The sequence below is a fragment of the Eumetopias jubatus genome, unplaced genomic scaffold (assembly GCF_037043125.1).
Source record: "Eumetopias jubatus isolate StellerSeaLion01/CBP00866 unplaced genomic scaffold, mEumJub1_p1.0 scaffold_13, whole genome shotgun sequence".
Lineage (NCBI taxonomy): Eukaryota > Metazoa > Chordata > Mammalia > Carnivora > Otariidae > Eumetopias > Eumetopias jubatus.
The window spans coordinates 100,484,912-100,554,946 of NW_028274819.1; the positions used below are offsets into that span (position 1 = coordinate 100,484,912).

Here is a 70,035-nt window from a genome sequence, read left to right on the forward strand (position 1 = left end):
CGCTCTGTGCCATTAAACATAATGTATCTCTTTTTCCTGCCTTCCCAGCCCCTGGTAACCTCTAATCTACTTTCTGCCTTTGCCTTTGACTATTTTAAGTACTTCATTTAAGTGGACTCATGCAAGATTTGTTCTTTTGTTCTGGCTTATTTCACCTAGCATAATGGCATCAAGATCCATCCATGTTATAATGTGTGTCAGAATTTCCTTCCCTTTTAAGGCTAAATAATATTCCATGTGTACATATCCCACATTTTGCTTATCCACTCATCTGCCGATGGGCACTTGGGGCCCTTTCCCCCTTTTGACTATTGTGAATAGTGCTGCTGGGAACAGGGAAGTACAGATATCTGTTCCAATTCCTGCTTTCAACTCCTTTGGTTATCTACCCAAAAGTGGAATCGCTGGATCGTATGGCAATTCTAACTAATCCTAACTAATTCAAACCAAGTCTGAAAAAAAAAAAAAAATAATATAAGTTCCCCAAGGGATAGGCTATTTCGGGCTGAGGGAGCAGCACGTAGGGAGGCTCAGGATCCTGAAAGAGATGGCGTGCTCAGGGAATGCCAAGGGTGTTGTGTGGGGGGAGACGAGACCGGAGTGGGCTGGGACGAGCCACGGCAGAGGCACGGCAGAGAACGCACGGAGTAGGCCGGACTTTGGCAGAGACACCTGTCTGAGGCTATGCACGTGATCAAGGTGGGAGGCAAACTCGGCTGTGATGTGACTGGTAGCGGAAATGCAAGACAGGGGATCGATTCAGGGTACATTCAGGAGTAAAAATCAGGAGTTCCCGAATGTATGTTTAAGTACATGGAGTGGGCGTGTCATCAAGGGTCTGGGCTCTTGGGCTTCCCCTCCTCACAGGCCCTGGGGGTGCAGTTCAGCCTTTCCCGTGGGAAGAATCCTCCTCTTACTCCAATTCTTTAGGCCCAGAGTCCCTGGCCCAGATGCCTCTCACGGCCTTCACCCTGTCACATCTGACTTCCCTGAGTTTCTGGATTATTTCATAAAGATGGGAGCACCCTTAACCCCATAAGTGCTGGCTCTTCCCAGGCTGCCTGAGGGGCCTGTAGTGAAGCTGTCAAGAGCCGCTCAGGTTCAGGCTGGCCCCTGGACCCTGTCCCTGTCTGTCTAGGGCACGGTGCCTCTGGGCAGTTGAGTAAGAGCAGGGCCCTCAGCTGATAGGCTTTCCTCTGTTGGGGGCCAGCCAGCTGCTCAGTGGGAAGGGTGAAGGTCATGGGGCTTGGGGGGAACTGGGTGAGGAGTTCAGCCTTATTCCTTGATAATCTTTCCAGGCAGGACCTTTCTGCTGAAGCAGCCCCCTGATACCAGGGCACTCATTAACCCTCTGGGTGCCAGGGAAGGGCAGGAGGTAAGCCTTGGGGAGACAGCTGAGGTCAGCCTTCTTTGAACCTCCACGTGGTATTTACTCAGGGCAATTGTTGCCAGAGGCCCAGGCCCCTGGAGTATAAAGCCGAATGTCTGCTCTCTGTGCCCAGAACTGAGCAGGTGAGCGGGTGCTGGGTGGAGGGGTGCAGGTCAGATTCCTCAGGGAGGGAATTGCAGGGGTCTCAGCAGAGAGCTCTTGGGCTTCTTGGGGTGGGAACTAAGAACTAAGGACATCCTTTTGGAGCACTTTGGCAGAGTAGCTTCTTCTCCCTTGGGATCCCTCAGCTTTCCCAGTTGCAGAGTGGGAGGCAGGAAGAGAGGTAAGCAGGGGAGTGACAGCAGAAGTGGCCGAAGGAGCTGCTTGTGGGGTCTCGGGAGGGTGGTGGGGGAAACTCTACAAAGCAGTTTGAGCTCCACACTCCATATGTGTGATCCAGGTGAAAAAAAAAAGCCCTCCTCTCCCCAAAACACCCTTTCCCTCCCAGCCATGCTCACCTAGATCAGTCCTCATCAGCCCCGGCAGCCCTGTGCTCCCCATATCTCAGGGAAAGGTTAACAGGTTTTGGGCAGGTTGGCCCTGGAACAGGGCCCCCTGGGACAAAACTGGGAGATGTCCTTCCTTTGCTTCTTCACCTTAACCACCTTAACCGGGCCTCGGTTCACCTTCTTCCTGAGTAGACAACAGCAAGCATGTTTGCAGTTCTGACCTGGGCTCTGGCTCTGCTCTCAGGTGGGTCTCCAACCCTGATTTCAATGCGGAGGCGTGGGTGGAGGCTGGACTGAAGCAGGGGGAAACCTAGCCTCTAACCACCCCATCCCTCTCCACAGCATTTGCAACTGTCCAGACACAGAAAGGCTTCTGGGACTACTTCAGCCAGAGCAGCGGGGACAAAGGCAAGGTGGCGCGGGTCCAGCAGCAGAAGCTGACATGGGAACCCACGTGAGTGGCTAGGACAAGGGGTGTGGGTGCAGGGAGGAGACAGCAGAGCAGAACAGTGGGATGGTGTGTGGTCTCTGATTCCTCAACCTCCTTAGTCCTCACTGGGACAGAGGAACAGAGCTGTGCTAGTTTTGCCTCATGCCTGGCCTTCCTGGGCTGTGCAGCCCCCTCTGCCCACAGCAGCACCCCCACCTCCGCCCTGATCTGCTGGCCCCTGCGCACTGAGGTGTGGGACCTGGGAGCCAGTGGAGGGGACCCCCACCACGCCCCCAGAATGAAAGGACTGTGTGAGAGTCCAGATGCATCTGTGTTTCCTTGGGCAGTTTTGGTCTGGATTTGCACATGCCATGTGTTTGTACTTCTGTGTGAGGACTTGTGTGGTTGGCCCACAGCTAGGACTAGAGCCCTGGACTAGAGCCACCGCCCTGCATCCTTGGTTTCCCCCAGATCAGTGAGTGATGTCTCTGGGGCAAAGGCAATGGTGGGGCCAGCAGTACGATGGTTTGGATGTCTGTCCCCTTTCCCAGGAGACTGAAAGACAGCCTTGAGCAAGACCTCAGCAATATGGACAAGTTCCTGGAAAAGCTGGGCTCTCTCAGTGGGCAGGGGAGGGAGCCTCCCGGGCTCCCACACGACCCCGAGGGCATGCGGCAGCAGCTGCAGGAGGAACTGGCGGAGGTGAGGGCGCGCCTGGAGCCCTACATGGCCAAGGCGCACCAGCAAGTGGGCTGGAATCTGGAGGGCCTGCGGCGGCAGCTGAAGCCCTACACCGTGGAGCTGATGGAGCAGGTGGCGCAGCGCGTTCAGGAGCTGCAGGAGCAGTTGCGCGTGGTCGGAGAGGGCACCAAGGCCCAGCTGTTGGGCGGCGTGGACGAGGCGCGGGGCCTGCTGCACGAGCTGCAGACCCGCGTGGTGCAGCACACCGGCCGCGTCAGGGAGCTCTTCCACTCCTACGCCCAGCGCCTGGTGACCGGCATCGGGCGCCACGTGCAGGAGCTGCACCACACCGTGGCCCCGCACGCCGCCGCTAGCCCCGCGCGCCTCAGCCGCTACGTGCAGACGCTCTCGCGCAAGCTCACGCTCAAGGCCGAGGCTTTGCACGCGCGCATCCAGCAGAACCTGGACCAGCTGCGGGAAGAGCTCAGCGCTTTTGCCAGCGCCGGCGCTGGCAGCGCGGAGGAGGGGGCCAACCCAGACCCCCAGATGCTGTCCCAGGAGGTGCGCCAGCGACTCCAGGCTTTCCGCCACGACACCTTCCTGCAGATCGCCGACTTCACCCGTGCCATTGACCAGGAGACCGAGGAGGTCCAGCTGCAGCTGGCGCCGCCCCCGCCAGGTCACAGTGCCTTCGCCCCAGAGTTTCTCCAAGCTGACAGCAGCGAGGCCCGCAGCAAGCTGCAGGCCCGTCTGGAAGACCTGTGGGAAGACATCAATGACAGCCTCCATGACCGTGGTCTCAGCCATGTAGAAGAGCCCTGAGGGTCTACTGATCCGGGCTCACTTCCCGGCTCCTTGTCTGAGCCCAGGATATGAGCCCCTGGCGTGGCTCAGTCCTTGACAGTGGCCTATTGGGCAGAGGGTGGAGGGCCCTGCACAGGATAGGCGAGGCCACCAAAGGGACTCTTGTCCCTGGCATATCCAGCCTCCTGCGATTCCCCCATCCGGATGCATTACACTCACCAGGCTTTGCAAACCCAGCTTCCCGTGTTCATTTGGGAATCCTCATGAGTTGCTCCATTCTGCGATGGTGGGAGTGGGGAGGGAGAGAGGCACTTTATGTGCAGGTAGTCATGTGCAGTGCAAGCCTGTTGCCATGGTGCTGGAAGCCTGTGCCTCTTTTTCCCAGGGCTTGACTCTGATCACTTCTGGCCGCCTGGTGGCCACTGCTACAGCTGGTCTACCGGAGAGGAGCTCTTTTCTCCCCAGGGCTGCCCTGACAGCTTCTGTTGGGGGAAGAGAAGGGAGAAGGGAGGAAAATATAAGAGCATGTGAAGGTGTGTGCATATATCTCTGCTGGCTCTGATGCTGGTGGGTACAAATGGTGGGGGTTGGGATGGGAAGGAGCGGAGCCTGCATTTCCTTACATTGCTCTACATCTAAACAGCTGACCAAGCCCTCCAAACTGTGGGGGCTTCTTAAAGCCTCGGGGGAAGCATACTGTGTGTCCTCTCCATCTGGGACCCCTCACTTCTGACTCCTGGGCTGAAGCCTAGACTTATGACTCATAAAATAGAGGCATATGGTGGAAGATTATTTGCCTGGTGTGACTCTTATTTGAGCCATGTCTGAAAGCAGTGGCCTTACCACTATCCCCAAAGCACACCCATCACTCATTCCAATCTCTCAACACTCTGTCTCAGGGACCCTCTCCCAATCCAGGTCTGCCAGAGGGTCCTGGCTCTGGCTAGACTCTGCCTTACATGACAGCTGTCTGTCATGCCTGGGTGTAGGCCTGGCTTAGAGACCCTTTCTCTGCACCTGCATTGCTCATCAACCTTATCACAGGGCAGTGTGCATAAAGTGCAGGCTCCTGAGGTGGCCTGTCTCCTTTGTTCCTGCGGTTCCAGATTTTGAATGACCTCCTTATGACTGACCCTTTTTTTTTTTTTTGAGAACTCCAAATCTTAAACTCCCCAATTCCGCATATACAGACTCACTTGGGGGCGACAGAGGTCCTCATAGATCCCCCTGGGAACTGTGAAATTGGGGATGGGTGAAGTGGGGGGGAGGGAGAGGAAAGGGTAAATACATCCTGTCCAGCATCTTTGGAAGGTCCTGTCCAGCACCCTTTCCTCGGCTCGCAGCGTGCCCCACACAGGGTTCTCAGCACCCCATATGAATCTGGCCTAATCATGCCTGCAGGCTGGACCTCTTCCCTGACACCCTAGATTTAGCAACTGAACTGGGTGAGAGGTGCCCAGGGAGAGGAGATACTGGAAAGGACAGTTTACCACAAAAAGAGGTGTTTTTGTTATTGTTAGGAAACTGTGAGGGGTGAGTCAGCTGGAGTTTGATGTGCTGGGGATGTGGGGGTGGGAGTAAAAATGAGGGCTGAGTATTTGAGGCTGGAATTTGGGCACTTGTTTATGAGGGCAGACATAAGGAGTGAGAACAGAAAGGGAGAGGATCCTTGAGGGACTGAGGGAGGGGGGATCAAGAGCCGAAGCAATGTCTGGCCCAACAGTGGATGGGAGCCTGAGCCGGGGTCGGAGCGCACCTCCTCAGGGGTAAGAGGGACAAGCCAAGCCCCTTGCCATCAAGTGTCTGGTAGTCAGATTTCTGCACCAATGGTTAGAACCCTGTAGAATGGAGCTATTGTGAAGAAGCGAAACAGTGCCCTGGGTCTGAGATGACGTTCTGGGGGAAGTAACGCCTGAATTGAGGTGTAGACAAAGCTTGAATCAGGCTGGCTTTCGAAGTCTGGACCATAGAATCCCAGCAACGCGGAAACCTTGTCAGACAACAGTTCCCGAGGGCCCAGAGTCTGCGGCCTCTTTAAGAAAAGGCGGGGCGGCAGCTGGTGGAAGTGCCGGAGGAAGGGGTGGGGCCGCGAGAGGAGCGGAAGCCGGAAGTGGAGGCCTGCTCTGCGCGTGTTGAGCATGGCGGTCAGCGGCCCTGTGGAGCCGGGGCCCCCGGCGGCTGCTGCCGCTCCCTCCCCCGCCCCGGCTCGGGCTCCAGCCCCCGAGGACTTGTTCCGGCCTATCAGCGCCGAGGACGAGGAGCAGCAGCCCACCGAGATCGAGTCGCTGTGTATGAACTGTTACCGCAATGTAAGGCGGGGGCCCGGCCCGGGGCAGCGGGAGGTTGGGCCGAAGTGGAGTGGGAGACCCGGCCAGGTGGGCCCAGTTGGGGACCCGGAGGCGAGACACGCCCCGGGGTCAGTAGACGGGGAACAGGGGCTTCCTAGCTGCTTTCTGCTTCCACAGGGCACGACGCGCCTCCTGCTCACCAAGATCCCTTTCTTCAGAGAAATAATCGTGAGCTCCTTTTCCTGTGAGCATTGTGGCTGGAACGACACGGAGATCCAGTCGGCCGGCAGGATCCAGGATCAGGGAGTGCGCTACATTTTGACCGTCAGGGCCCAGGAGGTGAGAGGACCCCATAGCAGTCTAGTGTCCTCTAGAAGTCTTGGGGACCGGAGTCAGAGCTCTCGTGCGACCTCGAATAAATACTCCTATGTGCCCAAGCCTAAGTTTCCTCCTTCCTAAAGTGGGGTTGGTGCTGTCAGATGCTCAGGTGAGATAAGGCTTGTGAAAGTGCTTTGTAATTACATTCTGTCAGAGGGAATCAGATGAGCAGTACTTGTTTTTAGTAGTCCTCTCACTATTTGGGCAGCTGGCTTCACAGGTGTTCTGTTCGGCAGGAGTAGTCTGTACCCCCTGGAATGGAGAGAGGAAGAAACTGCTAGGCTGGGGTCTGGTATTTCCTGAGAAGCTGTACTGCTGACCTCTCTGGAATGAAAGTTTTTCTTTCTGCCCAGGACATGAACAGAGAAGTGGTGAAAACGGACTCTGCCACCACAAGGATCCCGGAGTTGGATTTTGAAATTCCTGCCTTCAGTCAGAAGGGAGGTAGGTATAAGGTCAGGGTATTTGGGCTGTTCATGCCTGGCTGCAATCTTACTTTCTTGCAAAAACCTGGGTGCCAGGTCTGGTGGCTAGTGCATGGGTTTGGCCATGTTATCACTGTGACCTTCCTTGGTTCAACATAAACAGAAAGCTTGGATTAAACAGCTTGAGACAGTAGGTTGTGTTAGTAAGGCTGTAATGTGTTTATTAGAGAGTCTTAGCATCACTGTTATTAGAGATGAATGGAGCTTTGTTCTAGGCCTCCTCATTTTATAGTTGAAATCAAAGCCCAGGGAGCTCCAAGTGAATTGCTCAGAGTCATACAGGCACTCGATGACTGTATGTCAAGACTCACGTGTCTTTTGTTCTTACTCACTAGTTCTGACCACTGTTGAAGGACTGATCAGCCGTGCTGTCTCTGGCCTGGAGCAGGATCAGCCCGCACGAAGGGTGAGTTGGGATTTTCTGATTGCAGCAGCTCAAGGCATAACGACCAATCTATGTCTGAAGAGAGGGTTCAGCCTCTTGTGTAGCTGAACTGTCTCTGAATGTTGGAGAACTTTTGAGGGACACATGGTGATGCTGTTGCTGCCAGGATGTTGCCCATGTTCTGTCTCCCATCCTTTCCACTTCCCTTTCCCTAGTGTATGTTCACACCTTCTCTCAGACAGGCAGTATAACATTACCTCTGAAGAGCCTTTCCTAATCCCCTTGGATTTATCTATACTTCCTGAGTGTTCCATTGTACCATATATTTATTATGGGGGAAGAAATATAATTACATATTTAGTCATTTGTCTTCCTAAATGTCTGGGGAGCCCCATGAGAGGACTCTGGTTTATTTACTGTTGTGTCTCTAACCTGGCATGAGAGCCTGGCTGAAATGGTTGAATGGTGAGAAAATGAAGCTCATTTGGCACAACCCATAAACTTCAAACTTATTTACTATATCTTATTGTGAAGTCTGGGTCTCTCTGTTCCTACTTAGACTGAGACAGGTGGTGACTTCCTGATGGAAGTGACGTGGACATGACAGGGAGTAGGGGCATAAAGTCTATCACCAGGGCTGGGGAGCCCCATGACTATCTGTTTACTATCTTTTCCTGTCAGGCAAATGAAAAAGCCGTAGCTGAAAGAATTGATGAGTTTATTGTCAAACTGAAAGAGCTAAAGCAAGTGGCCTCTCCTTTCACTCTGGTGAGTATTGAGGAACTCTAGGTGCTAGATTTAGGGGAGGAGAGACCCTTAAGACTGTCTGGGATTTTTCCACTGTGGTGCCTAAGAGGTCTGATGAGAGGTGGAGGATTATTTGTGATTTCTTGTTGTAATTACTCCCTCTTTGCCCATCTGTCAGATCATTGATGATCCCTCAGGGAACAGCTTTGTGGAAAACCCCCATGCTCCCCAGAAAGATCATGCCCTCATGATCACACACTATAATCGGACTCTACAGCAGGAAGAGATGCTGGGGCTCCAGGTAAGTAGACTGAAGAAGCCAGAAGACTGCTCTGGCATTATCTTGCTTTCTGGATTGCTTGGAATTAGTGGAATCTTATTTTGTCATTGCTACCCTGTGTACCCTATCTCTGCATATTTGTGCATCTCATCTAGTTCGTATCAAGACTTAGGATAAACTTTTTTTTTTTAAGATTTTATTTATTTATTGTACAGAGAGAGACAGAGAGAGACACAGCGAGAGAGGGAACACAAGCAGGGGGAGTGGGAGAGGGAGAAGCAGGCTTTCCGCTGAGCAGGGAGCCCGATGCGGAGCTTGATCCCAGGACCCTGGGATCATGACCTGAGCCAAAGGCAGACGCTTAATGACTGAGCCACCCAGGTGCCCCAAGACTTAGGATAAACTTTACAATAAAAGTTGGCAGTGGCTGTGATCCTGTCTTAAGTTCTGTTTTTCCTTGGATTGGGGCTTTGCTTCCTACTTTCTCTGTTAAACACATGAGGTGGCACCTGATATAAGCAAACAGTCTTCTCTCTCACTCCAAGGCAGGCTGTTGGGGAGGCTGAGGTATATGTGCCAACGTGTGATTTGTATTTCTGCTATGGTAGGCTGAGGCACCACCAGAAGAGAAGCCAGAAGAGGAGGATCTCAGAAACGAAGTGAGTCTACTGGCTGCTGTGGAGGAAGGAACAGAGCTGTGGGCAGAGACTGACGCTGCTCAGTCTCTCTTCCTCACCATCAACACTGGCAACTACCAGCGTACCAACTGAATGTCTGGAGCCTGAGCAGGGCTCACCCTTCGTCCCTATGTTGTGTTCCAGGTGCTGCAGTTCAACACAAACTGTCCAGAATGCAATGCTCCGGCTCAGACCAACATGAAGCTAGTTCGTATCTTTTGTCAGGCAGTTGGGTTGCTCTTCATCTGACTCGGGCATGAAGATTATATGCAGGCTGCGGAGTATTCCCTTCAAGGAAAGTGCAGTGATGAGGAAGGTGTTGCCTTTGATGAGACTGCGTACATTCGCTTTTGGGTTCAAAGAGAGAGTTAGGCTGTGGTTTCTAGGGTCCTGTGTTTGGCTTGAGTCATGTCTTCCAATATTTGTGAACAAGGATTGCCATGGGTTGCCACCTTGCCCTCTTCTGGAGGACTATCTGAGTTAGGCTCCTTCTTGTGATTTCTTTCATATAGTCCTAGGACTAGCAACTGTGCTTTTAGGGTTTGGGTTTGTTCTTCCTCAGAAGGTGGTCTTGCTCTCCTGGAAGCAAATTTCCTTACCTCCATCTTCCAGAAATCCCTCACTTTAAGGAGGTTATCATCATGGCTACCAACTGTGAGAACTGCGGCCATCGGACCAATGAGGTGGGTGGGCTCCATTGTTAGGGAAGATGACTAAGGTGAGGGTAACCCCTGTTTAACTTTGATCCTTCCTAAATATGCTTTGGGATGAGGTGGGAGGAAGCTGGGTCTTTCTCTTGGATGTAGTGCAGGGTGAGGAGCCCTTGAAGGAACTGGGAATTAGTGAAGTAAAATTAGAGATACCATTACTCATTCAAGACATTGAAGATTGGTTATATGGAAGAGGGAGGTGCCCCCCTTTTTGTTTATTTTTAAAAATTTTTTATTGTTATGTTAATCACCATACATGACATCATTAGTTTTTTGATGTAGTGTTCCATGATTCATTGTTTGTGCATAACACCCAGTGCTCCACGCAGAATGTGCCCTCTTTAATACCCATCACCAGGCTAACCCATCCCCCCACCCCCCTCCCCTCTAGAACCCTCAGTTTGTTTTTCAGAGTCCATCATCTCTCATGGTTCGTCTCCCGCTCCGACTTATTCCCCTTCATTCTTCCCCTCCTGCTATCTTCCCTTCTTTTTTTTTCTTAACATATATTGCATTATTTGTTTCAGAGGTACAGATCTGTGATTCAACAGTCTTGCACAATTCACAGCACTCACCATAGCACATACCCTCCCCAATGTCTATCACCCAGCCACCCCATCCCTCCCACCCCACCCCCACTCCAGCAACCCTCAGTTTGTTTCCTGAGATTAAGAATTCCTCATATCAGTGAGGTCATATGATACATGTTTTTCTCTGATTGACTTATTTCACTCAGCATAACACTCTCCAGTTCCATCCACGTCGTTGCAAATGGCAAGATCTCATTCCTTTTGATGGCTGCATTATATTCCATTGTGTATATATACCACATCTTCTTTATCCATTCATCTGTCGATGGACATCTTGGCTCTTTCCACAGTTTGGCTATTGTGGACATTGCTGCTATAAACATTGGGGTGCACGTACCCCTTCGGATCCCTACATTTCTATCTTTGTGGTAAATACCCAGTAGTGCAATTGCTGGATCGTATGGTAGCTCTATTTTCAGCTGTTTGAGGAACCTTCATACTGTTTTCCAGAGTGGTTGCACCAGCTTGCATTCCCACCAACAGTGTAGGAGGGTTCCCCTTTCTCCACATCCCCACCAACATCTGTCGTTTCCTGACTTGCTAATTTTAGCCATTCTGACTGGTGTGAGGTGGTATCTCATTGAGGTTTTGATTTGGATTTCCCTGATGCCGAGCGATGTTGAGCACTTTTTCATGGGTCTGTTGGCCATTTGGGTGTCTTCTTTGGAAAAATGTCTGTTCATGCCTTCTGCTCATTTCTTGATTGGATTATTTGTTCTTTGGGTGTTGAGTTTGATGAGTTCTTTATAGATTTTGGATACTAGCCCTTTATCTGATATGTCATTTGCAAATATTTTCTCCCATTCTGTCGGTTGTCTTTTGGTTTTGTGGACTGTTTCTTTTGCTGTGCAAAAGATTTTTATCTTGATGAAATCCCAATAGTTCATTTTTGCCCTGGCTTCCCTTGCCTTTGGCGATGTTTCTAGGAAGAAGTTGCTGTGGCTGAGGTCGAAGAGGTTGCTACCTGTGTTCTTCTTTAGGATTTTGATGGACTCCTGTCTCACATTTAGGTCTTTTAACCATTTGGAGTCTATTTTTGTGTGTGGTGTAAGGAAATGGTCCAGTTTCATTCTTCTACATGTGCCTGTCCAATTTTCCCAACACCATTTGTTGAAGAGACTGTCTTTTTTCCATTGGACATTCTTTCCTGCTTTGTCAAAGATGAGTTGACCATAGAGTTGAGGGTCCATTTCTGGGCTCTCTATTCTGTTCCATTGATCTATGTGTCTGTTTTTGTGCCAGTACCATACTGTCTTGATGATGACAGCTTTGTAATAGAACTGGAAGTCCGGAATTGTGATACCGCCAGCTTTGCTTTTCTTTTTCAATATTCCTCTGGCTGTTCAGGGTCTCTTCTGGTTCCATACAAATTTAGGATTATTTGTTCCCTTTCTTTGAAAAAAGTGGATGGTATTTTGATGGGGATTGCATTGAATGTGTAGATTGCTCTAGGTAGCATTGACATCTTCACAATGTTTGTTCTTCCAATCCATGAGCATGGAACATTTTTCCATTTCTTTGTGTCTTCCTCAGTTTCTTTCATGAGTATTTTATAGTTTTCTAAGTACAGATCCTTTGCCTCTTTGGTTAAATTTATTCGTAGGTATCTTATGGTTTTGGGTGCAATTGTAAATGGGATCGACTCCTTGATTTGTCTCTCTTCTGTCTTGTTGTTGGTGTATAGGAATGCCACTGATTTCTGTGCATTGATTTTATACCCTGCCACTTTACTGAATTCCTGTATGAGTTCTAGCAGTTTTGGGGTGGAGACTTTTGGGTTTTCCACATACAGTATCATATCATCTGCAAAGAGTGAGAGTTTGACTTCCTCTTTGCTGATTTGGATGCCTTTGATTTCTTTTTGTTGTCTGATTGCTGTGGCTAGGACTTCTAATACTATGTTGAATAGCAGTGGTGAAAGTGGACATCCCTGCCGCGTTCCTGACCTTAGGGGAAAAGCTCTCAGCTTTTCCCCATTGAGAATGATATTCGCTGTAGGTTTGTCATAGATGGCTTTTATGATATTGAGGTATGTACCCTCTATCCCTATACTCTGAAGAGTTTTGATCAAGAAAGGATGCTGTACTTTGTCAAATGCTTTTTCTGCATCTATTGAGAGGATCATATGATTCTTGTTCTTTCTTTTGTTAATGTATTGTATCACGCTGATTGATTTGCGGATGTTGAACCAAACTTGCAGCCCAGGGATAAATCCCACTTGGTCATGGTGAATAATCCTTTTAATGTACTGTTGGATCCTATTGGCTAGTATTTTGGTGAGAATTTTTGCATCCATGTTCATCAAGGATATTGGTCTGTAATTCTCCTTTTTGATGGGGTCTTTGTCTGGTTTTGGGATCAAGGTAATGCTGGCCTCATAAAATGAGTTTGGAAGTTTTCCTTCCATTTCTATTTTTTGGAACGTTCGTTTCAGGAGAATAGGTATTAATTCTTCTTTAAATGTTTGATAGAATTCCCCTGGGAAGCCATCTGGCCCTGGGCTTTTGTTTGTTGGGAGATTTTTGATGACTGCTTCAATTTCCTTAGTGGTTATAGGTCTGTTCAGGTTTTCTATTTCTTCCTGGTTCAATTTTGGTAGTTGATACATCTCTAGGAATGCACCCATTTCTTCCAGGTTATCTAATTTGCTGGCATAGAGTTGCTCATAATATGTTCTTATAATTGTTTGTATTTCTTTGGTGTTGGTTGTGATCTCTCCTCTTTCATTCATGATTTTGTTGATTTGGGTCATTTCTCTTTTCTTTTTGATCAGTCTGGCCAGGGGTTTATCAATCTTGTTAATTCTTTCAAAGAACCAGCTCCTAGTTTCGTTGATCTGTTCTACTGTTCTTTTGGTTTCTAGTTCATTGATTTCTGCTCTGATCTTTATGACTTCTCTTCTCCTGCTGGGTTTAGGCTTTATTTGCTGTTTTTTTCTCTAGCTCCTTTAGGTGTAGGGTTAGGTTGTGTATTTGAGACCTTTCTTGTTTCTTGAGAAAGGCTTGTATTGCTATATACTTTCCTCTCAGGACTGCCTTTGCTGTATCCCAAAGATTTTGAACAGTTGTGTTCTCATTTTCATTGGTTTCCATGAATTTTTTTAATTCTTCTTTAATTTCCTGGTTGACCCATTCATTCTTTAGTAGGATGCTCTTTAGCCTCCATGTATTTGAGTTCTTTCTCCCCCCACCCCTTTTTTGAGACTGTTTGATTCACCTGTCAGAGGATTGGAAGTGTGGGGATGCAGATTTTGACTCTAATAAAAAACTTTCTAGATCTCTCTGTAAATAGAACGTGTTGCCTTGGAGGGTTGTAAATTACCTTTCCCCGAGTGTATTCAAGCACAAACTGTTTAAATTCTGAACCCAGAATATTATAAGGTGCATCTACATGTTGGATGCAGTTGGAAGTCCCTTTGAACCACAAGAGTTAGTTTTTTAAAAAAGGTAAATTCAGAGTTTGTTGGCAATTTGGGAAAAGTTTTGGCAGGCTCTTGGCCAGCTCTTGGTGTTTCTGGTTTGGATGACCTGCTGCCACTGTTGGTTTAGAAGGCTCTGTCCTTGGTAGCTGTAAGGGGGCCTGATTGGAGGTGTAAACCCATCCTCTGAGGTCTCCCTGACACCAGGTGAGGATCAGAATCTTCTCTGCTGCTGTTCCTGACTACTGTTGTCTGTATAGGTGAAATCTGGAGGAGCAGTAGAGCCCTTGGGTACCAAGATCACCTTCCATATCACAGATCTCTTAGATCTGACCAGAGATGTGCTCAAGGTAACACCATGCTTGTTAAAGTGTCTGTCTTCTTCACATGGGCTGTTTCTATCTAGGAGAAATTGTCTTTTTTAAATTATATCCTGGGGTTGTGGAGTACCTCCTTACTTCCCTGGGTTTAAGGATAGCAGAGTTAATCCATGGTAGGAAGTATGGTGACCCATAAATTCTCCGATGACTTGGCAGCTTTTTGCCTCCAGTGTCTATAAGGGCCCTTGTCTCTGGCCTCTAATGACAGCATACCTGGCAGCTTGGAGCCATGACTCAGGATGTCCCTTTATTAGGTTGGTTCCATTTCTGTGGTTCACATGATAGGAATGAGCCTAGCTTTAGCTGGAGAGTCCGAGAAGACTGGGGCAGCTGACTTTTTCCCCACACTGTCAGCAGTGGTATTAATTTGGCATGAGAATTTGGGTTAGCTTTCTCGAAGAGAATCCTGATCTAAAGCTTAATTTGATCTCTCATCTCCTAGTCTGAGACGTGTAGTGTGGAAATCCCAGAGCTGGAATTTGAACTGGGAATGGCCATCCTCGGGGGCAAGTTCACCACACTGGAGGGGCTACTGAAAGACATCCAGGAACTGGTGAGTGGCCCGGGTATAGTGCACGGCTGCTTTAGCAATGTGGCTGTGGGGAAGGGGCTAGAAGGCCTCACATGTCCTAGTTTTTGGAGCTGTTAACTGGGGGTTTCTTTGCCTTAAAAGCTGATTTGAAAGACTTAAATAGTATTTTGGATTGTGAAGATAAGTTTATGGGAAATTCTGAATGGAAACTCCCAGTCCTGCCTCTGGGACAATGTAGATACTTTGTGGTTTTTGGGTAAGCCACTTACTTCACCGTAAAATGAGGGGAGGAGGGTCCTTCCAGCCCCTCAAACTCCCCAGCATATATATTTGTGTGTTGACTTAGCCCATATATTTATTTTCTTGAATAATTTCACTTAATTGATTCCCAGTTGTCAGGCATTTTGTCTTTGTAAATTATTCTTTGCATTTCTTCAAATGAGAACTAGAGTTCCCCCTGGAAGGACATTTTTATGGTTTTTGTTTTATATTGCCAGTTGTCATCTTGGCAGATTAATCTCTGTGCTCTTAGCAGTGGCTACCTAGGTCAGAAAGGTGGTGTGGAGACTGAGCTTCCCTGGCTGGGCACCCTCCTGCCATTTCCCACCAGCTTTATGGTCAAACCTAAGAAACAGCCAGTATTTTAGCACTTTGGATGCCGTTTATTGCAGGTGACCAAGAACCCTTTCACACTGGGTGACAGTTCCAATCCTGGCCAGGTGGAGAAACTGCAGGAGTTTAGCTGGAAGTTAGACCAGGTGAGATGATTCTGGCCCTTCAGTACTTGTGGTCCTGGGGTGCCAGTGGGCGAGAGGCCACCTGCCCTGTCCTGCCGCCTTCTGAACATCTAACCAACATTGGGGATTCCCCTGGTTTCCGATATCCCATGTACTCTTTCTTGGTTTTCTCCCTTATGTTGTGGGAGTCTCTTCTCTAGTAGCTTCAGTTGGGTTTTTCATTTCCACTGACTTCTTTTCCAAGAGCTTTTTTTTTTGGTCTTTGAGTACTCTCCCTCCTTCCTTTGCTAAATAGCATCCTGTTGTTTTAAGGATGTGGTATTTTTTTTTCTCTTGAGAATGTTAATGTTGGTTTTTCTTTTTTTTGATGTTTTATTTTCCTTGCATAGTTTCCATTTCCTTTTAAGTTGTTTTTTTGTTTGCTTGGGTGTTTTTTTTTTTTTTTTTGCTTGTTTTTGTTTTTCCATTTAACTTTCTGTCTTTCAGGGTTGGGGCTTTGCTCACATGTCTGATAGTCGTGGAGTTGAATCTTATTCACGTCGGGCTCATTGTAGGGGGATTTAGCTTAGCCATTTTGTGGAGGTAACCCCAGTGCCAGAGTCCTTAGGTTTTTCCTCTTGGGCTGCTCAGATTCCCATCAGCGGGTGTTCTGTTTCCTGGCCTGAGGAGGAGGACTTGGCTGCTGGTGTTCTGAGAGCTGTGTGTGGGAAGAGAGCTGAGTGTGTATGTCTGTTTACAATAACAACACATTCACTTAACCTTCTGTCCTTGCTGCCTTTTCCTCCATCCTCAACTGGGCGGGCGCCACCTAGGCCTTAGCCTGCAGTGGTGGTGGCTTCTCCACGGATTCCTGCAGTTTTCTGCTGGGGTGGGGGAAGGGCATTTGTTCGCCTGTGTGCAAGGGAGAGGGGGTGGGGATGTCAGGTTGCTTCTTAAGTAGGTTTCATACAGTCCTTATTTTAAGTCTTCTCCACTCCACTTTGAGAGGTACCTCATTTCAACAGTTTCTGAAACTTTTGGGGTTTCTGCCATGTAAATTGGGTTCGTCCTTGTCTGGCAGACACAGCCCCTTCCTACCCATGAGCTATGTAAAATTTATGTGCTGTGTTCTCCCTCCTTTAGATCCTTCAGGGTAACATGAAGGCCCACTTTATTATGAATGATCCAGCAGGAAACAGCTACTTTCAGGTACAGAAGACCTTTCCTGATAGTGCACGGAGATGTATTTTCTGACCTTCTTTGAATATGTGTCATTTCTCCAGAAACTGGAGACTTGATTCTGAATGAACCGCTCTTTATCAAGAAACCTTAGAATTTGAAACATAAGGAAGTATAGGGGGAGGTGGGAGGGATTATAAGTGTGTGTTGAGAAAGGAAAAAAGATACTCCTAGACTCTTCCTCTCTCTAGTCCAGCTCTTGTCCCCAGCAGTGGAATTGTCATTTTGAAAATCTAATTGTGGAGTGAGGAGAAATGGTGCCTTGTCCAGAGGCTGAAATAGGAAACTGGAGAGGCTTTCAGCTGACTGGGGAGATATTCTGGGGATTTATAATAACTTTAACATTTATTGGGCAGTTATTATTGGTCAGGCAAAACTGTTTAAGGTCTCTCTACAATTAAGACTATCATAGGAAGGTGCAGTTAGGAAGTTTTTTAGGCAGACTGTTTCCTAATTCTGCCTAGGGCTGGACAGTCCCATTCCTGGGACTCTTGGGCTCTGTTGCTGCTTGCCAGTTGAGCCTAGCTATGGGGAATTGGGAGGCCTTTAGAATAAAAAACGTTAAGTTTTTGGGAAAGTGGGAGTAGGAAGCCACCTGCTGGTGGTGGGGGGGGACAGGTAGCTGGGTGGCACAGGCACTGATTGTCTGTTCTTGGCCTTACAGAATGTGTATGCACCTGAAGATGATCCTCAGATGAAGGTGGAGCATTATAAGCGCACATTTGACCAAAACGAGGAGCTAGGGCTCAATGACATGAAGACAGAGGGCTATGAGACAGGCCTGGCCCCACAGCGGTAGCGACGGGTAGTTCCCGAGCCAGCCTCCAGTGCTGCTTAGACTGAAGGGTTATTTATTACTGTTGGGAAAGGCTGGGGGTATCCTCAGCCCCCATGTGGTCTGAGAGATGTGGGCAGTGTTGTGAACAGTTTGTGATGGAAGTGCAAGCCTGTTTACTTGACTGTATTTTGGAGGTTTTGAATTGGCCTGGGAAGAAACCCAGAAATGAACCATGGTGCATGTCATTATTCCTTTTTTTCCTGTCACCTCTACTCTCCCTTCACATAATGCTCTCTCTAGGGTTGGAACTCTGAAGATGGAAGACAGCTACATCTGGAGTTTGGGAGTTGGCTGGGGAATATAAAATACTGGCTTTCAACAGGAAAAGAGTCTTCTGAGGAGAGGGAGTCCAGCATAGGAGAAGCAGCTCTCATTAAAGTGATGGCTTTCCGTTAGGACTGGCCTCTGAATTTACTCTGTCCTTATTTGATACTATGCTAATAGAATTCAGCCTCCTGAATAAATTTTCCCCAGTGTAGTCAATTTGGGGATTGGAGCTGGCATTCATTCATTCCTTCAGTAGATATGTGCCAGGTACACCACAGAACTGAACAAAATAAAACCCTTGTTCATGGAATTTAAAGTGAACTTTTGAGATCAAACCCATAGTTCTTGCATTTGCTTTATTCGATGCAGCTAACAAATAGAGGGCAAAGCTCAGTGCCACCCTATGAGGTACACAGGGTTGGGATCTGAGCGTGGGTCTTTTTTTTTTTTAAGATTTTATTTATTTATTTGACAGAGAGAGCACAAGTAGGCAGAGTGGCAGGCAGAAGGAGAGGGAGAAGCAGGCTCTCCGCTGAGCAGGGAGCGGGACAAGGGGCTTGATCCCAGCACCCCGGGACCATGACCTGAGTCAAAGGCAGCTGCTTAACCGACTGAGCCACCCAGGCGCCCCCTGAGCATGGGTTTTGTCAGGCCAAGGTTGGGTGTTGATTTGAAAGGGGAGTGGTGGAACTCAAGACAAATAGGAGATGGGTTGATAGGGCTGAGTGGGTACTGGAGCAGAAAGATGAGGTTTTCAAATGCCTGCTGACAGAAGGGTAGTAGAGGCAGGGCTTTGGAGTTCCAAAGTTAGAGAGGTTAGGAGTTAGAGATCCACCAAAGTGGACTAGAAGCCGGCACAGGGTTGTGTTGGGGGGACCTCTGGGGCCCTCCAGCTAGTGAAGCCCTGTATCAGTTCAGTGTCCCCACAAGCCCTCAGAGACCCAACCCAGTCTGCTTTCCTTCCTGGGCCTGAGCTCGACCAGTCAGGATAACCCAGAGGTTGGAAGTTCATGGGTCAGGGCTGTAACATCCTCACCTGTTTTAATATATGTAAATATTTTTTGAGCACGTATTAAATTCTGAGCATTTATAAAGTATAACAAGCCTTCTTGACTAATATGCTTTCAAACAGTGACAAAAATTTAACATGTTGAGATAAGGGACATATTCGATCTAATATTTTATTTCACAAACTTCGTTTTTACCTCTTGAACTTCACTTTGCTACCTTCTGCTTCCAAGGGTCCCGTTTTGGCTGTGTGAAGTTGGGCAACTTCCTTAACCTCTCCAAGCTTCGGTTTCCTCATCTGTAAAACATGATAATAAAACCACTTGAGAATTTTAATAGTTACATGAGGTAATTCACGTAAAACTCTTCATGTTCACAAGAAAAGTAGTGTCTCTGCCCTCCGCCTCCCCCCCATCCAAAACTTGAGAATTAGAATTCAACCTCTCTAGCTTCCCTGGGTTTTTTTTGAAAATAGAGACAGGTCCTTTTCATTGGAAATATCCTAGGCAAAAGGTAGCTAGTTTGGAATTCCTGATTTCCCCTCTTGAATGGTACTTAGCCGATTGGAGCAGTTTCTACCCCGCAACCTAAACACATACGAATACAAATAGCTGGTATATACTGTGCGCCAGACGCTGTTCTAAGCACTTCACGCAGTAAAAGTATCGTTCCTCGCAAGCATTGAGTTAGGTACCATTATACTCCCCAGTTTGTTAAATAACTTGCCCAGGGTCCTACAGGTAGGAACTTTCGAGCCTGGACTCAAGCGTAGATACACTGTCACTCCAGAACCCACGTTCTTGGCGACATTGGTGCTTCTGGAGCTGCATCATAAGTTGGAGGGGTAGACAGAGGGACAAACAGAAAACGTGCTTGGGCCAGCAGAGGGACGCGGAGTGGGCACAGGACGTACGGCACTCCTCGTGAGCCTGCAAAAGCGCGCTCCTGTCAGCCCGGGGCAGTTCCACCACTCTTCGCCACTTCCGGTCCCGGCCCCGCCCCTCCGGGTCCCCGCCGTGCGTTTCGCGTTCAAGAATTTTGTCCCCAGCGCCGAACCGTCTCCCCGCCCTCACCGCTGCCATGGCGGCAGCTCCGCCGCTCTCCAAGGCCGAGTATCTGAAGCGTTACTTGTCTGGGGCAGGTGCCGGCGTCGACGGGGGCTCTGACTCCAGTCGCAAGCGTCGCAGAAAGCGGCCGAAGCCCGGCGGGGTCGGCGGGAAGGGGTGAGTTGGTTCTGGCGGGGCGGGGCCTGCGGCGGCTCACCGCCCCTCTCCTCCCCAGCTCCGCCCTCGGCCGGCGCTTCTCCTCTCCGCGCCGCCTGCCCGGCTCCTCACCGGGCTCGTCTGGAGCCCAGCTCAGGCGCCCCGCACCCCTGGGCGGTATCTTCGCCTTCTCGAGCCGGCTCTAACTTTCATCACTCTTTTCCCGCCTTTATAGCGTTCCGTCCTCTCCCGTAGAGAATGAATGTAGTGTCCTGAGAATAATGGTGGAGCTCACCCAAAGCCTCCGTGTTTGGATATTTAGGGCCCAGAACCTGTTTGTGGGGTTCAGCAATCCTAGGGACTCTGGTCCTGAGTCAGAGACCTATGCTTACTTCCTGTTACTCTTAACAGTGATGCTGTTAACAGTAATAACCAACATTTGTAGTTCTTGTCATGTATCAGAGGCCGTTTTAAGTACTTCAGACGTATATGATTTTAAGCTTCATAATACTACCACGAAGTTGGTGGTGTTATTATCCCCGTTTTTCACGTGAGAAAACTGTGTAGCCCAGTGTACTGGGTTGAATAGTGCCCCTCTCACCATTCATGTCCACCCAGAACCTCAGAATGTGACTTTCTTTGGAAATAGTGCCTTTGCAGATATAATGAGTTAAGATGCGGTCGCAGTGGATTAGGATGGGCGCTAAATCCAATATGACCGGTGTCCTTTTAAGAGGAGGGAAATTTGGACACAAACAGACGTTAGGGAAGAATCACCACGTGAAGATGGAGGCTGAGACTGGACTGGATTTCCGCTGCCACTAGCCAGAGTATGCCTGGGGCTACCAGAAATTGGAGGAGTCAAGGAAATACCCTCTCCTAGAGCCTTCCCAGCGGGCATTGCCTTGCAGACACCTTGATTTCAGACTTGAAGCCTCTAGAACTGTGAGAGAATATATTTCTGTTGTTGTAAGCCCCGCAGTTTGTGGTACTTTGTTAGGCAGCCCTAGGGAACTATACCCCCAGTTTCAGAGAACAAAGCCATTTCCTTTCCTGGTTTGGTTCTTGCCTATTCTTGCTTTCTGTCTTCCTGCCCTTCAACTTGTGTAGATTCTTTGGAGACAGTGCCATGTAGTGAAAATAGCTTGAGCTTTGGAGTAACGCTGGTCAGAGTTTGAGTCTTAGCTGTGCCACTTTGTGGGCTGTGTGGCCTTGGGCAAGATATTTCATCTAAGACTGTTTCCACATCTTTAAAATGAGAGTAATAATGACATCACTTTATGGTTATGATTAGAGATGTATTTAGTGATCATGGTTTTTCACATAGAACTGTTCACATCAGGGCAGTCGTTGTTAATTGTTTGGACTCACCCATAGTTTATCTGTGTAACAAACATTTATTGAATACGTACTTCTTATGCCAGTTACTTCAGGGTGTTGAGGATATCACTGTGAATGAGAAGGCATAGTCCCTATTCTGGTGGACCTTGTAGTTAAATGGGCATACGGGCTTTACACATCTAATTACATAACTGATTTATTTTCTTTGTGAATAATACAATGAAAGTATTCCATGCATGCATAACAGGGGTTGAGGGAGGTAAGGGGAGAAGCTCAAGGAAGTTAAATATAAGCTAGGACTCTTAAGAATCTTAAGAGTTTCCCATTAAAGAACGAAGACTAGGTCAGGCAGAGGGAAGGAACTGATTATGTGAAAACTGATGTGCTAAGGAATGTGCTCATTCCAGGCACCAAAAGATGGCCAGCAAGGTAGTGAAATGTGGAGGCAGTGGTACAAGGTGAAGTTCGCCCTATAGGCAAAGACTGGACCTTGTAGAATCTTGTAGGATTTTGAGCTTTATCCTAAAATCCATAGATAAGTGTTTATAGTCTGTTACCCAGGAATGGTTCTTCCTTTTTGGTCTTTTTATTTTTCACATTTAGAATGCGGATTGTGGATGATGATGTGAGCTGGACATCTATTTCCACCACTAAACCGGAAAAGGAGGAAGAAGATGATGATGGAGATTTGCCTGTGGTATGTATCTTTTGAGGCTGTGAGGACTTCTCAATCTTGCTTCCCAGTACAGGGTAGATTTATACATATATGTTGAGGGCAGTGACACTTTTCAAAGAGCTGTTTTAAAGTAGTCTTCTTTGATGATGCCTATAGACTGTTTTCTTTATTTATGGAGGGCCTCATTAGCCTAGAAATGGGAACTAATCCCAGAGAGACAGGACTTCTAATTGTAATGTTTACAATTAGCCATGGTTCAGTTTATTGATATGTACCTTAAAAACAATTTCAGCTTTAATTAAAGGAAACTTTATTTGTTCCTTTTATTCATTGATTCAACCGGTTTAAAATTGTATATTTTTGTTTAAGTACTGTAGATATGTAGGTTAATAAACCTACAAACCTACCTAGTGTCTGTACTTTAGAGACCATACCCTAAATGGGAGACTGAATTTCAAATTTCAACAATGTGATAAATGGCGGAGAGACATTTCATATATGTACCAAGTGCTATTAGAGCACTGGGGAAGTAGCACATTTTTTTATTCCACTGGGAAATTTTTTTTTTAAGATTTTATTTATTTATTTGAGAGAGAGAGAACACACATAAGTCAGGGCAGGGGTGAGGGCAGAGGGAGAGGGAGAACAGACTCCCAGCTGAGCAGGGAGCCCTACGACATGGGGCTCTATCCCAGGACCATGGCATCATGACCTGAGCCCACTGAGCCACCCAGGCGCCCCCCCCCCCCCACTGGGAAATTCTATTAAGGATGTAAATACCCGAACTGAGTTTTGAAGGACCAGTAAGAACCAAGTGGGCAAAAGTGTAGGCAAATAATCTTGCGTTGGTTCTGTCATGGAAACCTTACTGAGAAACATGGTGAGAAGGAGAGCTGTTGATAGGCTGTATTGCACTAAAAGGTTGTAAAAATGAATTCCAGATGAGTATATTCAATGTTAGTCCCCAGCATATTCTGTAGTACATCTTTTTTTTTTTAAAGATTTTATTTATTTATTTGACACAGAGAGAGCACAAGTAGGCAGAGCAGCAGGCAGAGGGAGAGGGAGAAGCAGACTTCCCACCGTGCAGGGACCAGGACGTGGAGCTCGATTCCAGGACCTTGGGATCATGACTTGAGCCGAAGGCAGCTGCTTAACCGACTACTGAGCCACTCAGGCGCCCCTATGGTACATCTTTTAAGAGAAAGTTTATCAGTAATTAGAAGGGAAATAGTGGGTCACCTGGCTGGCTAAGTCGGTGGAGCGTGAGGCTCTTTTTTTTTTTTTTTTTTAAGATTTTATTTATTTATTTGAGAGAGAGAGAATGAGAGATAGAGAGCGTGAGAGGGAAGAGGGTCAGAGGGAGAAGCAGACTCCCTGCTGAGCAGGGAGCCCGATGTGGGACTCGATCCCGGGACTCCAGGATCATGACCTGAGCCGAAGGCAGTCGCTCAACCAACTGAGCCACCCAGGCGCCCGAGCGTGAGGCTCTTGATCTTGGGGTTGAGTTTGAGCCCCACACTGGGTTTAGAGATTACTTTAAAAAAAGGGCCGGGGGGCACCTGGGTGGCTCAGTCAGTTAAGCGTCTGCTTTTAGCTCAGGTCATGACCCCAGGGTCCTGGGTTCTAGCCCCGCATCGGGCTCCCTGCTCAGCAGGGAGTCTGCTTCTCTCTCTTCCTCTCGCTCTGCCCCTGCTCGTGTGCTTTCTCTCTTGCTCTCTCTCAAATAAATAAAATCTTTAAAAAAAAAAAAAAGGAAGGGAAATAGTGATCCTAGGGGCCAATTAATTTGAGTCAGATCCAGTCACTTAACCTAATTAATGTTTACAACATTTGTTTTTTTATGTTATAAAAGCAATACATATTTATTGCAGAATATTTGGGAATTACAAGAAGGTTTAAAATTTTGAAAAAAATATAATAATCACTTAACGCTGTGACTGTCCAGAGGTAATAACTGCTAACATTTGGAGGCATATGTCTTTAATTCATAGATTATACATACTTGTATTTTATTTATTTTTTAAATATAATCGGGATCATACTGAACATATGGTTCTGGAACCTGCTCTTTCATATAATAATATGTTGTGACTACTTTAGTAAGATTTTAAAATACTCTTTGAGGACATGACTTTTAGTGGTTGCAACGGTAATTCATTATATATATTAATTTAACCTGTCCTTTTACTGTATGCATGGGTGGTTTTCTGTTTTAAAATATAATGCTTTGAAAAACGTAGAGAAGTCATTGTGGAAATCTGTTTATTTCTTTATTCCTATCAAATGAAATTAATAGGTTAGAAAGTATGGTCCTTTTGAGCTGTATTCCCATATTGCTTTCCAAAAGGTGGTACCAATTTATACTCTCCCTAGAGTTGTTTGAGAATGCCATTTTCCCCATTTCTTCATCAATACTAGAGAATTATTTATAACAACAAAAGCAATAGGTTCAAACCTGTGTCTGTTTGGCAGGTGAACAGTGGTATCCAGTTTCTTTGAAAAATAGTGAATAGTTTTTTTTCATATGTTTATTGGGCATTTGTATTTTATGACTTTTTTGGCATTTTTCCATTGTTTAGAAAATTGGACTTTTAAATTTTTTCATTGATTTATTTGATATTTATGTAAATAAGAATATATTACTTGTTTTACTGTCATAAGTATTTTTTTATTTGCCTTTTCATTTTTAAGTTTTTGACATTTAAAAATTTTAATTTTTATATAATCAAGTCTATTAATTTTCCTTTATAATACTGTCTTTTGCTCTTACGATTGCCTCAAAACCCGAACAAGGGAGGTGTTAGCCCCACTGCTCTCCACACTGGTTAAAGCAGATCTTGATTATTGAATTCATTTTTGTCGCTGCAAGACCACCACCACCACCAGTAATAATGGCAAAATAATTAGAACAAGCACAATACCAGTGGCAGCACGGAATAATGGGTATAATTTATTGAGCATTTACCACGTACCAAGCTGCTTAGCTTACATGAATTATCTCATTGAATCCTCATAGAACCTTGAGTCCTCCTTCCACAAATGAGGAAATTGAGGTTTAGAGAAAATAATTTGCCAAAGGCTACAGAAATATTAAGTGGCAGAGCTGGTGATTTAGATCTTAGTTTATCTTGCTTGAATTCAAGCCTGTGCTTTCCTATCTCAAAACTAGGTTACTTGAGGAATGATGGTAGGCTCTTGGGAACAGAAAAATAGAAGTGAATTATGACCTGGGTTTGGATTTCGGTTCTGCCACTTGCTAGCTTGTGACATTGAGAAATCTATTTAACTTCTCTGAGTCATAGTTTGTTCTTTATTAGTGTTGAACCTTTCTTTGGAGGGCTGTTTTGAGGATTGAGTGAGATAATGTAAATAAAGCCCAAACACAGTGCCTGGCATGTGGTTGCTACTCTGTAACTAGAATTTATTATACCAGTTGTCTTTGAAAGTCTGTTATGTGGAAAGAGGATCAATTGCATTGAGTCAGAACTAGAGTTAATGGAAAGAAGCTATAGGAAGGTAGGTACAGGTCCAATAAAACTAAAGACTTTCTAGCACTGCCCCCAAATACAATGGACTGTCTTGTAACATAATGAGTTCACTGCCAGTAAATTGGTTCCCTGTCAGGGAGGGACTGGGTGAGTGATAATTTATCAAGGATACGAGAAGATTCCAGATTTGTTCGGGAATTTGGATGATATGAAATGTGTTTTTATCCCTTAAAGATGCTGTGATTCTATGTACTTCTTAATGACTTCTTTTGGTTGGATTTAAGAAAACCTGTCATTGTGATTACCTATAACAACAGAAGTTTCATAATGAGCCCGAAGCCCTTGAGGAGTGATAGGCATGACAGGGAGCCTGCCTGTATCTTCACTCTGAATGTAAAAGTAAAAAGGTAAAAGGAATTTAGCTTTTAGCTTATCCGTGGTGGTTGCGTACCTGGCAGGTTGATAAAGAAGGTTTGTAATGAAGAAATTCACCTTTGGAGGAAAATTGATTAGTCAAACAAAGATCTATAATTAAACTATCCAGGGACAGTCAGATAAACATCTCGTGGGGCAGACAGAACTGAGGACCACTACATGTTTCTGCATGTTTCTGCATGGCTATTTTGGACTGGCGTGTGCCATGTACATTAGGAATGGGAATGGTCATAGCTTCAGGTTCTTGAAAAAACAGTGCTCCTTGCCTGGGTCCTGTGGATTTTCTCAACACAAGTGTCCTAACTCTGACAGGTGGCTGAGTTTGTGGATGAGCGGCCGGAAGAGGTAAAGCAGATGGAAGCCTTTCGTTCCAGTGCCAAATGGAAGCTTCTGGGAGGTTAGTTTCAACAATGGATAAATTTAAATTTCCCATATATAGGGGAGGCCTTTTTTTGTTCTTTATACTTTTCTTTTAGAGAAATTCATAGTTTGTTTTAGTGTGTCCTTGATCCTGAAAAATACAGTGTGAAAAAGAATTCAGAACTTCAGAGGTAGCAAGACATGGGAACTGAGAGACCAAGTATCCCATTTTCTCTTATATTTTGGCCATTAGGGTTACTGAAGTCAAGAAGTGACTTATTTGGGGACCTTGCAGTAACCACTCCCCTCAGGCCCAAATAGAGGGCCACTTAGTACATAGATAGGGCTTTGGAGGAGTAAATCTTTCTTTGTTCTTCCTTTAAATATTGGTATTTTGCAGTGCATTATCCTCCACTTGCGCACTCTTTACCCTCTCCCTAGGCTGATAATTTAACTCCTTGTTTAAAAATTTTTTGTTTTTGAGGATTGGATAAAGGGCATTTGTTTGTCACGTTTGAGCAGAGACAAGCCCTCTTCTTTTTTTTTATTTTTTATTTAGGGGCGCCTGGGTGGCTCAGTCATTAAGCGTCTGCCTTCGGCTCAGATCATGATCCCTGGGTCCTGGGATCGAGACCCACATCGGGCTCCCTGCTCAGCGGGAAGCCTGCTTCTCCCTCTCCCTCTGCCCCTGCTTCTGTTCCCTCTCTCGCTGTGTCTTTCTCTGTCAAATAAATAAATAAAATCTTTTCTGTAAATATTCAGTAAATATTTCTTTTTTTTTTTTCTTTTTAAGATTTTAAAGAGGGAACAGAAGCAGGGGGAGAGGGAGAAGCAGGCTTCCCGCTGAGCAGGGAGCCCGATGCGGGTCTTGATCCTAGGACCCAGGGATCATGACCTGAGCCGAAGGCAAATGCTTAATGACTGAGCCACCCAGTCGCCCCTAGACAAGCCATATTCTTATTTGTCTTGGTGTTTCCCCTGCCTGGCATAAACAGGGATCTTCTGAATAGCCATTTAACTCCAGTTTACTCTTGACACATGTTCCTTTTTCATACATGAAGGGTAGAAGAATTAACTCCTAAACAGGATTTGTTCTTTCTGTGTTACACTTTTTGCTTATGTTAATTACTCTACAATTCTGATAAGAAAAAAATGCATAACCAAAGTGACAGTGACAGTTGGCTATAGGTTAGTGATCACTATTGCCTCAGTTAACTTTTCAGTACATTATTATGTTTTATGAATAAAAAGTTTATTATCAGTATGTACTCTTTTATCAGAATCTTGTTTACTCTTACTATTTTCTGCCTTATCCTGTGGTTGTATTTCCAGTCTTTTCCATAGTCCTTTTTTCAGAGAGAATCTTCTGGTCTCCATATTATAGGTCTAGGAAGTGATACCAAACTGCCCTCACTCCCTTGCCCCCCTCCCCCCAGATAATTCTTTTTCTTCACTCTCACTGCTTCATCCCATTTGTCACTGGAAATACCCTCACTGGTCTCTGATCCTTACTTCCTTCTTACAAATATCATTTAATTTATCAACGGCATGGATTAGATTTGCTGTCAGGTCTCCCACAGATATCAGTACTCTTTTGTGAGTGGTGATTCCAGTCAGATAGGACTATTCCCCAAAGTAAAGGAGTTGACTTGGTTTAATTCATCCACTTAGCAATTATTCATTGGGCCCTACCCAGCATTTGTTTGTATTGGGGCCATGGAGCTCAATGACAAGAAACAGAGGGAGAGGAGAAACTGGATTTTGGAAATGTCCTGAGTTGCTGTAAACATTTCATTCTCTTAGACCTTTGAAAACTGGAAGTTTCAAACTCTTTCCTCAACTACCTATTTTAAAAGATCACACATGGACTCTGGAGTCCAGTGGATCTGGACTGGATCCCTCACTACTCCACCTCATATTAGCAATATGACTTAACCTTTCTCAGTATCAACTTCTTCATCTATAAAATGGAGATAACAATATTTGTCTTTCAGGCTTGTTGGGAGAATTAAGTGCGGGAATCTATATAAACCACTGGCTTGTAGTAGGTGATTAGGAAATGCTGATCCCTCTTTTTATCTGGTTATCTCCCCCCAGTAAGGAGTACAGGGATGTGGATTAAATAGTTAACAGTATTTCATTTTGATGTGGCACAGGCTTAGTCAGTTTGCCTTTTGAAAGAAGAGTGAATATGAACTGTGTGTTATCTAGTCTGAATATCAGTAGGAGCCTCTGGGAGTTCTGCACAGACACGGTTTTAGGAATAGCATTGGATTGACAGCTAGAGGATCAGGGTGTTAGCCTATCTCTTTATCTTAGTGGCTGTGACTTTTGTTAAGAAATCACTCATCTTGGGCGCCTGGGTGGCTCAGATGGTTAAGTGTCTACCTTTGGCTCAGGTCATGATCCCAGGGTCCTGGGATCGAGTCCTGCATCGGGCTCCCTGCTCCTTGGGAACCTGCTTCTCCCTCTGCTGCTCTCTCTCTCTCTCCCTCTGTCTCTCATGAATAAATAAATAAAATCTCAAAAAAAAAAAAAGAAATCACTCATCTTGGAGCCTCTGATTTCGTGTCTGTGAAACAAGGATACCTGCCCAGCTGGTATAATACAATACCATATTATACCAGCCCAAGGTATAATATGAAAAATGCATTTAAATGGCTTGTTAGGCAAATACAAGAGGTTATCTTTAAGGTATTCAAGAGTGCTGGTTTACTGCCCCTAAGTGGAAGAGCTGTGCAGATGGGATTTCTGAGTAGTTTTGACATGTATGTTGCCAGGGCATCTTTTGAAACTTTGAGTACCAGGGGTGAATAGAGCACCTGTGGGGATGTAACTCTTTGTCCTTTGTGTTTAGGCCACAGTGAAGATCTGCCCTCACACAGACACTTCCGTCATGACTCCCCGGATTCATCTCCCCCCAGGAGGGTCCGACATGACACCCCAGATTCATCGCCCCCCAGGAGGGTCCGTCACGACACCCCGGATTCATCTCCCCCCAGGAGGGTCCGTCACGACACCCCGGATTCATCGCCCCCCAGGAGGGTCCATCACGACACCCCGGATTCATCTCCCCCGAGGAGGGTCCGTCACGACACCCCGGATTCATCTCCCCCCAGGAGGGTCCGTCACAACACCCCGGATTCCTTTCCCCCCAGGAGGGTCCGTCATGACACCCCGGATTCATCTCCTCCCAGGAGGGTCCGTCATGATACCCCAGATTCCTCTCCCCCAAGGAGGGTCCGTCATGACACCCCAGACCCATCTCTTCCCAGGAGGGCCTGTCATACTTCTCTGGATCCTTCTCCCCTCAGGAAGCCTCATCGTCACTCTTCAGGTGTGTCTCCTAGGAAAGCCCATCACAACACACCAGATCCATCTCTTCCTAGGAGGGCCCGTCACAATTCCTCAGATAGCTCTGTTCCCAGAAGGGCCCGAAATAGCTCCCCTGACACATCTCAACCTAGAAGGACTCTTGACTCCTTGGACACATCGCAGCTCAGGAGGGCCTGTCATGACTCCCCTGATTTGGCTGCTAATGTCCCTCATTCACTGCCCAGAACCAAAAGCAGTAAAGCCCCAGAAAGAGCCTCTAGCAAAATTTCTCCACATTGGAAGGGGCCGGGACCATCTCATGCATCACTCCCGAAGAACAGCAAGTATGAGTATGACTCTGACCTCTCTCCTCCACGAAAAAAGCAAGCAAAATCCCATAAGCATGATTCTAAAGGTAAGCATTTGATTGCCCATGAGAGGGACTTACCCCCTAGGTGCTTTCTTTTGGATTTTTTACTTGTGGTCTTTAGAAATGAGAATGGTATTTTTTGGGAGAAGTCTTAAAAACTGTAGGGAAATGGGGAGAGGTTGGGCTGAGGAGAGTTAAAATTTACCGTGGCAAGGAGGACATTTTTACATATTTTTGTTTTTTCTCCCCACCCCATAAAATTTCAGAGTGTATAGAGATGCGTAAAGAAGTAGAAGAAAGGTCATACAAAATTCTGTCATTCAGAGCCATTCACTCTTAGTGTTGTGGCTAGTGGTCTTTTAGGCTTTTTTCTATTCACTTTTTATGTAGTTAAGCTCTTACTATGTAGTATATACATGTTGTATGTATAATCTTGCCTGGTTTTTCACTTAACGTTATCGTCCCTGTGTCATAAAAACATCTCTTTGTCTTTATGATCTTTATTGATGTTCCGTTACATAAATGTGCTTAACCATTTCCCTAATACTGTATATTTTAGGTTATTTCTAAATTTTTGCTTTTATAATTTTAAAATAAACCGTTTACATAAATTGTTGCCCCATTCTGGATTTTTTCCTTCTCTACTTTTAGGCAGATTTCCTGGTAATTTAAGTACATCTAGATATGTTTCCTAGGAAACTAAGTAGAAATTGATTTATTGGGTAAGAGGGATGTATATTTTTAAGACTGTTAATACCCATTGCAGATTGCCTTTTTGAGACTTGATTTGTGATGTTTCTGTCTACAACTCAGGCCTCTGCAGTGGGATTTGTTTACTCAGTCTTTGTTCCTAGGTACTGTTTTCATTTTTTTTTTTTTTAAGGATTTTATTTATTTGAGAGAGAGAGAGAGAGAGAGAGAGAGAACCCAGAGCATGAATGGGGGGAGGGGCAGAGGGAGAGGGAGAAGCAGGCTTCTTCTGACACGGGGCTGAGCAGGGAGCCTTGGTGAGCCGAAGGTAGATGTTTAACTGACTGAGCCACCCAGGTATATTCTAGGTAATTTTTTAACTTTTGCCACAGCACTGAGATCTGAGCGCAAGCTGTTTTGCCCATTCTGTGCTCAGATAAATATGACATAGGTGAGTATGTTGAGGTCTCACATGCTAGTCACAGTCACTAGTAACTTGGGAATAGAACTCCACATCCTGCCTGTTGGTTTTAAGAGTTGTCCCTGACTCTGCTCTTCTCCTGTGTCATCTGTACTTGTATTTAGGTTAGTGATAGCTCTTTAGAGGAAGACTGAATGAATATTGAATATTAGCCTGGTAAGTTCTGTTTTTAAGATTCTGCCAAGGGGATTAAAGACTTTATTTTTTAATTCCTAGACTCTTCCCCCAGCCATAGGAAGTTCCACACAAGCTCTTCACCTAGGAGACATCAGAGTCACGTGTTGGACTCTTCCTCCTACCCAAGTGACAGTCGGAAAGCCTCAGATTCAGATCTTTCTCCTCCTCGACATAAGCAAAGTTCAGGGCACAAGGATTCTGATTCAGATCTGTCACCTCCACGGAATAGACGTACACATCGGAGCTCTGATTCTGACCTGTCTCCACCACGGAGGAAACAGAGGGTCAAATCTTCTGATTCTGATCTGTCTCCACCTCGAAGGAGTCAGCCTTTAGGAAAGAAGGTAGGAATTTTCAGGAGTCCTATCCTTTCCTTAGAGTGATTTGTTTTCTATCTCTATACACGTCTCAGGTATACAAACCAGAGAGGGAGGAGGTAGCTCCTGATTGCATAGTATATCTAGTGCAGAGTTACCTCTAAAGCTCTTTGCTTCTCTCTGAGGGCAGGACTGCCTATAACTCAGCCCAGACAAACTAGCAAACACAAGGTTTCCTAAGTATCTTCTGCCTTTCTAGCCTCTTTATTCTACAAATCTCATTTTTTAATAGGTCTGGAAAAACTTCCTATTGTCTTGGGAATGAACTGAGAACTATAGTTTACAGAGTAGAGTTCAGAGTACAGACCTTGTTTTAATCAAATCACATATTCGAATCCTACTTCTTCAACTGCTGTTTGTGAAATTTGACTAAGCTATGGAATATTTCTAAACCCCAGCTTCTTCATCTGTAAAACATGGATAATAGTAGTATGTACTTCATGAGGTTATTGTGAGAGTTAAATGAGTCAGGGTAAATAAAACTCTTAGCACAGTGCCCAGGACAAAGTGAGACATTAGCGTAAGCAATTTATTATTATAAATTGGACTGCGGGTCTCTGTATCCACAGCTTAAAGAGAGGCATTTAAAATATAAAACAACTTCTGGAAATTATACCACCTGGGAATTCAGTGTTTTGTTTTATTTTAAATCTGTGATGAAGCATGACTTGCCCAGAACATCCACATGAACTCTGAGCAGTTGTTTTGTAAAGCACATCAGTGCTAGGGACAGAATCTTATTCCAGTGAGTTGGTTAAGAAACAGGAATAGAGCCTGCAGTGTGCTTGTTTCCCTCCAACCCAGACTTTTCAGGTAGGTCTCCTCTGTCGCCCACATGGTCCTTGTAGTCTGTCCCTGACTCAGGAAGTGGGGTTCTTCTCTTTTGGGGAAGGAAGTGAGGTTTGTGTTGCAAGTGGATGCCTTGACATTTTATGTGTCTATTTACTTGATGGACAATTTCCTAGTAATCAAATTGGGTACATTGCACATGATACACTGTATACTCTATTTGTGGGTCGGTTGTTTATCTTGATATGGAATGGAGTTTAATAAAAAGGTTTGATTTGGTCATAACTTTGTCATGATCCTAAAATATATCCACAATTGAAGGACCTTAGTTTGCTTGAGTTTGTAGTTGAAATGGAATATTTTATCAGTGTGGGTCTCTGCTGGAGGGCTTAGAGCTTGATACAGGTTTCTGATCAGGTGACCTGAGAGTGCGGCTTCATGTGTGCAGTTTATATACTGAAAAGTCAGAAATATAGATGCTGTGCCTTTTCTTTAGTATTTTCTGGGTTTGTGTTTCTGTTTATTCTTAAAACTTGATAGTAGTGTTAATTTGCCATCAAATTCAATTTTATTTATTCTTTTTTATTTTGTGAATCTTGTGGTCAGTAATGAGAATACAAGGCTAGACTTTTTGGTTTGGTTATTGCTAATCATCAGGCAAAAATGCACCTAACTGTGTATACCCTGGAGCCTGCTGCTCCATTGTCTCATTAATGTTGGATGCTCCCTTTTCCATTGCATAGGCTGCACACATGTATTCTGGGGCTAAAACTGGGTTGGTGTTAACTGACATACAGCGAGAACAGCAGGAGCTCAAGAAACGGGACCAAGAAGCCCTGGCGTTTGAAGGTAAAAATGTGAAAGTGCAGAGACCATTCGAGGCTCATGTAGATTTTATTATTTTTTTAATGTAGTTTATTGTACCTGATATTTTAAACTTTTAATTGATAATAAATTTCAGAAGCTCTGGTTTTATGCATTATTTTAACTTCTTAGTGGGCCCAAGTGGTTCTTTTCCTTCTTGAAAAAGGTTAGATATTGGTAGGAACTATTTGTAGTCTGGCTGCAAAAGTTTTTATCCAGCATCAGAATCCCAAGTGGTTGATTTCAGCTGTTAGAATTATTTCTGATTTTGATATCTGGTGTTTATCTTTAAAAGTAGAATTTTCCTTTGCAGCTGAATTCCAGTATGCTGAAACCGTATTTCGAGATAAATCTGGTCGTAAGAGGAATTTGAAACTGGAACGTTTAGAGCAAAGGAGAAAAGCAGAGAAGGACTTGGAGAGAGATGAGCTGTACGCTCAGTGGGGCAAAGGGTAAGAGAATCACCGAAATGAAGAACACGACTACGCTAGGACTGGAGAAGCTCATTCTTTACTTTTCTGACCAGCTAGTTCATTGCTTTGCCTTCAGAGCTGTTTCAGGAATGGAAAATCCAGTGTGCTCAGTCTCCTTTCTAAGATACTGATGGAGTACACACTTTCAGTTGATATTCTAGGAATTTTACTCTTTTCAATATTTGGCCTATGCTGCCAGAAAAATGAGGTTCTCCAAATGTAGTCATATGGTCTATCTCAGTGTAAGAGGGGAAATGTTACACAGGATAGCAGACGCTCTTGGTTCTTTTTGCCCAGGCTAGCCCAGAGCCGGCAGCAGCAACAAAACGTGGAGGATGCAGTGAAGGAAATGCAGAAGCCTCTGGCCCGCTATATTGATGACGAAGATCTGGATCGGATGCTGAGAGAACAGGAAAGAGAGGGGGACCCCATGGCCAACTTTATCAAGAAGAATAAAGCCAAGGAGAACAAGAATAAGAAAGGTGAGCCTTCTGGGACTCACCAGAGATGGAGGTGACTTATGGAAGGAGAGAGAGTCTTTAGCTGGGCACGTGTACGGGCTTTCCCATACAGTCTTAGGTTCCTTGTGTTTGGGAATTTGGGTTCAGCTCAGTAGAGATTTCTGTATAAAATTTTTTGTTACCACTGCCACCCAGCTCTGAATTGAGTTACATAGGTAACTAACTTCTTTTCTCTTTTTCTCCTCTCCCTAGAGAGACCTCGCTACAGTGGTCCTGCACCTCCTCCCAACAGATTCAATATCTGGCCTGGATATCGCTGGGATGGAGTGGACAGGTAAGCCTGAATGTTTCCTACGGTTTTGTTTTCTCTTCCATCTGACCCTGACCTTCCCTAACCATTCTTAAATCACTCCCCCTTACTCTCTGCTCTAAGCACAAAGTTAATAAAACTCAGTTTGCTTCCTTCTGTTTCTAAGGTCCCTAGATCCTGTTTCCCATGCTTAGAATACTCCTCCTCCTTTTTTTTTCCATTTCAAAGCTTTTTAAAGCTCTGGACAAATAACTCTGGTGCTGCAGGTAGGATACCCTTTGTTTTCTAGTGATATTTTCTGAGGTTTAGAAGGGGATGAATGATGGGTGGGAGTCTGGAGTCTTTTGTATGTTGTATCTTTAAAATGTAGTTCTTGAACCTTCTCTTCACTGCCTTAGGAGTGAGCTACTTACAGTGTCTCACTGACCCATATAACCAGCATCTATCCATATACTCTAATTTCCTGCCTATTAGCACGATGACCTAAATGTGTTTCTATCCAAAGTCTGTCCCTCTACTTACATGTTAGAGCCCATCTCCTCTTGCCAACTAAAGGACGTAGTTCTAGCACTTAGCATGGTGATTCTCAAAATTTTGATCTCAAGACCCCTTTATACTCTTAAAAATTACTGAGAACCCCAAAAAAACTTCTGTTTATGTGGAATATATCTTTTAATATTTACTATATTAGAAACTAAACTGAGATGTTTAAAAAGTGTTTATTAGTTCATTAAAAACATAATAAAGCCATTATGTTAACATAATTGCCATATTTTTTAAGAAAAATAACTGTTTTCCAAACAAAGAAAATAGAAGAATGGCATTGATTAGCACTTTTGCAAATCTCACTCATATTTGGCTTAATGGTAGATAGCAGGATTCTGCATTGAGTCTTTTGCACCATGTTTAGTTGACGTACAGGAAGAAAATTTAGCCTTAGAAAATTCAGCCTTATACATAGGTAGTTAGAAAAGGAAGGCGTATTATATGTTTTGATACTACAGAAAAACTCAGCAAGTGATAGTTTCTTAAAGGTGATTTGTAATATGGAGTCTGAAACTGTATCAAAAAACTTTCCATACTGTTACATTAAAATCCATTTTTTTTTCCCCTGCTTTGGATGGATCTTTTCCTGGTGCATGATTTTATAACATCATGTACTGGTCATTTGGAAAATACTGGTTTGCTGAGTTTTTCAGACCTGCCAAATGTTGACATTTTTCGCTACACACCGTCAACTAATCTTGTATTTGTTAATATTACCTCTGATCTCATCACCAAAATCTTTAATGGGAAGCTAGGGTTCATGGTGGCAGATACATGTTTTTTGAAATTCTAATTTATGCTTAAAAGCTTGAACTTTTCATTGGTGACAAATATCAGTTGTTAGTGTAGTGAAGCTCACTTTGTACAATAGCTTTTTTGTAGACTCCATCAGATTTTGTACCTAGAGGATCAGGTCATCTGTGAATATGGACAGTTTTACTTCTTCCTTTCCAATCCAAATGTCCTTTGTTCTTTATCTTACCTTATTGCACTAACTAGAACTTCCAGTGCAGATGTTGAATAGAAGTAGTAAGAACAGACATCTCTGTCTTCCTAATCTTAGAAGAACGTTAGTCTTTTGCCATTAAATATGTTGTAAGCTGTAGTTTTTTTTTGTAGATTCCCTTTACTGAGTTGAGAAGGTTCCTTTCTGTTCCTAGTTTGCTGATAGTTTTTTTCAGGAAAGTGTGTTGGAATTTGGTTCATTCTTTGATCCATGAGTTACTTAGGAATGCATTAATTCCAAACATTTAGACTTTTCTAGATATCTCGCTGTTATCGATTTCCAATTTAATTCTCTTGAGATTAAAGAATATACGCCATAATATTTTGATCTTTTGAAATTTATTAAGCAGTATATAGTTTACCTTCGTGAATAATCTATTTGCATTTGAGGAAAATATGTGTTCTGTAGTTGTGGGGGAACTGTTTTGAAAATTTTTTTTTAAGTAAATATTTTGTTTTTTAATAATTGTAGATTTATACAAAATTTGCAGATAGTATGAAGAATTCCTGTACACCCGTCATCCAGTTTTATTACCACTCATTACATTACCATGGTACAATTTATCAGACCCAGTATTCGTATGTTATTATTAATGTACCCAATTTTACTTGGATTTCACCAGTTTTTCCACTAAAGTCCTTTTTCTGTTCAAGGATCCAATTCAGGATTGCACATTGCACATACCTGTCATTCTCTGTAGTCTTCTCTGATATGTGACAGTTTCTCAGTCTTTGCTGTTTGTGACCCTGTCAGTTTTTTGGAGTATGGTCAGTTATTTTGTAGAATGTCCCTCAAATTGGGTTCGTTTGATGTTTTTCTCATGGTTAGACTGAGGTTATGGGTGTTTGGAAAGACTACTACAGTGGTGGAGTGCCCTTCTCGTCAAATCATTTTAACCAGTACATGGTAACCACAGGACATCACTGGTGACGCTAACCTTAATCACTTGGTTAAGGTGGTCAGTGTTTGCCAGTTTCTCCACTTTAAAGTTACTCTTTTTCCCTTTCTGTACTCTGCTCTCCAGAAGTGAGTCACTAAGTTCAGCTTGCACTCAGAAGGCGACCTGTGGGTGGGATATCTACAATATAATACTTGGACTTTTCCTATAAGGATTTGTTTCATCACCCCATTTAGTCAATTATATTTTTTGTCAGTAATAAGTCATGTATATTTTATACTGTTGTAATCCAGTAACATGTTATTTATTTTGTTGCTCAAATTGTTCTTTAGCCACTGGGAATTCTTTAAGGTGTCCCTTTTGCATGCCCTATCCTTTTATTTTTTGAGCACTCTCTGACTTTCTGATACTGCAAGATGCTCCAGACTCATCTTGTATTTTCCCTGTCCCGACTTTAGAATTGGCCATTTCTCCAAGGGGCCCTGGCTGCTTTTAATGGATAATGGTATTTAGAAACCAAGATCTGACTTGTAGAAGAACTTGTTACTTGGGTGTTATTGTTTCTAGGCCCTGTCAGCAGACAGAGCTAGGTAGTACATGTCTAGTAATCCATGCATACATACATATCTGTCATTATTTCTGTGCCTGTTTAGGTATATGTCTATATATATACATGTTTATATATACAGATACATAAATATGAGTTCATATTGATGTAACCTACTTTAATGCAGTATTACTTTTTCTTCTTGCTTATCTATAACTTTCCCTCCAACATTAAGAAACCTGGCACCCACCAGCTACCATCCATTTTGCTTACCTCAGTATACATGTAAAACAGTTTCAGAATTGAGAAATGAAATGAGAAACAGATTTCCAACTATAGTATTTACGTGTAGTTGCTTTTGTTCTTACCCTTATAATTTCTAGTGAGAGTACCATTTTCCAACATAGGGCATCAACTCCCTGCCTCCCCACCCCCATACTATTATGTCATACATTTATAATATAGTTAGATTCATTTGTCATAGTCTGCAGTCTGTCCTGGATTTCCTGACACCCTGGGTGATTTTTCCTTTTAAGAGTTTGCTTATGTTAGTGTTTACTTTTTATGATGTATGGTTCTGTGAGGTTTGACAAATGCATAGTCATTCATTCACCACCCTAGTACTATATAGAAAGTCCCATCATCCTAAAATTTCCCCTGTTAAGTCCTCTTTTAGTCAGTTACACCCTCTCCACCAAACCCTTGTGATTAGTACTCTGTTTTCTCTTCCTATAATTTTGCCTTTTTCAGAATGTCACATGAATGGAATCATACAATATATAGCCTCTTGAGTCTGACTTCTTGCACTTAGCAAAATGCACTTAAGATTCATCTATTTTCTTGCATGAATATCCCATTGTATCGATGTACTGGTTTGTTTATTCCCCAGTTGAAGAGCACCTTTGTTGCTCCCAGTTTTTAGCAACTGTGAATAAAGCTGCAATAAACATTTGTGTATAGAGTTTTATATGGACATAGTTTTCAGTTTACTTGTTAAATACCCACTGATTGCTGGTATATGGTGAAACTATGTTGAACTTTTTTTTTTTTAAAGATTTTATTTATTTATTTGAGAGAGAATGAGAGATAGAGAGCACGAGAGGGAAGAGGGTCAGAGGGAGAAGCAGACTCCCTGCCGAGCAGGGAGCCCGATGTGGGACTCAATCCTGGGCCTCTAGGATCATGACCTGAGCCGAAGGCAGTCGCTTAACCAACTGAGCCACCCAGGCGCCCGAGACTATGTTGAACTTTATAAGAAATGGCCAGTTGTCTTCCAGTTGGCTATATCATTTTATGTTACACCAAAGAATGAGGATTCCTGTTGCTCCATATCCTTGCCAACCTTTGGTATTGTCAGTGTTTTGGATTTTAGGTGTGTACATTTAGTACTGAATTTTAATTGCTGTTATTTTAGCTGAGCCTCTCTGCAGTTTTTTTTAGTGTTTGCTCTAAGGATTACAGTATGTATCTTTAACTTATCATGGTCTACTGAGAGTTATAACTGTACTGTTTCACATAAAATGTAAGAACCTTGTAACACTGTAGTTCCACTTACCCTGTGTTCTATGTGCTACTCTTGTCATATATAAACCATAAATGGTGTAGATCCCACAATACAGTGTTCTAATTTTAAATTTACAGTTATTTAAAAAAACTAAGAAAACAACAAAATGTATAGGTGTTAATATTTAACTCACATACTTGCCATTTCTGGTGCTCTTTTTTCTTTCCTCTAAACAACTTTTAATATTCCTTTAATGCAGGTTTATTGGCAACAAATTTCCTCAGTTTTTGTTGATATGAAAATGTCTTTATTTCACCTTTATTTTTTCAATACTTTAATTTTGAAATAATTTTATTTTTTAAAAATATTTTATTTATTTATTTGACAGAGAAAGACACAGCGAGAGAGGGAACACAAGCAGGGGGAGTGGGAGAGGGAGAAGCAGGCTTCCCGCCGAGCAGGGAGCCCGATGCGGGGCTTGACCCCAGGACCCTGGGATCGTGACCTGAGCTGAAGGCAGATGCTTAATGACTGAGCCACCCAGGCGCCCCTAATTTTGAAATAATTTTAGACAAGAACTTGAAAAAACAGTACAGTGTGTTACAGCATACCCTTGACCCAGCTTCCCCCATTGATAATCTTACATAACCATAGTATATTACCAAAATAAGGAAATTGACATTGGCACAATTCTATTAAATTAGTCCTTTTTCTCAGTTTCATTTCTGAAGAATAGTTTTCCTGACATAGTGTTGGAGGAGGTCATCAAGAGGACACGACCAGGGGCTCAGCAGCTCAGGTCATGGTCCCAGGGTCCTGGGGTCGAGCCCCACATCGGGCTCCCTGCTCAGTGGAGAGCCTGCTTCTCCCACTCCTTCTGCCTGCCTCTCTGCCTACTTGTGCTGTCTCTCTGTCAAATAAATAAATAAAATCTTAGGGATGCCTGGGTGGCTCAGTCGGTTAAGTGTCTGCCTTCGGCTCAGGTCATGATCCCAGGGTCCTGGGATCAAGTTCCGCATCGGGCTCCTTGCTCAGCAGGGAGCCTGCTTCTCCCTCTGCTTGTGCTCTCTCTCTCTCTCTCTCTCTGACAAATGAATAAATAAAAAAATCTTTAAAAAAAAAAATCTTAAAAAAAAAAAAAAGACATGACCACTGGTTGACCCACAAGCTGGACCCAGGCAGTCAGGGGCCTCTTACTGCCTCCCTTGTCCTTGGAATGTGTGTCCTATTTTTCCCATACTAGCAGCTGTTTCAGGGATGCAGCCTTGAGAGAGTAAGGTGTTGAGACCACCTGGGCCAAATATATCCTTGAACCCAGTTAAGGCCTCTATATAAGCTTCTAAGATTCTGGTGGGTGGATACCTAAGACAGGCTTCATATGTAAGTTCCCTTGCTTATCGAACCTGCCCCCTATCAATCTGGAGTGGCTTGCCTCTCTCTTCTGTCCCTCCACGTACCAGGGCCAACTTCAGACTTCACCTGGGGAGCTCATGAGGTTGTGAACCAACACATGGATCTCTGAATTGATAGTACCAGAGTTGCATGACAATTCCGCCGATGCTTTGAGGGTGTTCGCTCATTTTCTGGCCTCCATTGTTTCTAATTAGAAGTCAGTCCTCATGGGACGCCTGAGTGGCTCTGTCGGTTAAGCTTCGGCTCAGGTCATGATCCCAGAGTCCCACATTAGGCTCCTTGTTCAGCCTGCTTGTGCGCATGCTCTCTCTCTCTCTCTGTCAAATAAGTAAATAAAAATTCTTAAAAAAAAAAAAAAGTCCTCAGTCCTCCTTTGTTTCATTGTTACTCCCCTCCTCCACACGCACACATTATAGTATGTTGTTTTTCTCTGGCAGATTTCCTTCTCCTGTTAGGTTTTCAACAGTTTGACTGTGATGTTCCTCGGTGTGGTTTTCTTTGATTTATCCTGCTTTGGGTTTGCTGTGCTCTTTGGATCTGTAAGTTCATGTTATTCACTTTTGGGAAGTATTTGGCTATTTTTGTTAATTATTTCTTCTGAATTCCTCTTTCTTCTCCAGTTACACTGTTTTTACCACTTGATATCATTCTACAGAGCTCTCAATTTCTGTTCATTTTTCTATCACCATTTTTCTCTCTTTAAGATCAGATAGTTTTTGTTGATCTTTTTTAAGTTCATTGATTTTCTGCATCTCCAATCTATTAAGTCCATGCAATGGATTTTTTTTACTGACGTTTTTCAACTCTAGAATTTACATTTGATAGTTTCTATTTCTTTGCTGAGATTTTCCATCTGTTCATTCATTATGAGACATTTCCCTCTTCCTTGAGAATATTTATAATTAGTGCTTTGAAGTCCTATGTGCTAATTGCAACATTTGGGTCACCTCAGGATTGGTTTCTATTAATAGCTTTTCTTGAGTTTGATAACATTTTATTATTCATTACATTTCTGGTCATTTTTTAACATGCTGGACATGAAATGGTACATGATAGGGACATTAAATTCTGTTATATTTTTCTGAAGTATGTTAATTTTTATTCTAGAGGATAGTTAACGTGGGTGTATTTGAACTCCAGGCACTGTCTCCTTCGCAGTGGGCCGCAGCTACACTTTCTGCCCAGTTTTTCAGTTTCTAGCTGCTGCTTTTTCATCTGGCCCGATGTGGTTTTCCTTGCACAAGCACCGTTTAGCAGTTAGCCAAGGATTTGGGTGCAGTTTGTGTGTAGATTCTGGGGTTCCTGTGTTTTGTAGCTCCCCCCCCTTTCAGAGCTTCCTCCCTGATTCTCCAGCTGCTCTCCCCTCTTTGCGTGGACATCTCCAGCCAGTAAGCCTGTGGCTTTTTGCCTCCGTGATCTGTGCACATGGGAAAGTGCCCTCTGGCAGAAAGCCTCACAAATCTCTTTTCGCACATAGATTCCCATCCAGATCCTGCCTGCCTTTTTGGTCACTTTCCCAGGCCTTCAAATAATTTCAAATACTTGCAATTTGATATTTTGTCCAGATTTTATAATGCTATCCAAGTGTAGATTAGTCCGCTCAAGTTCCTCTGCTGTGACTGAAATCCATTGCCTCACTTCATCTGGGCCTGAGGCATTGTTCTTCTGTCCCTCAAGCTGCCATTGAAATCCAGGACTCTAGTTCCTGGTATTGGCAGGTTTCCGAAGGGTAGCTGTGGTTTCAGGCTCGCTTACTACTTCCTGGTTTGCAGCTTGCCAGATACAGGCCCTTTGGTAGTGGGAATATCTTTCAGAATGCTAATTCGTAGTCAGAAGTAGATCTTATAGCCACACCCTAAGGATTTTCCCTGCTACACTGAATCGCCACCCCCCCTTGTTTCTATTTAAAAAAAAAAAAAATCTCTGGATCCAAACTCAGAACTCTCCCTGACCTGGTATTTTCCTGGTGTCTGATCTGTCTCCAGCTCTCCCAGTAGTGCTCTTAGTATTCTTCCACTTTGTATTTTTTCCCTAGATCTTGCCTTTTAGTTCTCTTTCTCATCTTTGCTTTCTTTCTAATTATTCATTCTTCTGTTACCTTTTCTAGTTTTGTCTGGTTTTGACCCATGGCAACTAAACATTTCTGGAACAGATCTGTAGTTGGAAAAACCCGTAAGGTCCACTAATCTAATCCCATTATTATTTAAAAGACAAACTGAGGCTCAGATCAATTGAACAACTTACCTGGGGTTATTTATTTCACCTGAGAAAGCTGGAATTAGAGTCCTGGGCTCTAGATTCTCTAGTCCAAGACTTTTCCATTGTAGTGCTCTTGCAGTTTGTTTTTTTGATTCTGTAGGGTTTGGTTTGTTTTCCTTATGTCCTTCATCTGTATGATCATATTAGTGTTGGTTCTCTTGAGTATTTATTCCCCAAGGCAAAAAACCGTGGTTTCCTTGGTGTTCTAGAATATCCTTCCTAAAACCTTCCATTACTTACCCTACTCATCCCTTACAGAAGGCTTGAAGAAAGAGGGAAGCCTGTTACTTCAGTCAGTTTAGTAGCACTTAGCAGAGATGTGATTGCTTTAAGCAGCTATGTACTAGGTGCCAAGTTCTCACAATTAGTGAGAGACAGTCCCTGAGCCTAGGAACTCACTTTCTATCTAGAGGCGAAAGACAAGTAAATAATTTCAGTGGTATTTGCTAAGTATTATTATAGAGGATTTTCAAGGTGCTTTGGGAGCACAAAGGAAGAGTAAATTCAGCATTGGGTGAGTGTGGTCAGGGAAGGCTTCCTGGAACATACATGAGCTTAGTCTTAAGGGATGTCAGTCACCAGCCAACAGAAGGAAGAGGATCCTAGATGTGTGAAGTCATAAGGATATGGAACATCGTAGTGTTATGGAGGGGCTGTCATAAGCAGTTTGCTGTTGTTGGATAGCATGAAGTGTAGAGTGGAGTGTGTGAGATGGACTGGAAAGGTAAGCAGGGACTTGGTCACAGTAGGCTTTGGAAGCTTTTCTGAAGAGTGTGGTCTTCACTCTAAAGGCAGAGGAGAGCCACTGAAGGATTAACAGCAGCTCTGCATTTTAGATAGACGTATCATTATGGCAGTGATGTGAAGCATGTGAAAGGCACAGGTCTGGAAGTGGAGAGACAAGGTACAAGGCTGTTGAAATAGGTCCGGGTAAAGGAGACGGAGGTCTGAACTGTGGCGGTGGGAGTGCAATGGAGAGAAGAGGAGGTGGGCAAGTGTTCAGGGGAGAAGGTGGCAGGACCTGGCAACTGACTTGGGGAGAGGGAGAAATCACTGGATTTGGTAATAAGGAAGGTCATTGGTGACCCGAAAGAGAGCTAACTCTGGGGCATGGTCAGATAAAAGCCAGGGTTTAATGTGTTAAGGAGTGACTGAAAAGTGAGGGAGTGTAGACAGTGAATACAGGCTCTTTCAAGAAGTTTATGTAAGAAGACAGAATTCATAGTATTGAGGTAGTTGAGGTCCACTCTTGAAATTCTCATGATGTTCTGCTCCTGGTTCTAGTTGACCACCTTTATGGGCTCTCTTCCTCTTTGTGTCCCTTCAGTGTTGCTGGGGGCTCCATCTCTAACCTTAGCTGTTCTTACTGCATGTGCTCTTTCTGGCTGGATCTTATTTAGTCACACCTTCAATTACCACCTATATGTACGTGATCCCCAAATCTGTGTTTGCGGTTCAGTCTGATATATATAGCTGTGCATTGGGTTTCTCTTTTGCTGTATATCTGAGGCACCTCAAAAGCGAGGTATTCAAAACTGAGCTCATCAGCCTCGGCTCCCCTAACCTGCTCTTCCTCTTATGTTCTGTCCTGCTTAGTGCAGCCTCATTCATCTGGTCATTAAAAGTATTAACCTGCAAGGTAAGCGTACCTCCTCCTCCTTTGCTCTTACATAGCTAATCTGTCACTAAGTCTCCTTTATCATTGCTTTCATCATCTGTTGCCTATACCCTTGAGTAACTTTCCTGCCTCCAGTCTCCTCCAGAGTGACCTCTTTGAAATACGGTTTCTGCTCCTGTTTTAAAACTATCCCTACTGGATGAAATCTGAGTTTTTTTTTTTTTTTAAGATTTTATTTATTTAAAGAGAGAGAGAGACAGCGAGAGAGGGAACACAAGCAGGGGGAGTGGGAGAGGGAGAAGCAGGCTTCCCGCTGAGCAGGGAGCCCGATTTGGGGCTCGATCCCAGGGTCCTGGGATCATGACCTGAGCCGAAGGCAGTCGCCTAACCAACTGAGCTACCCAGGTGCCCCGAAATCTGAGCTTTTTAACTCTGTCTCGTGCTGTTCCCTTCGTCATACCAGTAGGCTCTAGCCATACCAGTTTGCCTCTGGTTCCCTCCATGTAGCAAGCTATTTCTTATTTTTGCACCTTTGTTCTTGTTAGTCATGTTGTGCTCTGTCCTGAAATGCTTCCTGACCTTTCTGGCCTTCCCTTCCTCCAACTCTGTGGTTAGCTCTATCTTTTCAGACTTAGCTTAGGGGCTACCTCCACAAAGCCTTTCCTGACCATTCCTGTTCATCCCTTTCCCAAGTTGAGTAAGATCCCCATTCTGTTTCTAAGATACCCAATGCATATCTCCACCACAGTTTGTCGCTTTTTATTTTAATTATTGGTATAAATGTCTCCTCCACTAGTCGGAGTTCATGAGAACAGATGCTATGTCATACTCATTTTCATGAAACAGTGCCTAGTATATACAAGCACAGCTCAGAGATAATTGGGGGTCTGGTTTCAGACCACCACAATTAAGTGAATATGACAGATACATTTTTTGGTTTCCCAGTGTGTATAAAAGTTATATGTATACTGTACCATCATTTACTAAGTGTGCAATAGCATTATGTCTAAAAAAACCCCCAATGTATACACCTTAATTAAAAATACTTAATTGCTAAAAAATGATAACTGTCATTTGAGCTTTCATGAGTCATAATCTTTTTGCTCGTGGAGGGTCCTGCCTCGATGTGGTTGGCTGAGCAGGGTGGAGGTTGCTGAAGGCTGGGGTGGCTGTCACAAGTTCTTAAAATAAGACAGCAGTGAGGTTCGCTACATCATATGACTCTTCCTTTCATGAATGATTTCTTTGTAGCGTGCAGTGCTGTTTGATAGCATTTTACCCACAGTAGAACTTCTTTCAGAATTGGAATCCATCCTCCCATATCTTGCCACAGCTTTATTAGCTACGTGTATGTAACATTCTAAATTCTTTGTTGTCACTTCAGTGGTCTTCATAGCATCTTCACCAGGAGTAGATTCCATTTCAAGAAACTACTTTCTTGGGGCACCTGGGTGGCTCAGATGGTTAAGCGTCTGCCTTTGGCTCGGGTCATGATTCCAGGGTTCTAGGATCGAGCCCCACATCAGGCTCCTGGCTCAGCAGGGAGCCTGCTTCTCCCTCTCCCTCTGCCTCTCCCCCTGCTCATGCTCTCTCTCTCTTTGTATCTCTGTGTCTCAAATGAATAAATAAAATCTTAAAAAAAAAAAAAGAAACTACTTTCTTTGCTCATCTGTAAGAAGCAACTCCTTGTCCATTCAAGTTTTATCATGAGATTGCAGCAGTGCAGTCCCATCTTCAGGCTCCACTTTTGATTCTAGTTCTCTTGCTGGTTCCACCACGTCTGCAGGTACTTTCTCCACTAAGGTCTTGAATCCCTCAAAGTCTACATGAGGGTTACAATCAAATTCTTCCCAGCTCCTGTTACTGTTGATATATTGACCTCTTCCTGTGAATCACAAATGTTCTTAATGGCATCGAGAATGGTGAATCCTTTCAATTTACTTTGCCCCCATCCATCAGAGGAATCACTATCTGTGGCAGCAATAACCTTACAAAATAATAAAACTTAAAGTCAAAATGACTCCTTGATCCACGGGCTGCAGAATGGATATAGTGTTAGCAGGCACAAAAACAACATTCTTCTCGTTGTCCATCTCCATCAGAGCTCTTGGGTGACCAGGTGCATTGTCAGTGAGAGGTAATATTTTGAAAGGAATCTTTTTTAATGAGCAGTAGGTCTGAATAGTGGGCTTAAAATATTCAGGAAATCATGTTGTAAAACAGCTATGCTGTCATCCAGGCTTTGTTTTTTTATTTACAGAGCTCAGGCAGAGTAGATTTAGCATAATTCGTAAGAGTCCCAGGGTTTTTTTTTTTTTTTTCATTTTTATTGTTATGTTAATCACCATACATTACATCATTAGTTTTTGATGTAGTGTTCCATGATTCATTGTTTGTGCATAACACCCAGTGCTCCACGCAGAACGTGCCCTCTTTAATACCCATCACCAGGCTAACCCATCCCCCCACCCCCCTCCCCTCTAGAACCCTCAGTTTGTTTTTCAGAGTCCATCGTCTCTCATGGTTCGTCTCCCCCTCTGACTTACTCCCCTTCATTCTTCCCCTCCTGCTATCTTCTTCTTCTTTTTTTTTTCTTAACATATATTGCATTATTTGTTTCAGAAGTACAGATCTGTAATTCAACAGTCTTGCACAATTCACAGCGCTCATCATAGCACATACCCTCCCCAATGTCTATCACCCAGCCACCCCATCCCTCCCACCCCCCACCACTCCAGCAACCCTCAGTTTGTTTCCTGAGATTAAGAATTCCTCATATCAGTGAGGTCATATGATACATGTCTTTCTCTGATTGACTTATTTCACTCAGCATAACACCCTCCAGTTCCATCTACGTTGTTGCAGATGGCAAGATCTCATTCCTTTTTATGAGCCCCAGGATTTTTGGAGTAGTAAATGAGCAGTGGCTTCAACTTAAAGTCACCAGCTGCATTAACCCTTTAGCAAGAGTCTGCCTGTCTTTTGAAGCTTTGAAGCCAGGCAATGACTTCCCCCTCTCTAGAAAATCCTAGAGGCATCTTCTTCCAATAGAACACTGTTTCATCTACATTGAAAATTTGTTTAGTGGAGCCACCTTCACTGACTGTCTTAGCTAGATCTTCTGGAGTACTTGCTGCAGCTTCTACATCAGCACCTGCTGCTTTTCCTTCTGCTTCTATGTCATAGAGACAGCTTCTTTCCTTAAACCTCATGAACCAACCCCTCCAGCTTCAGACTTTTCTTCTGCAGCTTCCCCACCTCTCTCAGCGTTCACAGATTTGAAAAGCATTAGGGTCTTGCTCTGGATTAGGCTTTGGCTTAAAGGAATGTTATAGCTGCTTTGATCTTCTATCCAGACGACTAAAACTTTCTCCATTATCAGCAGTAAGGCTGTTTTGCTTCCTTATCATTTGTATGTTCCTTGGAGTAGCACTTTTAATTTTCTTCAGTAACTTTTCGTTTGCATTTACAGCCTGGCTAACTGGCGTGAGAGGTGTAGCTTTCGGCCTGTCTTGGCTTTTGACATGCTTTCCTCACTAAGCTTAATCATTTTTCTAGCTTTTGATTTAAAGTGAGATGTGTGACTCTTCCTTTTACTTGAACACTTAGAGGCCACTGTAGGGTCATTAATTGGCCTAATTTCAGTATTGCTGTGTCTCAGAGACTAGGGATGCTAGAGGAGAGGGAGAGATGGGGAAATGGCCAGTCAGTGGAGCAATCAGAACACATAACGTTTTATCGACTAAGTTTGCCATTTTATAGGGGCACAATTGGTGGCACCCACAAACAATTTACAATAGTTACATCAAAGATCACTGATTGAAGATCACCATAGCAAATAATGAGACAGTTTGAAATACTGCAAGAGTTACCAAAATGTGACAGAGGCATGAAGTGAGCAAATGCTGTGGGAAAAATGGCACCGATAGACTTGCTTGATGCAGGGTTGCCACAAACCTTCAGTTTGTAAAAAACGCATTCTGTGAAGTGTGCAATAAAGTGAAGTGCAGTTAAATGAGATATGCCTGTAATGAGAATTCACTAAATGCTTGTGTAATGAATGGATAAATTATAAGATGTAGACATCAGCTGAGAGTGTGTTGGGCCTGTGGAGTGGTAAATGTTTGAAACAGTTGTCAAAAGAGTGGTGAAGGGTCTGAACAGGAACTAATAAAAGGATGAATTATGTATTTTCGCTTTTTGATTCTATTGCGTATGCCTTAAATATTTTCACATGATTGCCTTACTTTCCTCCTTATTCATTAGATTGTGAACTCTTCCCTTTTTTCAAAAATAAATGTCCAGTTCAGGATTCTGGCTGATCGGTGTCTCTTGATTTCAGATCCAATGGATTTGAGCAGAAGCGCTTTGCCAGGCTTGCCAGCAAGAAGGCGGTGGAGGAACTTGCCTACAAGTGGAGTGTTGAGGATATGTAACTTTTCTGAGGCTGTGGGGTGGCTGTGGGTTGTGGTAGTGGACATAGGGCAGCCAGACATCCAGCTGTAACAGTTGTCTGCTAATAATCAGGGTCCACACAGACCAGCAACTTGAATGCCAGTTTTGACTACGGAAGAATATTTTGAGACCTGATGTTTGGACTGAGGCACCTGGACTTCTTAGGTGTGCCAACACTGGCTATTGCTGGCCGTCAGAGGAGGCGTTGATTTTTCAGTGTCCCAGGGTTTGTTCTTGGTTAGGGTTTTTCTTTTTTAATAAACATGCATTTATTTTTTCAAAATCATGTTCTTAACTGGGTATTCTGTTTTGGGGAAGAATACAAGCTAATGATGAACCCCGATGGATCTTGGAGGGTGGTGGTTGGATTTTTCATTAATGTAGAAAGCAGTGTGAGTAAAAACTTCAGCAATGGGTCCTTCCTCTTAGAAAATATGAATTAATGCTAAACTAAACTTAGGAATAGACATAGCTATTAGGAGACATGGTGTATGATAAAGGTAATGTCACAAATTAGTGAGGAAAAATAGGTAGTGGTGCTTAGAAAATTGGCTTATGTATGGATAAAAATAAAGTTGGATCCCTACCTCAAACCATATAAAACAAAGACATTCCAAAGCGATTAAAGATCTAAATGAAAGGCAAAATGTTAAAGCCAGTAGGAAAAATCAGAGAATGTCATTGTGACCTTGGGGTGAGGGTAGGTTTGTTAAGTAAGATCCCCAAGGCAGAATCCATAAGATTTGATACCTTCGACTACTTCATAATTAACGATTTCTGGTTAATAAAGCATCTCACAGTCAAAGCTAAAGATGTATATAGATTAGGAGAAATATTTGCAAAGTTTAAAACTGACAAGGGATTGCATACGTAAAAGACTAATATAGAAGGAACTACTGTAAATCAGAAAGAAAAACAAAACACAAAATAAGGGGTGCCTGGGTGGCTCAGTCAGTTAAGCATCTGCCTTCAGCTCAGGTCATGATCTTAGGGTCCTGGGATCGAGCACCGCATTGGGCTCTCTGCTCAGCAAGGAGTCTGCTTCTCCTTCTCCTTCTCCCTCTGTGCTCACTCACTCGCTCTCAAATAAATAAAATTAAAAAAAACAAAAATGGACAAAAAATATAAATAGGTAAAATCTAAAGGGAAAACCAGAATGACTAATAAGTATATCACCTCATTGGTAATTAGAGAAACAAAATAAAATGTTAGTATGTTTCAACTTTATATCTATTGGTTTGGCAAAAGTAAGAGACTGAGCTCTCATGGGGGATGAGAACTTACGGGGAGTTTCAACTGGTGCATCCGTTCTGGAGAACAAATGGGCAACACTTAATTGGAATTAAGTAATATCTTGGATGCAGTATTATGTATAAGAGTGTGTCTCTGGAGCTATACTGCCTGAGTTTGAATCCCCGCTATGTCTTTTACTAACTGTGTGATCTTGGTAAGCTACTTAACTTCTTTGTGCCTTAGTTTCTTCATCTGTGAAATGAAGATAATCGTACGTACCTCATCATAGGTTTATTGTGAGCTTAGAACAGTGCTTGCACATAGTGTGTGTCACAAAATTGTTGGCTGTTACTATTTTTGTCTTCCTATTCATCAAGTATTAATAGCCAGCTTCCAGGATGGCCCCTGATGATTCCTGACTCTTGGTATTCAAGTCCTGTATAGTCTGCTCCCATAATGAATAGGGCTGTCCTGTGTAACCAATAGGATGTACTGGAAGCATGTGACTTCTGAGGCTAGGTCATAAAAGACACTGAATCTGTCTTGTACTTTCCTGGATCCCTTGCTCTGGAAGAAGCTGGCTGCCATGTCATGAGAACACTCAAGCAGCCATCTGGAGAGGTCTGTGTGGAAAGGAACTAAGGCCTCTCACCAGTATATGGCACTGAGTTACCCATCAGTGTGAGTGACCCACCTTGGAAGTGGATATTCTCCCTCCATTCAAACCTTTAGATGAATGTGGCCCCAGTCGACATGTGACCACAACCTCATGAGAGATCCTGAGCCAGAATCACTTAGCTATAAATTCTTGACCCAAAGAAAGAGCGAGATAATAGTGTTCATTTTTTAAAAAAGATTGTTTATTTCTTTGAGAGTGAGAGAGCACAAACAGGGGGAGCGGCAGGCAGAGGGAGAGGGAGAAGCAGGCTCCCCACTGAGCGGGGACCCTGATGCGGGTCTTGATCCCCGGACCCCAGGATCATGACCTGAGCCAAAGGCAGAAGCTTAACCGACTGAGCCACCCAGGTGCCCCTAGGTGTTCATTTTTTTTAAAAGCTTTATTGAGATATAACTCACACACCATACAGTTTACTCATTTCCCATGAAGTATAGTTCAGTGGTTTTTAGATATCACAGGGTTGTGCACCTATCACCACAATTAATTTTAAAACATTTGGATCACTCTGTGAGTATAAGAACTTTGTATCCATTAGCATCCATCACTCCCCACTTGTCCCCACCTCCCCCATCCCCTGGCAACTACTGATCTAATCTCTGTCTCTAGATTTGCCTATTAGAGACATTTCATGTAGTATGTGAATGGGGCTGTCATACAGTATGTGGCCTTTTGTGTCTCTTTTCACTGAGCATAATGTTTTTGAGTTTCATCTGTGTTATAGTACATATCAAGTCCTTCATTCCTCCTTTTGGTTGAATAATATTCACTTGTATGGATAGCATACATTTTATTCATTTATTAGTTGATGGACCCATTTGAGTTGTTTCTACTTCTGGCCTGTCGTGAATGATGCTGCTGTGAACATTTATGTACAAGTTTTTGTATGGGCATACATTTTCATTTCTCTTGGAATCGAATTGCTAGGTCATAAGGTAACCCCATGTTTAACTTTTTAGGAACTGCCAAACTTCCAAAGCAGCATATGAGAGTTCCAGTTTCTCCATACCTTTGCCAACACCTGTTACTCTCTGCCTTAATTGACGGCCGTGCTTGTGGGTGTGAAGTGGTCACACTTTCCTAATGCCTGATGTTGTTTAACATTTTTATATATCTTCTTTGGAGAAATGTTTATTCAAATCCTTTGCCCATTTTTCAGTTGGATTGTCATGCGTACATGTGCACATACACACACATATACACACAGACACACTCTTATGTAGAGTTCTTTATCTATTCTGGTTTCAAGTCTCTTATCAGATACATGGTTTACCAACATTTTCTCTCATTCTGTGGGTGTTATTGTTTGAAGCTGCTGAGTTTTGAGGTAATTTGTTATACGGCAGTAGGTAACTAATGCATTAGTATGTGTATACATCAAAGCAGTTCCATTCCTGGCTATAGCCTTCAGAGAAACCTGCACAGATCCACAAGGAGTCACATAAAAGGATGTTTATGTATAGTTTGGGTAGCAAGAAGCTGGAAGCAACTTAGACGTCTGTCCCTAAGGGAATTGATAAATGAAATGTGGCATATGCATATGATAGAATATTATAAAAGCAGTCAGATGCAGGCTGTTAGGAACTGCTGTGACATGATAGACTCCAGGTGAGGAAAATAAAGAAGAATTCAATTTACAGCAAAACCCAGCTAAGTAAATTAAACACCCTAAGCAACATTTTTTTAAGGAGTTTATATACACCTTAACTCACTGGAATAGGGTCTATGGGAGGGGACAGAATGGGACTGGAAGGGGGAATGATGGAGGGAAAGGAAAACAGAAGACAGGCCTTGCGTGGATGAATGTGGCATGTGGTCATCTCAGTTCCGTGCACCTGAGGCCCCCGAACACGGATCCAGAAGCAAGGTCTTGCTCTAATGGAATTGACATTTTGCACTGTGTTAGGCTAAACTGTCATGACAGCCACCAAATAGACTAACTTATCACAATAGAATTTTTTTTTTCTCCTTCTTCACTCATGTAAGGTCCAGGGTAGTTTCAGATTGGGGTAGTGGTAGGGGCAGTCTTTTAGGGCTGATGCCAATGCTAACACAGCCTCCAAGGTTGCTTTGGGTGGTGTCATTTTAGTGAGTCGAGCAGAGCTTGGGAAATTGCTTAGCAGATATAACGGGCCAGCTCTAGAAGTGGTGCAAACTTCCACTCACACTCTGTTGGCTAAAACTTAGTTGCATGGTCCCCCTAATTCAAGAGAGCCTCAGAAATGTAATGCACACCCAGGAAGAAGGGAAAAATGGATGTTTATGGACAGCTCTGGTCTCTGCTGCAGTGTGTACTTCTCAGACCCCTAACTGTCCATCCTCCAACCATCTGAGACATATGTGGATTTTGAAGCAATTTTGAAATCTGGAAATTCCCAAAGGGTCTCTGTTCTCTAACTGGAGAGTCTCAGCTGGAGTCACTGCTAAGTTGGAGATGTCTCTTCCTTCACTCTAGGTAGTAGCTGTCAGAGAAGTGCTTAGGCAGAGAGATGAAGGGTAAGCTGGAATTGCGTCTAGAATCAGCATTTGTGAGTTGGAGGTATGTCAGAGAGGAGACAAGGTCAGAAAACAAACTCGAAGGTTCTACAGTTAGCATGAAACAGAGCTGGGACTAGAACCTAGTGTCCTACTGCCTTTCTGGTCCTTTGGCTCCTTGCTGTAAACATTATGTAAAAAGGCCCAAGGTTAGAACATTAGTGGCGAAACTGGTGAAATCCAAATAAAGTCTTGAGTTTATTTCCTAGAAATATGCCATTGTTAATCTCTTAATTTTGGCAAGTGTACCATAGTTATATAAGCAGTTTGTTAACAGTCAAGAACTTTGGGTAAAGAGTAATAAAACAAAACTCTCTATATCTTTACAACTTGTAAGTTAAATTTTTTTCCAAAATAACAAGCTTATTTTACAAAAAGGCCCCAGTGAATATTGGCTCTGGGCCCTGGACCTACTCTTAAGTTACTAGTACTTTGGAGTTTATACTTTTGCAAGCTGTTTTGTAAGCCATCCCCTTTCCTTAGCCAGAAATGGCAGTGAATACATTCAACTCCTAGCCCTTTGTCACAACTCTTGTACACAGCTGGGTTTTATTGCCACATGGGTTCAGGTTTTAACTTCATTTTAGTTGGGCCCCACACTTTCTGAGGAACAATTTACTTTAGGAGGCTATTTATGGACTGAATGGCAAGCCCCCCACATTCCCATGTTGAAATCCTAGCCCCAAGGTGATGGTATTAGGAAGTAGGAACTTTGGGAGGTGATTAGGTCCTGAGGGTGGAGCCTCATGAATGAGATTAGTGACCTTGTAAAAGAGACCCCAGAGAGCTCCCTTGTTCTTTCTACCGTGTGAGGACACAGAGAGAAGCTGGCCTCTGAATCAGGAAGCCAGCCCTTGCCAGACACCAAATCAAGCTGCTAGTGTCTTGATCTTGGCCCCTCCACCCAGCCTCCAGACCTGTGAGAAAGAAGTATATGTTGTTTAAGCACCCCCAGTCTATGGTATTTTTGGTATAGCAACCTGAAGTACAGCAGCCTAATTAAGACAGGCTCCAATTTTTTTTGGAAACCTTAAGCCACATTTATTTTTTTCCTTAACAAAGGAATCTGTTTTCAAGCAGAGACTGAGGCGGAAGGGAAGCAGATAGATTCTACTGTAGGTGAGCTCTGTGTTTGGTAGGCATTGGTGAAAACTTATAAATTCCTTCTCCCTCCGATTTCTCTGCCTTTGTGTGCGTGAGCACAGCACATCCTCCCGGGCAGAGGACCTTCAAGCCTGTCCGGCGCGTGGCTGGCTGTCATTTCCTGGGCTGGCTACTAGAGGGCAGTGTGATATGCCTTTTCCTGACTCGGGGAAAGGAGGGCCCTGGGTCTGTTGTTCGAAGTAGTAAGCCTTAGCATCTCTCAAGGATATGGCTGGTTACATTCGGTTGCCTCTTCCACTGCTTATCCCTCCCTTAAAACCAGAAACATAATCCTGTTTTCAATATCGTAAATATTTTTTTTAAGTTTTTTTTTTTTTAAGATTTTATTTATTTATTTGAGAGAGAGAGAGAGAGTACATGAGAGGGGGGAGGGCCAGAGGGAGAAGCAGACACCCTGCTGAGCAGGGAGCCCGATGCGGGACTCAGTCCTGGAACTCCAGGATCATGACCTGAGCTGAAGGCAGTCGCTTAACCAACTGAGCCACCCAGGCGCCCTCAATATCGTAAATATTTTTAAGAGAGAGACCTGATATTTAGATTTTGATCACAATCTCCCTTAGGCTTTGGGGTACTTTCTCCACGTGGCAGATTTTGTTTGTTTGCTTGAATCAAATTCAGACCCTCTTGTTCTCCTTCCTTTCCCATGCCGCTTTCTCCACTCTGAAATTTAGACCCCAGCAGCAGTGAGCAAAACTAAAAACCACCAAATTATACACCTTAAAAGGGTGAATTTTATGATATGTGAATTATAATCTCAAAGAATGTAAAGGGAAAAAAAGCAGCAGTGAGCAGACACCGTAGCTCAGATAGAATGTAGTTCCTTGATGGTACTGACTTGAGAAAAGTCTCAATGCTTTGCCATTCATTTGTTAGAGGGAAACACCCTGACCTCAGACCTTCCAGGACACACAGTGCATTGTTCCTTTCTAACCAGGTTACTCACCCTTGGCTCAGGTAGTTTCAAAGACCTGGATTAGGGTTAGGGTGTGGCTGGGAAATCCCAGTGGGAAAGCTGAATCTAGCTGTGAGGTGGTTTTCGTGGGACCTTGGTTTTAAGTTGGAGTTGGTTAGGAGACGTGTGTCCTGAACTCTGCATTTTTACATGCGTTACTTGGGCAGTTTCTTTCCGCCATGATTATTACATTTGGGAGTTTTGAGTCCTGTTGTCCTAAGTACTTCTGGAGCTGGCTTTCAGGCAGGTGGACTGGCCTGTAAAAATAGGCAGAGAGATTAGGGCCAGGCTGGAGCTGAGTTGTGTCTCTCCCATGAAGCTGGCTTTTTTTTTTTTTTTTTTTTTGCCATGTGTATCTGGGAAGACTCAGTCTTTCCTTTGTACCTGAATGTTTTCCTTTGTTCAGTAGAGAAATTGTGTTTGGCTCCCATTTGATGCTGTTGACTTTGGGCTTACACAGGTTCAACCTTTCAGGAAACAAGGGCATGTAGGAGGTCCTGGTGGTCATTTGATCCTCAGTTGGTGCCCGTGAACCTACGCCCTTTTGAGGGGTCAGAGAGCAGTTGGAAAAGGAAAAGGAGCAAATCTTCCCCTCCCTGCATATTATGCTTAGCACCCTCTGTCAGCTAAGGAGTTACAAGGAGTCCCAGAGAAAAATGCAATGTCTGGTGCTTAGTAAGCAAGGTTTGTTTTCTTTTTCTTTTGGCAGAGGAGAAAACATTTGTGCAGAGAGGTTAACTTGCTCACAATTGCTCTAGGTTGGGAAAGATCCAGGATTTAAACATCAGACTCCTCTCCCAATGGTTCAGCCCCGACCCACCCTCAGGCCTGTAACAAGGTGAGAGGTGAAGGGGGGATCCAGGGGAAGACAGAAGTTCTTACCGGCAGCTTCTCATGGCCTCTGTGACGAGGGTCTCCATAGTGTACTTGGGAGAATTGCTTGCTGGCACTTTCAGTTTGTAACTTGGCTTTGAAGGCCCTGAGTGTGCTAGAGAGGCGCTTACCCTTGACTCTTTTTACCAAGGATTTGGGAGGAGGTAGATAAGGCATCTGGGAAGAGAGGAATGCTTGTCTGGGGAAATAATAATATGATGATTTTAATTGCTATCTTTTGTTAAGTACTTACCACGTGTCAAACATACATTAAGTGCATATATACCTCACCTCTGTGGTCAGGGGCAAATATCAGAGTGCATAAGTGGCTGCAGATTCAGGAAAGTAAAATTTCTGGATTTCCCAAGAATAGTGGGGTTGGGGTGTTCTGGCAGGGTAAACTGTCTCCCTTGTTCGCTGTGTACCCCCATCTCCCTTCTTGGTTTGAGGGAGTAGTTGAGACCTTCATGCTGATTACCTCTTTTTTTTTTTTTAAAGATTTTATTTATTTATTAGAGAGAATGAGAGATAGAGAGCATGAGAGGGAAGAGGGTCAGAGGGAGAAGCAGACTCCCCGCTGAGCAGGGAGCGTGATGTGGGACTCGATCCCGGGACTCCAGGATCATGACCTGAGCCGAAGGCAGTCGCTTAACCAACTGAGCCACCCAGGCGCCCTGATTACCTCTTGACAGAGAGCTTGGGCACTTTACCCTAGTCACTGTGTCTCCATCAAACTTGGCAGTGTTCTTCCTACCCAGGAGGGTCATCTCCTGCTTCAGCCATCTTGGCCTCTGATGCTGATGCATAGTGGGCTGCCAGCCAGGGGCAGTGTCTTTCTGCACAGCCTGGATATATTTGCTACATGAGGTGAAAACATTTCTACAAGTCAGGACCTATACCTATGAACCAATCCAGGCATGCCAAATAGAGGGGCACTGTGCCATCTACATGCTTTTTTTTTTTTTTTTTTTTTTTGCTTTCATTTGTGTGTCTGCTTAAACTATACAGAGTATTTTCAGGTAATTTCAAATACAAATTTATTTCTTCCCTGAAAATAAAATTTTAATTTATTTTATCTCTGCTTCTTTTCACACTTCCCAGTTATCATGCTAAGACCCAGCAGAGAGGATGCAACACCTGCAGCCAAAGGATAGGGCAACGGAGAGCCTTTCTAAATCGTTCTGGTAGGCAGCTAGAGGCTATGGCTGAGAGAATGTGGTCTTGGGAAATGAGCTTGGAAGTGTGTATGTTGGGGTAGGGGGTGAAGAGCTCTCTCATTTGCTAGGTTGGCATCCCTGCTCCCTTCCCAGTGAAGGCTCTCCTTCCCTCCACCACTCTGGAATAGGACTCCATTTCTGTAACATTTGTGTGGCACCCTGTGCATATTCCCGGCTTTGCATCGGAGCGGGGCCTTCTAACCTTTCAGGGATGAGTCAGAGGGAGATAGAGGGCCATTCTGAGCCCCCAAGGGAAGCAGGCTTTAATAGGCAAGAAGCCAGGACAAGGCTGGGCAAGTGGAGTGCCTGATTCTCTGTAGTTTCCTGAGGACTGGATAAGCCTGCCTACTCTACCTCCTGGCATGCAGTTAGAGCTCATGTCTCCCAGAGATGAGGAGGGGAAGAGACTGACCCCCAGTTATGAACAGCATGCAGTTTGTCCTGGCCCAAAATTTGGGTGAAGTGAGGATGAAGTAAATCTGAACTAGTAGGAGATCCAAGATTCTGAAACAGTTAGTCCTTTGCTTTGTTGCCTTCTATTGCTATGTCTCTGAATTGGACAGAAGACTGAGTTCTGAATTATTACAAATCTTCCTTGACTTACAATGAGGTTACATCTCCCTAAACCTATTTGTAAGTTGAAAATATCAGAAGTGGAAAATGCATTTAATGCAGCTAAACTACTGAACGTCATAGCTTAGCCTAGCCTACCTTAGACGTGCTCAGCACACTTATTATTAGCCTATAGTTGGGCAACATCATCTAACACAAAGCCTACTTTATAATAAAGTATTGGATAGCTCATGTAGCTTTTTGAATACTGTACTGAAAGTGAAAACCAGAATGGTTGCATGTGTGCAGAAAGGTTGTCAGGGTGTTGGCTGTTGACCGTCATGATTGAGGGGCTGACTGGGAGCTGTGTTTTGCTGCCATGGCTCAGCATCACCAGAGAGTGTTGTACTGTGTATCGCTAGCTTGGGGAAAAGATCCAGATTAAAAACTTGAAGTACAGTTTCTTCTGAACGCATATCACTTTGGCACCATCATAAAGTCAAAAAATTTTAAGTCAGACCATCATAAGTTGGGGACTGTCTGTACCTTTCTCTTGGGCAATAGAGCCCTCCTCTGGCCCTTTCCTCCACAGCAACCCAGCAGCTTGCCAAGAGTTTTGGTTACTCACTCAATCCCCTGGCTGCTCTTGTTTGGGTCAGTTTTGAGGACTTGATTCCACCCTGAGGCTTGGAAGTTACTCTGGTATTGGCTGATATACTCCATGTAGCCTGGACGCATTTTTGGTGCTGTTTTTCTGCCCTGAATGTGAACTGGGAACATGGACTCGCCAAGAAGAGGGTTTCTGGAAGGAAATCTGATGAGTAGTGGTCATGTGGTAGTCACCTGAGGGAAGCAAGAAAGTGTGCAGAGGGCCTCCTCTGTGTGGGAAAGTCTTTTGAGAGTAAAGGTGGGGACCTGGACCCCAGCCTTGGCTCCTGCACAGCTGGTTCTATTTAACTAAACCTTTTATAATGGGAATAATAGACGCAAGTATAAGAGCATTGCCTCTCCCACCACTCTGACCTTCAGGGTTGTCTCCCCAAGCCCAGAACTAAAGCATTCTTAGTGTGGAATCCAGATTATCCTCCTACCCCTCTTTGGACCACCTGTGCTTTGAAAGCCTGGATGACAGGGCTGCCCATTAGTCCAGCCTAAACAGGAAGGAGGCTAGGCTAGGATGGGTTACTGGTGTGGTGCCCTCCCAGAGTAGTTCCAGCTGACCTTGTCGGCAGATATTGCCTGAAGGGCTCTTGAAGAGAGAGGGCTGGGGCCCTTGCTGCTTTCTGCATTCTGCGGGGCTGGTGGTTCCCAGCCCTGGGATCTGCCTGGGGGACAGGAGTGCCCCTGGGTAGGGTGAAGTGGGTGGGTTGGGAACAGAGGGTTTTATACAGAATGCCACTCCTCTATCCCCTGTTACTCTTTTTGTCCTCAGGCTAGGACTCACCTGAATGGGAGGACTTCTTCCCATGGTAAGTCATTGGCTCCTTCCTCCAGGGCTTGTAACATTCTCCATAGGTTGTGCTGAAGGGCAGCCGCTGAGGCTTGCAGTACTGGCTGAAGTAGCTTGGGGGCTGCAGCTGGGATGGAACCTTGGGAAGGGGCTCCAGGCGGTATTTAATATCTCCTGGGGCTATTTCCTCCTGGACTTCTGACTCGGGCAAAGCAAGCCCCCTGCTGCTGCTTCCCCACAGGGGGAAGTTAACTTTTGCCTCTTTGTTCACGGGGGTCCTTCTTATCTCCCCATCATGCATAGGGGGAAGTCAGTGGGGGATCAGTCTCCTAGAGAGTGAGGTCATCAAAGACTAGGCAGGTGCTACTTTCTAGCAAGTTACTTCACTTCTCTGAGCCACAGTTTGCTTATTTGTAAACTCACTTCCTGGGTTATTGAGAGGATCTGAAATAAAGTAGCCTAGTGTCTGGCGTGCAGGAGGTGCTTCATAAATAGTATCTTCTCCGAAAATGTTAACAGTAAGATATTTCCAGAGTGTTTCTGCTGTATCAATGGCTCGTGTCCCTGTTGGCTGCACTCTCCCTCCCCACTACCTCAACACCAGGTTGGCTGTTTTCTGGTTGGGTTTGGAGAGCTGGTGTGTCTTGCTGGGTGGGATTGAGGGCTGTGCTTTTTGAAGAAGGGTGGGCAAGTGGGCAGAGTCTTCTGTGCCCTGGAGAGGGGGTGTCCAGAGCAGGGGGAAGAGGAGTGAGGCTTCCCTTTTTGCTTCCTGGCCTCCTTCCCTTACCCGTTACCCCTGCTCTCCCCAGAGCTGGGGTGCTGCTTGTGGCCATGGTGTTCAGACAGGACCCAAACTGAGTTTATTTGGTGGAGGAGAGGGGATGCTTACTCTGCATTTAAGGGCATATGGCATTTCAAAAGCAGTTATTTTTAATGAGCATTTCAGGTCTTTACTTATTTATTTTTTGGCCTTGAAAGTAATGCTGGTTGCGAGAGGGGTGGCTTACAATGACATGGGTTAGTGGTGGACTCACCGATTGATGGGCCGAATTCTGGATAGGGGCCTGTCCGATCCCAGGGATTGATGCCGTTGCTGTGTCTGTGTTTCCTAAGAGGCAGAGGTTAAAGGAGTCTCTAGGAACACAAGAGGATTAGAGCTGAGTCAGGGGTTTGTTCGCCTGCTACTTCAGAAGCTGCAAGGGTGTACCCCCAGGGGACCTGTGGAAGCCCCTCCACAGAGATTTGCCAGTAGCTGACACTCTTTCAGGGAGAGGGAGGAAGGGTGGCCCTCTACACTGGCCACACTGAGACTCAGCATTTTATGTTAAAGGGTGGGAGATTGATTGGGAGAGAAGGGGCTGCTGCCCTTTTGGAAGCAGCTTTTTGGCTGGTGAAGAAGGAACGTTTTTGACTGGCCAATGTACAGTGGAGGTGGCAGGGTAGGGCATGTGGTGTCCTGCAGGATGGAAAAAGGACCTGTCAAAGGGCCATTTTACCTACAAGCTGATGTTGGGAGGCTGCAGTTGTAGTGGGGAGCAGGTGAAAAGAACTCTATGGGGAGGTCAGCCCTTGAACCATTGAGGTCCAAGCATGCCCTGAACAAGTGAGAGCAGTACCCAGGACAGGAAGCATCCTGGGTCTTCTGCCTGTTAACCCTGCATTAGATGAACAGAAACAGAAAGCAGGAGGGGAGTGAGAAGGGGGATGCCATGGAGGGGGTGACCTCATGGAGGACACTCAGCCATAGTCACAGAGCCCACAGACATGGCTGAAGGCAGGCACTGTAGCCCTCTGGCTTTCTGGGTTGATCACAGTAGTGTCCTTGCTCAGCCCTGCCCTCTGTCCCCAGCCCCTGAGGGAGTGCTTGTACTCTGGCTGATCCGCATTGGTTCTGAGGTTTGGTGTCTTAGGTTGCGTTGGTCCTCCTCATTGAATACGAAAGGCTCCCTACTGGCTTTAGGAGAGGAGGTGGAAGCCGCTGTTTCCCTAACAACAGACTCCCTGGACCAGCAGCTAGGGGAGGGGAGGCGATTGTGTGATTGGTCAGGCCGCCACCAGCCTCAAGTCCAGCTCTGGATGGCCACTGTGTGTGGGAGATGTGTGTGCGTGGGCATGTGTATGTGTGTATGTGCCCATGCAAGGTACACCCACCCCCACACACACCAGTTGTTGTGCGGAAACATACACGTGCACATACACACCAGTTGTCGTCCTGAGACAGAAGGTTTGGCCTGCATCTTGTGAGCTGGATAGATCTGGCCTGTAGCTGACACTCTTTCAGAACCTGGAATCACAAAATAGGAATCTCAGAGGTGGATGATACCATAAAGGACTTCTTTTCATGACAGTTTCTCCACACCAATTAATTTAGAAGTATTTTCCATCAGTTTACTAGTTCAGCTGCCTTCCCAACCTTTGGTCCCATGGAAATACGCAGCTAATTGTATGAATCCTAGAATCAATGTTAGGGTCTTAAAAAGATCTGATTCTTACATCCACTCCATGCTGGAATCTCCTGGCAAATCACATTTCTAGAAGTGCCACTCCCACTCATGTTTGAACACTTTCTGCCCTGTCACCACCTCCTGGGACATATGTAGTTCATTCTTGGGCAGCTCTAGCTATTTGCAGTTATGTTCCCCTGTGGCTTCACCATTTGTCTGAATTATCCATCTTGGGGCTCACGAAAACAGACTAATAACCCCTCTTCTATCTGACAACATTTTAGATGTGTTGGAATAAATTTTTCTTTCTCTTCCTGGAGTCACAAGATTAAGATAATAGGAGGAGAGTTTTGTATTGGAACTTATACCAGAAAGGAAGCAGAGAATTTTTACATAAAAAGCAGTAGAAAATTAATCTTTATACATAGAGGATCATTTAATTGTGTCTACAGACAATTCACCCAAGGCCTCTTCCCTCCCCTCCATCCCCAGTCCAGCAGCAGAACCAAGTATGACAGCCCAGCTGGAGGCTGACACAAGAGGAGGAGGTGGGGGGAAAGGGACGAAGGACCCGAGAGAGGACCGAGGTCGTCAGTGCCGAGGGTCTGGGCACCTGCTCACAGTGAACCTTTGACGGTGGCCTCCAGCTGGGTCCTGGAGTCATAAATGAAGCTCAGGGACAGACTAAATGGACTAGAGGAACTATTCTTGAACACTGCCATCCTGCAGGTGCTGTGTGGGTCGTGGAATATCACTAAAGTGCAGGGACTGAGGGAACAATCTCCGGGATTCAGTGCTTGGGTACCTGAGAGTAAGACATTTCCCCCCTTCCTTATGGCACCTCCTTTACGATGTCACAGTTATGTTGACGTTCTAAGAAGGCTGCTGCACCCATCTTATTTTTTTCTAGTTCCTTCAACCGCGATTTTGAGTCTCATACTATCTTCTCTGAGGTCTTCCAGTTTGCCCCTTTTAAAGCACAGCACCTGGCTTGAGTCCTAAGGCCCAGGGTGTTCTGATCAGAGTACAGTAGGACTCTGCATCTAGATGTTATACTGTAATCAATGTATTTGAGGTTGAATTAGCTTCCACGGTGACCACGTCCCACCACGATACCCACTGAGAAAACTATTGTCAAGCCTTCCCACTGCTCCTTTATACATATTGTGAGGGAAGAGATGGAGCCATGTTACCCCCATTGCCTATTTGTGCAGTTGGCATTTCGTTCCAGTATAGTTACCTTCAGTATCTAGAAATCCCACTTTCTTCCTCTTTGACACTTTTTCAACATATAAGGGAATAGGATGGTGGGCCTTGTTCTGGTTCTTCTTGGTGCAGAAGAGGAGGAAGCCAGAATGAGGGTCATCTGGGCCCATTCCTTCTCCTAAGGCTCAGATTAGCCCAGCCGATATGGTCTCATGCTGGAAGGGACTTAACTTCTTTTTTTTTTTTTTAAAGATTTTATTTATTTATTTGACAGAGAGAGACACAGCGCGAGAGGGAACACAAGCAGGGGGAGCGGGAGAGGGAGAAGCAGGCTTCCTGCTGAGCAGGGAGCCCAATGGGGGCTCGATCCCAGGACCCTGGGACTATGACCTGAGCCGAAGGCAGACGCTTGACGACTGAGCCACCCAGGCGCCCCGGAAAGGACTTAACTTCTGAGTTACAAATTGGAAAGTCTTTCAATGTGGACTTTAGAGAAACTTTTGACAAAGACAAAGTCAAGCAACCCCTCCAGGTGCTGGGAGACTTCCCTGTCTGCTCAATTTTGCTTGGGAACTTACATTGCAAATTAATGCTACCTCTTTAAGTGCAGGCTCAGCTTACCAAAGCAGCTTTTCTCTGAGTTTTCATGGCACTTTGTACTCAACACTCGTCGTGCTGTTTTGTGGATCATGAGGTCCTGTGGCCAGGACTTTTAATCATTTTTGTGGCCAGGATTTAGTCATTTTCTTATTTATAGTCTTATTTTCTTAGGCCTTTTACTCATTCAAATCCCCAGCTCCTAGCCTAAGGTATTATACCTCAGAACTAATAGCTGTCATTTATTTAGTGCCACTGTGAGCCAGGCACTCTCTATACAGTAATTTAATAAAAGCTCAACAAATTTGATGCTAATATTTCCATTTTGTAGACGAGGAAACTGAGGCTGAAGACCACAGAGCTACCAAAGCCTATGCACTCTGTCCACATGAATGAATGAATGAATGAATGAATGAATGAGTCTTGAGGTGATTACTCTGGATGAGCAGGCCAAAGTTGGGTTCGTTGCCTTTAGGATGCTCCCCACAGCTTCTTAGCGGAGGTCTCTAATTAGCAGGGCTCGTAACTGATTGCATGTATACAACATTAGATGAATGCTTAATTAGCACATGGACCTCCTGTCAGATATTCATGGAGTGGCTTGCAAGCCAACCCAGTCCCAGTGACAGGGAGTTTGTAGCTTTCATGGGAGCAGGGTAGGGGAAGCATGATTATCCCAGTATTGATGGGGAGACTGAGGATAGGAATGTCTCCAGGGTCATGTGGGAGGTGGCTGAGGAGGAGGCCTTTATCTACAGGATGTGTCCAGTCTCCTCAGCATTCTAGGTCCTTTGTGGCCTGACCTATCAACCCCTTCCCTGGACTCTCTGGACTTCACTTCCCTGATCAAACACTACTGGTTCAGACTTCTTTGCTTTTCCAAGCTGCTTCTGCTGTTCCACTTTTTTTCTCTCCCTAGCAGAACCTTACTCATCCTTCAGGGCCCAGCTCAAGTATTTCCTTTGTGGAGTTTTCCCTGGCTTCCTTGCTATGGACAGAATGGCTGAATTAAATGCTTCCTATTTATGTAACATTTGTAAATATACACTCAACATAGGATCACCTAAATCTATAAACAAATATTAACAGACCTGAAGGCAGAAATAGACAGCAATACAATAGAGGGTGGCTTTAATACCCCACTTACACCAACGGATAGATCATCCAGACAGAAAGTCAATAAGGAAACATTGGCCTTAAATGACACATTAGAGCAGATGGACTTAATAGATATCTACAGAACATCTCATCCCAAAGCAGCAGAATACATATTTTTCTCAAAGGCACATGGAACATTCTCCAGGATAGATCATATGTTAGGGCCAGAAAACAAGTCTTAATAAATTTAAGAAGATTGAAATAATATCAAGGCTCTTTTCTGACCACTATGGTATGAAACTAGAAATTAATTACAAGAAGAAAACTGGAAAAAGCACAAATATGTGGACATTAAACAACAGGCTATTGCACAGCCGATGGGTCAACAAAGAAGTCAAAGAAGAAATAAAAACATACCTTAGGTCAAATGAAAATGGAAATACAATGTACCAAAATGTGTGGGATGCAGCACAAGCAGTTCTAAGAGGAAAATTCATAGTGACACATGCCTACCTAAAGACATAAGAAAAATCTCAAACAATCTAACTTTAGGAACTAGAAGAAGAACAAATGAAGCCCAAAGTTAGTAGAAGGAAATAACAGACCAGAGTGGAAATGATTGAAATAGAGAATAGAGACTAAAAAGATAATATAAAAGGTCAGTGAAACTAAGAGCTGGTTCTTTGAAAATAAACAAAATTGATAAACTTTTAGCTAGGCTCACCAAGAAAAAAAAGAGTAAAGTCAGAAATGAAAAGGAGACATTATAACTGATTCCACAAATACAAAGCATCATAAGAGCCTGCTCTGAACAATTAGACACCAACAAATTGGACAACCTAGAAGAAATGGATAAGTTCCTAGAACCATACAAACTTCCAAGACTAAACAGAAAAATATGAATTGGTTGAAGAGGAGGGAACACCTCCAAACTCATTTTATAAGGGCTGGCACTGCTCTGATAACAAAACTGACAAGGACACACAAGAAAAGAAACTTACAGGCCATTATCTCTGGTGAACATGGATGAAGACATCCTCAACAAAATGTTACCAAACTGACTTCAACAATACATTAAAAACATTACATACCATGATCAAGTGGGATTTATGCCAGCATTACAAGGATGGTTTGACATCCACAAATCAACATGATGCACCACATTAACAAAACGAAGGATAAAATCATATGATCATCTTAATAGATACAGAAAAAGCATTTGACAAAATTCAACATCCATTCATGATTAAAAACTCTCAACAAAGTGGGTATAGTTGCAGTGTACCTTGACATAATAAAGGCCACATTATGATAAGCCCATAGTCCAACATCATATGCAATGGTGAAAAGCTAAAAGCTTTTCCTGTAAGATGAGGAACAAGATCAGGAGATCCACTCTCACCATTTTTATTAAACTGTATTGGAAGTCCTAGGTAAAGCAGTTAGGGGAGAAAAAGAAATAAAAGTCATCCAAATTGGTAAGGAAGAAGTAAAACTGTCATGATTTGAGGATGACATGATTTTATAAAGCCCTAAAAGACTCCATCAAAAGCACTGTTATAACTAATAGACAAATTCAGTAAAGTCACAGGATACAAAACCAATATATAAAAATCTGTTGCATTTCCGTACTTTAACAACAAACCAGCAGAAAGAGATGTTAAGAAAACAATCCTACTTACAATTGCATCAGGGAGAATAAAATGCCTAGGAATAAATTTAACCAAGGAGGTAAAAGACCTTTACACTGAAAATTATAAGACATTGATGAAAGAAATTGAAGAAGACATAAATAAATAGAAAGATATTCTGTGCTCATGGATTGGAAAGATTCATATTGTCAAAATGTTCATACTACCCCAGACAATCTACAGATTCAGTGCAATCCCTATCAAAATTCCAATGGGCATTTTTCACAGAACTATCATGAAATTTGTGTGGAAACACAAAAGACTACAAATAGCCAAAGCAATCTTTTTTTTTTTCTCTCTCTAAATTAACATATAACGTACTATTTGTTTTGGGGATACAGTTCTGTGATTCATCAGTCCTACACAATTCACAGTGCTCACCATAGTACATACCCTCCCCAGTGTCCATCACCCAGCCACCCCATCCCTCCCACCCCCCTCCACTCCAAAAACCCTCAGTTTGTTTCCTGAGATTAAGAGTCTCTTATGGTTCGTCTCCCTCTCTGGTTTCGTTTTGTTTCATTTTCCCCTCCCTTCCCCTATGATCCTCTGTCTTGTTTCTCAAATTCCTCATATCAGTGAGATCATCTGATAATTGTCTTTCTCTGATTGACTTATTTCGCTTAGCATAACACCCTCTATTTCCATCCATGTCATTGCAAATGGTAAGATTTCATTTTTTTTGATGGCTGCATAATATTCCATTGTGTATATATACCACATCTTCTTTATCCATTCATCTGTTGATGGACATCTAGGCTCTTTCATAGTTTGGCTATTGTGGACGTTGCTGCTATAGTCATTGGGGTGCACGTGCCCCTTTGGATCACTACATTTGTATCTTTGGGGTAAATACCCAGTAGTGCAATTGCTGGGTCGTAGGGTAGCTCTATTTTCAACTGTTTGAGGAACCTCCATACTGTTTTCCAGAGTGGTTGCACCAGCTTGCATTCCCACCAACAGTGTAGGAGGGTTCCCCTTTCTCCGCATCCTCGCCAACATCTGTCGTTTCCTGACTTGTTAATTTTAGCCATTCTGACTAGTGTGAGGTGGTATCTCGTTATCTCATTAAGGTTTTGATTTGTATTTCCCTGATGCCGAGTGATGTTGAGCACTTTTTCATGTATCTGTTTAGCCAAAGCAATCTTGAGAGAGATCGTGCAGGCATCACACTCCCTGATTTCAAACTATATCACAAAGCTATAGTAATCAAGAGAGTATGGAATCGGCATAAAAAGAGACACATAAATCAATGGAACAGAATAGAGAGCTCAGAAATAAACTCGCATACATATGGCCAGTTAATTTACAACAAAGGAGGCAAGAATATACAATTGGGAAAAGATAGTCTTTTCAACAACTGGTATTGGGAAAACTGGATGGCCACATGCAAAAGAATGAAGCTGGGCTATATCTTATACCATTCACAAAAATTAACACAAAGGGGATTAAAGACTTAAATGTAAGACCGAAAACCATAAATCTCCTGAAGAAAACACAGATAAGCTCCTTGACATCTGTCTTGGTGATGATTTTGTGATCTGACTCCAAAAGCAAAGGCAACAAGAGCAAAAATAAGCAAGTGGTACTACATCAAACTAAAAAGCTTCTGCATGGCAAAGGAAACCATCAATAAAATGAAAAGGCCACCTCCCGAAGGGGAGCAAATATTTGCAAATCATATATCTGATAAAGGGTTAATATTCAAAATATATAAAGAAGTCATGCAACTCAATAGCAAAAAAAAAAAAAATCCAATTAAAAAATGGGCAGAGGATCTGAATAGACATTTTTCCAAAGAAGATATATAGGTGGCCAACAGACTCATTAAAAAAAAAAAAAAAGCTCAATATCACTAATTAGGGAAATGCAAATTAAAGCCACAATGAGATATCACCTCATACCTGTTAGACTGGCTATGGAGTGGGGACTGTTGTTGCTATCTGAGTCCCCAAAATGCGCAATTATTGGTTTCTGATGTAGCTAGTATGCATTTGTATATTACTTTGCAGCTAATTTACATGAACTTCTCTGAGTGATAGGACATAGACATTCCCCAATACCTGTAACCCCATTCCCACCCTACAAAGAAACACAGTGGTGGTCCCTATACCTCTGACTTAGGAATCCCAACTCAGATAGGTGGAGCAAAAGGGGACCCCTAAGGGCCTTGCATCAACCAGGTAACAGCACAAAAGGAAGGCATCCAGGAGTCCCGCTATCCTGGGCCTGACTGCTCTGATTTCTCTTCCTCATCTCTTAGGTTGGGGATGGGGGGCTTGTGAACAGTCTTCATTGATTTTGCAATTCAAGCTAAGGAGTTGGCTGGGGGAAAGCAGGTGAAGAGGAGGGTAGGGAGGAGAGAGGGGCTTTCCAATCTAGGTGGGCCTTTGGGAGGGGCAGAGGGCACAGCCCAGAGCAGTACCAGGCAACCAGCTGGATGGGGCTGCCCTCCTGCACTGTGGATGGGCCGATGCACCCTGCTCTGTGTTGCCGTTTGCCGGACACGTAAAGATAGCATTTTATTCCCTTCAGACTTCTACCTTTTGGCTGAGCCGGTTCTTCTATCTTCCTTTTTTCTGTTCCTTCTGTCAGGTGTCTCCCGCCTTGGGAAGGACCTGCATCCTGGACCTCTCTCCCCAAGCTGGACTGTGGAGGTGCCAGTGCTCTGGCCCAGGGCAGGGGCTCTGACTTTTCCTCTCGGTGCTGACTGAAAGGGAGTAGCTTCATCTTTGGTTGGGGACTGAGAGAAGGTTGCTTGTCTCTCTGCTCAGAGCTTCTCCACTCTCTCCCCAGGCTCTCTGGGGCCCTCCCCTTGCCTGTGATTAGAGAGACCATTTAATTTATTGTCCATTAATAATGTGTGTGTGAGCACACGTGTGCTATTCATAATTAAGCTGAGACAACAGGTATAAACCAGGACTGTCCTAGGCAAACTGGAATTCATGGTGAGCATAGTTCTGAGGGTCTGCTGGCCTTGCTTTCATCCCTAGGGAAGGTGTGGAAGGCGGGGGCGGCCAGCAGAGGCTGCTGCCGCACCAGCTTTGTGTGCAGGTCTCACTGCCTGAAGAGCTCCCTTCACCATGGAGGGGCTGTGGGAAGGAAAGGCTGCGGGGGGCGGGGCGGGGGCAGAGGCTGGGTGTGGTGGGTGAAGCTGGTTGTGGTAAAGGCTGCCGTCCCCTGCTGATGATGTGGCAGGCAGTGAAATCTGGGCTCACCTGGGCCTGATTTACAAAGTGATAAGAAGGCTGTGTGCTCCTTCCAGTCAAGCTGGGGACAAAGCCCAAAGCCCTGGCGGGAGGGTGGGGAGATGGGGTGGGGGGGCACTGGTTTCTCAAAAGCTCCCTGTAATTCCAGGATTGGACTGTGCCTCTCCTGAATCCCAGCAATTTTTGTCCCGCCCCTTCAGACAATGACTGGGCAAGTGGGTTTGTGGTACTACCAGCTTCCGAGGCTGGCATCTGCCTAGGTAGGTTAGCAAGAGGGCTCATAGGTCAGCCCAGGGGCACCCTGCGTCAGAGGGGACTGTAGGAATGCCTAGAATCTTCTTTGCTTGAC

General features: G+C 44.2%; 4 protein-coding genes across 6 annotated transcripts; 3 read left to right on the forward strand and 1 right to left on the reverse strand.

The window, feature by feature from the left end:
* The first annotated feature begins 2,082 nt into the window (after positions 1-2,082).
* APOA5 (apolipoprotein A5) lies at positions 2,083-3,811 on the forward strand. Its single transcript, XM_028105963.2, has 3 exons — positions 2,083-2,122; positions 2,221-2,332; positions 2,860-3,811. The coding sequence occupies exons 1-3, from the start codon at positions 2,083-2,085 to the stop codon at positions 3,809-3,811; spliced, it is 1,104 nt and encodes a 367-aa protein (XP_027961764.1).
* Positions 3,812-5,907: 2,096 nt separating this feature from the next.
* ZPR1 (ZPR1 zinc finger) lies at positions 5,908-17,851 on the forward strand. 3 transcript variants are annotated; one of them, XM_028105808.2, is made up of 14 exons: positions 5,908-6,102; positions 6,259-6,420; positions 6,813-6,903; positions 7,280-7,350; positions 8,011-8,097; positions 8,255-8,377; positions 8,965-9,015; positions 9,178-9,244; positions 9,646-9,716; positions 14,012-14,101; positions 14,574-14,684; positions 15,335-15,421; positions 16,523-16,588; positions 17,283-17,851. In XM_028105808.2, the coding sequence occupies exons 1-14, from the start codon at positions 5,932-5,934 to the stop codon at positions 17,415-17,417; spliced, it is 1,383 nt and encodes a 460-aa protein (XP_027961609.1). In that variant the 5' UTR covers positions 5,908-5,931; the 3' UTR covers positions 17,418-17,851. The 3 variants fall into 3 exon arrangements, with proteins under 3 accessions (XP_027961609.1, XP_027961610.1, XP_027961611.1); XM_028105809.2 differs by lacking the exon at positions 9,646-9,716 and having other exon boundaries at positions 9,178-9,240; XM_028105810.2 differs by lacking the exons at positions 9,178-9,244; positions 9,646-9,716.
* Positions 17,852-19,787: 1,936 nt separating this feature from the next.
* Positions 19,788-49,072, forward strand: BUD13 (BUD13 spliceosome associated protein). Its single transcript, XM_028105807.2, has 10 exons — positions 19,788-19,954; positions 21,878-21,971; positions 26,189-26,273; positions 29,094-29,966; positions 31,309-31,613; positions 33,179-33,284; positions 33,613-33,751; positions 34,070-34,254; positions 34,486-34,567; positions 48,677-49,072. The coding sequence occupies exons 1-10, from the start codon at positions 19,812-19,814 to the stop codon at positions 48,768-48,770; spliced, it is 2,106 nt and encodes a 701-aa protein (XP_027961608.2). The 5' UTR covers positions 19,788-19,811; the 3' UTR covers positions 48,771-49,072.
* A 6,392-nt stretch (positions 49,073-55,464) lies between these two features.
* Positions 55,465-60,274, reverse strand: LOC148162689 (uncharacterized). Its single transcript, XM_088017517.1, is given in 8 exon segments — positions 55,465-55,606; positions 55,697-55,890; positions 56,232-56,399; positions 56,933-57,080; positions 58,620-58,792; positions 58,794-58,834; positions 59,436-59,643; positions 60,032-60,274. Coding segments are annotated over 8 exon segments (1,317 nt in total).
* Positions 60,275-70,035: the final 9,761 nt, after the last annotated feature.

Bases quoted from the DNA above. Each gene is read 5' to 3' on its own strand.
- APOA5 (XM_028105963.2), top strand. From the start codon at position 2,083: ATGTTTGCAGTTCTGACCTGGGCTCTGGCTCTGCTCTCAG. The intron at 2,123-2,220 runs GTGGGTCTCCAA...CCCTCTCCACAG, and splicing joins GGCTCTGGCTCTGCTCTCAG to CATTTGCAACTGTCCAGACA. The intron at 2,333-2,859 runs GTGAGTGGCTAG...CCCCTTTCCCAG, and splicing joins AAGCTGACATGGGAACCCAC to GAGACTGAAAGACAGCCTTG.
- BUD13 (XM_028105807.2), top strand. From the start codon at position 19,812: ATGGCGGCAGCTCCGCCGCTCTCCAAGGCCGAGTATCTGAAGCGTTAC. The intron at 33,285-33,612 runs GTAAAAATGTGA...TTTCCTTTGCAG, and splicing joins AGAAGCCCTGGCGTTTGAAG to CTGAATTCCAGTATGCTGAA. The intron at 34,255-34,485 runs GTGAGCCTTCTG...TCCTCTCCCTAG, and splicing joins GGAGAACAAGAATAAGAAAG to AGAGACCTCGCTACAGTGGT.
- ZPR1 (XM_028105808.2), top strand. From the start codon at position 5,932: ATGGCGGTCAGCGGCCCTGTGGAGCCGGGGCCCCCGGCGGCTGCTGCC. The intron at 6,103-6,258 runs GTAAGGCGGGGG...CTGCTTCCACAG, and splicing joins GTATGAACTGTTACCGCAAT to GGCACGACGCGCCTCCTGCT. The intron at 9,245-9,645 runs GTATCTTTTGTC...TCCATCTTCCAG, and splicing joins GACCAACATGAAGCTAGTTC to AAATCCCTCACTTTAAGGAG.